At 42.8% G+C, this 72,089-nt stretch overlaps 1 protein-coding gene across 1 annotated transcript; it reads left to right on the top strand.

Annotated features, from left to right (window-relative positions):
• The first annotated feature begins 38,379 nt into the window (after positions 1 to 38,379).
• On the top strand, positions 38,380 to 39,169 carry LOC109746134 (mini zinc finger protein 1). Its single transcript, XM_020305262.4, has one exon. It carries the CDS (start codon positions 38,507 to 38,509, stop codon positions 38,789 to 38,791), a length of 285 nt encoding a protein of 94 aa, XP_020160851.1. The 5' UTR covers positions 38,380 to 38,506; the 3' UTR covers positions 38,792 to 39,169.
• The last annotated feature ends 32,920 nt before the right edge of the window (positions 39,170 to 72,089 follow it).

Below are 72,089 nucleotides of genomic sequence, written 5' to 3'. Positions count from 1 at the left end.
AGTATGTATTATTTCCAACAAGTCAGTTGCTTGGTCCATTGTTCTGGAGAACGTAGTCTTAGTCATCTTGCCCATGAGGCATGGTTCGCAAGCATCAAGTGATTCATAATCAAGTGATTCCAAAAGTCCATCAGCATGGAGCTTCTTCATGCGCTTTACACCAATATGACCTAAACGGCAGTGCCACAAATAAGTTGCACTATCATTATTAACCTTGCATCTTTTGGCTTCAATATTATGAATATGTGTATCACTACAATCGAGATTCAACAAAAATAGACCACTCATCAAGGGTGCATGACCATAAAAGTTATTACTCATATAAATAGAACAACCATTATTCTCTGATTTAAATGAATAACCGTCTCGCATCAAACAAGATCCAGATATAATGTTCATGCTTAACGCTGGCACCAAATAACAATTATTCAGGTCTAAAACTAATCCCGACGGTAGATGCAGAGGTAGCGTGCCGACCGTGATCACATCGACTTTGGAACCATTTCCCACGCGCATCGTCACCTCGTCGTTAGCCAATCTTCGTTTAATCCGTAGCCCCTGTTTCGAGTTGCAAATATGAGCTCCAGAACCAGTATCAAATACCAAGGCGCTACTATGAGCATTAGTAAAGTACACATCAATAACATGTATATCAAATATACCTTTCACTTTGCCATCCTTCTTATCCGCCAAATACTTGGGGCAGTTCCGCTTCCAGTGACCAGTCCCTTTGCAGTAGAAGCACTCAGTCTCAGGCTTAGGTCCAGACTTGGGCTTCTTCACTTGAGCAGCAACTTGCTTGCCGTTCTTTTTGAAGTTCCCCTTCTTCCCTTTACCCCTTTTCTTGAAACTAGTGGTCTTGTTAACCATCAACACTTGATGCTCCTTCTTGATTTCTACCTCCGCAGCCTTTAGCATTGCGAAGAGCTCGGGAATTGTCTTATCCATCCCTTGCATATTATAGTTCATCACGAAGCTTTTGTAGCTTGGTGGCAGTGATTGAAGAACTCTGTCAATGACACTATCAACCGGAAGATTAACTCCCAGTTGAGTCAAGTGGTTGTAGTACCCAGATATTCTGAGTATATGTTCACTGACAGAACTATTCTCCTCCATCTTGCAGCTATAGAACTTATTGGAGACTTCATATCTCTCAATTCAGGCATTTGCTTGAAATATTAACTTCAACTCTTGGAAAATCTCATATGCTCCATGACGTTCAAAATGTCACTGAAGTCCCGATTCTAAGCCGAAAAGCATTGCACACTGAACTATCGAGTAGTCATCAGCTTTGCTCTGCCAGACATTCATAACGTCCGGAGTTGCTCCTGCAGCGGGTCTTGCACCTAGCGGTGCTTCCAGGACGTAATTCTTCTGTACAACAATGAGGATAATCCCCAAGTTACGGACCCAGTCCGTGTAATTCCTACCATCATCTTTCAACTTAGCTTTCTCTAGGAACGCATTAAAATTCAAGGGAATGATAGCACGGGCCATTGATCTACAACAACATAGACATGCAAAATACTATCAGGTACTAAGTTCGTGATAAATTAAAGTTCAAATTAATCATATTACTAAAGAACTCCCACTTAGATAGACATCCCTGTAGTCATCTAAATGATCACGTGATTCATATCAACTAAACCATGTCCGATCATCACGTGAGATGGAGTAGTTTTCAATGGTGAACATCAATATGTGATCATAACTACTATATGATTCACGTTTGACCTTTCGGTCTCAGTGTTCCAAGGCCATATCTGCATATGCTAGGCTCGTCAAGTTTAACCCGAGTATTCTGCGTGTGCAAAACTGGCTTGCACCCGTTTGATACGTCTCCAGCGTATCTATAATTTTTTATTGTTCCATGATGTTATATTATTAACCTTGGATGTTTTACAATCATTTATAGTCATTTTATATCATTTTTGGTACTAACCTATTGACATAGTGCCAAGTGTCAGGTGATGTTTTTTCCATGTTTTTTACATCGCAGAAAATCAATATCAGACGGAGTCCAAATGCCCCAAAACTTTACGGGGAATTTTTATGGGCCAGAAGGAACACAATGGGCCCTGGCTACGCCTGGGGGGTGCCCCGAGGGGGGCACAACCGACCAGGGCGCGCCCTGGTGGGTTGTGCCCACCTCGGGTGCCCCCGGACCACCTCTTTGCTCTATAAATACCCCAATATTCCAGAAACCCTAGGGGAGTCGACGGAATATCCATCCAGCCGCCGCAGAGTCCAGAACCACCAAATCCAATCTGGACACCATATTGGATGGGGTTCACCACCTCCATTGGTGCCTCTCCGATGATGCGTGAGTAGTTCTTTGTAGACCTTCGGGTCCGTAGTAAGTAGCTAGATGGCTTCCTCTCTCTCACTGGATTCTCAATACAGTGGTCTCTTGGAGATCCATATGATGTAACTCGTATATGCATGATTGCTTGTAGCCTCATATTTCTTCTCCGATATTTAGGTTTTGTTTAGCCAACTTGATCTATTTATCTTGCAATGGGAAGAGGTGCCCGGTAGTGGGTTTGATCTTACGGTGCTTGATCCCAGTGACAGAGAGGGAAACAACACATATGTATCGTTGCTACTAAGGATTGAACGATGGGGTCTATATCTACATAGATAGATCTTGTATACATCATGTCATCGTTCTTATTGCATTACTCCGTTTTTCCATGAACTTAATACACTAGATGCATGCTGGATAGCGGTCGATGTGTGGAGTAATAGTAGTAGATGCAGGCAGGAGTCGGTCTACTAATCTTGGTCGTGATGCCTATATAATGATCATTGCCTGGATATCGTCATAGTTATTTGAGCTTCTATCAATTGCCCAACAGTAATTTGTTCACCCACCGTTTGCTATTTTCTCGAGAGAAGCAACTAGTGAAACCTACGGCACCCGGGTCTTCTTTCTCATATATTTGCCTTTGCGATCTACCTTTTCCTTGCATTTATTTGCAGATCTATTAAACCAAAAATACAAAAATACATTGCTGCAATTTTTCTTTATTTATTTACGTTCGATCTATCAATTTACTACAAAATTATCTCACCTCCGTTTGCCTATCTTCAGGCGACGTACCCCGGAAGGGATTGACAACCCCTTTAACACGTCAGGTTGCGAGGATTTGTTATCTGTGTGCAGGGGCTGTTTACGTTGTGTTGCTTGGTTCTCCTACTGGTTCGAGAACCTTGGTTTCATATCTGAGGGAAATACCTACCGCCGTTGTGCTGCAGCATCCCTTCCTCTTTGGGGAAATACCGACGTAGCTTCAAGCGACATCAAAAGGAATTTCTGGCACCGTTGCCGGGGAGTATCTTCTGTTGGGGAACGTAGTAATTTCAAAAAAAATCCTACGTATACGCAAGATCATGGTGATGCATAGCAACGAGAGGGGAGAGTGTTGTCCACGTACCCTTGTAGACCGAAAGCGGAAGCGTTAGCACAACGCGGTTGACGTAGTCGTACGTCTTCACGATCCGACCGATCCAAGTACCGAACGCACGGCACCTCCGAGTTCAGCACACGTTCAACTCGATGACGTCCCGCGAGCTCCGATCCAGGAGAGCTACGCCGGAGAGTTTCGTCAGCACGACGGCGTGATGACGACGATGATGATGCTACCCACGCAGGGCTTCGCCTAAGCACCGCTATGATATTATCGAGGTGGATTATGGTGGAGGGGGGCACCGCACACGGCTAAGAGATCAATGATCAATTGTTGTGTCTCCAAGGGGTGCCCCTCCCCGTATATAAAGGAGTGGAGGAGGGGGAGGAGGCCGGCATCCCTAGGCGCGCCCCATGAGTAGTCCTACTCCCACCGGGAGTAGGACTCCCCCCTTCCAAGTAGGAGTAGGAGAAGGGAAGGAAGGGAGAGAGGAAGAGAAGGAAAAAGGGGGGCGCCGCCCCCCCCCCCTCCTTGTCCAATTCGGACTAGAGGGGGAGGCGGCGCGCGGCTGCCCTGGTGTGGCACCCCGATCCGCATGGAGCAGGGGACCTTCGCACGTCAGCCCAGGATAACACCTGACGCACGACAGGTCCAAGATACAGCATTCCAGGTACAAGAATATTCGTCAAATACATGTATAGAAGAGTACATCATTGATGAATACAATCATCTGGCATAGCCCTAAGGCTATAAACTGACAGCGGAAGTCTATTTAAATGGCGGCGGGAGTCTTGGTTTGGAAGCATAACAACTCTGGCTGGGCTCCACAACTCACAGGACTGGCAAGGTTACGGCCTAGCACGACGGATCAAGCGAACAATTCGGGTATGACCTACAAAACTGGCATGACACGCCAGGTCAGTACATTGAATGTACTTGCAAGACAACCAAATACATAGCATCCAAACAAGCAGAAGACAAAGCAAGAACCAAGCGCATGCAACAACCTATCTCATATCAATTACTAAACATGGCATGATAAAAATTCAACTAAGCATGAACTAAATCATAACATCTACTAACATGGCAATGACATGGCATATCAGATCATGCTTCTAACATGGCAATGGCAACGCATATCATCTCAATCATGGCATAATTTAACATGTCAATCGAAGCATGGCATGGCATCATGAAACTATGCTGAAAATAAACTACCGATTATATCCAATGCAGACATAGCATGTTAACTATATACAATCATCTTCTATTCTGCCTTAGGTTTTTAAATGCAACATATTACTCATGCAATGCAACCAAACTCGTACACCGAGTCCCTCGGACTCTCTTACCAACGTGTTGCCTCGCAACCGAGCGGTGATCATTCCGGCGATCACAACCATGACCAACACTTGGTCTCCAACACTTATCGAGACCTTGTCTCGTGATCATATCAAAACATCGTCGTGACTTCTCACGACTATCTCATAGTCCAAGTCACCATATTTTTGTTATCACATATTTATTTACCAATTTAATTATTTCAGGTTATCCTCCATTTCGACCAAGACCTGATAGTGGGACCTACTACGAACTGTTGCTATCGATAGACTTTGTACACTCTGCAGAGGTAGCACACTGTACCCACACCACGGAACCCATGGCCTCGTCATCCCATTCGGGTGGACCAACGGCATTCCGATGAAACCAACCTACTGCCATGACGCTCTCCCAGCCACTCCGACCCAATCCCCAACGGGCTGGTCCTGGGTGGCCCCGTGTCTACCAAAGACACCCCGACCACCGTCGTGGTCAACTCCCACTCGGGGACTGGTACCAAAAATCTCAAAAATGAGCACACAAGGTTATGTCCGCTTACCTGATCAGGGTAAGCACGCCCATAACCTTCCCTAGTGGGAGGCACCGGCGAGAGGTCACGACAATAGCTCGCATTAAGGCCTTCCCACAAAGGCAAATGTGGCTGCACTGAAAAAGTTCGATTTGGTGGCACTATGACTCAATCCCATCGATGACGGAGGAGGTTTGTTATTATTAAGTCATTTTAATTCCTTCTCCATCATCATGAACATGAATGCAACAATGAGCATGCAGCATACGATTGCATGAACAAAATATTGAACTACTCAAGTGCACAGCTATAGCATAAAGAACATGACAATACCAAGTAATAGCATACCAACGGTGCATTACAATCCTCATAACATTGTATAACGATGACATGCAAATAAAGTAGAGTAGTGACATGGCATTATCAATAACAACATTTTAATTAGCATGGCAAAAGATATCATGAAAACACAAGCATGCATAATAGGCATAATAACTGCAGACGAAAATGATGTGAAACAACTGCAACTACACACACACACAAGGTGCAAGCAAAGTCAACATGCAAGTCGGGGCTCATGATAAGAGGTTGGCTTGCCTGGGGGTCGAGGAATACTCCGGAAAAAATGCGGAGCGATCGCGGAAAGAGTTGCCGGAAACAGTTCTCTCTCGGAGGGGCTGTTTACGGGCAATGGCAAAATGGTCATTTTCAGAATGTTCAAACATCAAGAAAATGGTCCCATCGAAAAGGGCTCGACGAACAGAAAAATTGAGCGTTGGAATCACCTTATTCGGAGTTACGGGTAAAAAGATACGGATGTTTAAAGCTCAGGGACTAGTCTGTAAAAATACTTCTACAAACAGGTCCTGGTAGTTTAAACAGAACGTGTCTTTTCTGAAAATATGTTTTCCAGAGAGGGAAACGTATTCCCGGCCGAAGGAGAGGAAAAATGCGCTTTCTGAGATTGAAAGCGCACTTTCCAGAAATGCGCTTTCGCGCGGGCAAAGCGGCGTCGCGGCGGGGGCGCCGCCACTTATCTGACGTGGCACTGGGTCCAGCCCTTCGGTCGCCGACAGGTGGGGCCGCGCGAGGAGGGCCCGCCTAGCCCTGGCGTCTTCTACCTCTGGCTCCGGAGCGAGGCCGAGGGCGGAGATCGCCTCGACGGCGATTGCCGGTGCGTCCGGCCACCTCTCGAGGCGCACGACCTACCCAGAAGATCAGGGCGGAGAGACGCATCGGATGGTGGTCTCCGTTGCCGGCGAGAGGCGCTGCAGAGAGAGCAACAAGGCCCGCGGCGGAGGGGAGCTTCGGTCGCCCGCGAAGAGGGCGCTCCGGTGGGGGATATGGGAGGCCGAGGCTACGGAGCGTCTCGCCGGAGCATGGGGGATGCGATGGTGGTGGAGGAACGGCGAGGGGAGCTCGGGATCACCGGAATCGAGCGAGACCCGAGGCGGCGACCACGACGGTGGTGGTGGTTGAAGAGCGACTCCGGGGAGGGGTGACTGGCTTGGGGAGGCTTGAGGACTACGAGAGAGCTCGGGGCGCTATATATAGCCGCGGGGAGGGCTCGAGGAGGTGGCACGCGGCAGGCGACGTGTCGGTGCGCCGGCGAGGGGCGCATTGTCGGCAGACGCGGCCAATACTCACGGGAAGCGGCGGGAAGGCGACGAGGAGGGTGAGGACGAGCGCCAGAGGCTCACGGAATCGAGCAAAGCTTGCGGACGAACGGAGGAAGAGGAAAGCGGGGAGGAAAGCGACGATGCACAAGAGCGCACTGTTTCAGTTGTTGGCACGGCTCGCCGGAGAAGAAAACGAAGGGGGGCAGCGGTCCAGAGGGAAGACGACGACGAGGGGGGCTACTGGACATTAATGGCGAGGCCAGAGGCGGTCGGGGCAGCGATGCTGACGACCACAGTGGCTAGACCACCGTTTTGGCTGGTTACACGCGTGGTCACCACTGGCATGGCACGCTCTGGGTTTTTTACTGATGTAAGTTCATGTCTACCGCGTAGTCCTTCCAGCGTGGAGTGTTACCATGGTGAAAGATCGGGCAGAGACAAATGGAGATGAGTGAAACAAGCTCCACAAGTTTGTTGTTGCAAACTTGGCAACATCCTAGAGATTAAACCAGAGAGGGTAAATGGTAAACTTGATGTTCGGGAGGCTTGGGTAGAAAGGACTACGGTCCTGGGAGTTTTGAGGTAAAATGGACAACTATTTACCATAGTTGCTGTACAACCACCAAATCTGACCCAGAAACTGAATCATGATGAAGCACTCACTAGGAGTGATGGATTGAGCTAAAACTTGGCAAAGCCAGATGATTTGGACATACCATGATGCTGTAAAAAGTTCATATCAAATGGACTTACCAAAATGGTACTTCCTTCACAGCTATCATTTCTGTCCAAAAACTTCAGAAAACTCCTCAGGGCAATTGGCTAGATGAAATGAGCCACAATCTTGTGGAGATAGGTTATATGAGTAGGAGAAGGCCTGGAAAAATTATCAGACATAATGGAGCAAGATAAAATACACTTGCTTCACAAACTGAAAATTTGGACAGAAAACAAGAATTGCTCCTGTGCTCACATAGTTCAATGAAATGAACTGAATTTGGGTGGAGGATAATGATTTGAGATACTTGAGAGGATGGAAAAGTTTCATCCCATTTGGAAACACTATGAAGGTACTTCCTTCACAAACTTGTGTTCTGGTCAGAAACTTTGAAAAATTGCACAGGAAGCTAGGGTGAATGTATTGAGCTCATCTTTGGTATCCATGGGTTATTTAACAATGTTAAACACCCTGCCAAATTGCAGCTCAATTGGACTTAGCAATAAAGCACTTCCTTTGCAAAATTTCAGAGAAGGCAGAAACTTGCATTGGATCATGTGCCAAATTTTGAACTGTGGAATCATGATATAAGGATGGAACTAGTTATTATATAGCAAGGACAAGCTCCACAATTTATGTGGGAATTTTCTCTGCTATAAAAATAGTAGTTCCTTTGGAAATTGGCAGAAATGCAATATTGGCATTAAATAGGAAAAGGCAATTTTCCTTATTTAATTATGGCCAATATACTTGCCAGAGCTTGGATTAGGCATAAGCATCAACTCCACCAATTCTCATGAATTTAGGAGATGGCTAGCTATGCCTTTGGATTTTATTCCTCAGAAAGGCAAGAAAAGGAATAAATCATAATTCAAAAATATTGCATTGGACTTAGCAATATTTTTGCATATCCAAGGTTAAGAAAGATAGGATGATCTCTGGGATCAATTGGGAGGATCAACAGAACAAGGAAAATGGTGGCTCCTTTGTAATCACAAGGGCATATCCAAATTCCAAAAATTTGGAATTAGGGTTTAAGAGGAATCGAGCTGATGCAAATGAGGTCTTGCCCACTGAAAAAGACATGAGCAGGATTTTGAAAGATTGGAAATGACAAAATTTCTCAGAGTCATCCAGCAAACTCAGGAGAAAGATTTTGAAAATGAGTGCCAGGAAGGAATAACAGCACAAAAATTGATAACCCAATTTTGGGGCTGTTACAACTGGCCGCCCCTCCTCTTCTCCCACTAAGGCCCATGAGGCACATTAACTCCCCGGGGGGTTCCGGTAACCCCCGGTACTCATCAAAGTGCATATTCCAACTCCGAGAGCTTGCACCAGTCCATAGATGGATCGTTGGAGCTTGCACATTTTGTTAGCACCTTTAGGATCGACAAAACCTTCTGGTTGCATCATATACAACTCTTCTTTAAGAAATCCATTAAGGAATGTAGTTTTGTTTATCCATTTTACAGATTTCATAAAATGCAGCAATTGCTAAGATGATTCGGACAGACTTAAGCATCGCTACGAGTGAGAAAAAACTCATCGTAGTCAACACCTTGAACTTGTCGAAAACCTTTTGTGACAATTCGAGCTTTGAAGATAGTAACTCTACTATCAGCGTCCGTCTTCCTCTTGAAGATCCATTTATTTTCTATGGCTTGCCGATCATCGGGCAAGTCAACCAAAGTCCACACTTTGTTCTCATACATGGATCCCATCTCAGATTTCATGGCCTCAAGCCATTTTGCGGAATCTGGGCTCATCATCGCTTCCTCATAGTTCGTAGGTTCGTCATGGTCAAGTAACATGACCTCCAGAACAGGATTACCGTACCACTATGGTGCGGATCTCATTCTGGTTGACCTACGAGGTTCGGTAGTAACTTGATCTGAAGTTACATGATCATCATCATTAGCTTCCTCACTAACTGGTGTAGGAGTCACAGGAACATATTTCTGTGATGAACTTCTTTCCGATAAGGGACCAGGTACAGTTACCTCATCAAGTTCTACTTTCCTCCCACTCACTTCTTTCGAGAGAAACTCCTTCTCTAGAAAGGATCCATTCTTAGCAATGAATGTCTTGCCTTTAGATCTGTGATAGAAGGTGTACCCAACAGTCTCCTTTGGGTATCCTATGAAGACACATTTCTCCGATTTAGGTTTGAGCTTATCAGGTTGAAGCTTTTTCACATAAGCATCGTAGCCCCAAACTTTAAGAAACGGCAACTTTGGTTTCTTGCCAAACCACAGTTCATAAAGCGTCGTATCAACGGATTTAGATGGTGCCCTATTTAACGTGAATGCAGTTGTCTCTAATGCATAACCCCAAAACAATAGTGGTAAATCGGTAAGAGACATCATAGATTGCACCATATCTTATAAAGTACGATTACAATGTTCGGAGACACCATTACGTTGTGGTGTTCCAGGTGGCGTGAGTTGCGAAACTATTATGCATTGTTTCAAATGAAGACCAAACTCGTAACTCGAATATTCTCCTCCACGATCAGATCGTAGAAACTTTATTTTCTTGTTACGATGATTTTCCACTTCACTCTGAAATTATATGAACTTTTCAAATGTTTCAGACTTATGTTTCATCAAGTAGATATACCCATATCTGCTCAAATCATCTGTGAAGGTCAGAAAATAACGATATTCGCCGCGAGCCTCAACACTCATCGGATCAGCATACATCAGTATGTATTATTTCCAACAAGTCTATTGCTCGCTCCGTTGTTCCGAAGAACGGAGTCTTAGTCATCTTGCCCATGAGGCATGGTTCGCAAGCATCAACTGATTCATAATCAAGTGATTCCAAAAGCCCATCAGCATGGATTTTCTTCATGCGCTTTACACCAATATGACCTAAACGGCAGTGCCACAAATAAGTTGCACTATCATTAATAACTTTGCATCTTTTGGCTTCAATATTATGAATATGTGTATCACTACGATCGAGATCCAACAAACCATTTTCATTGGGTGTATAACCATAGAAGGTTTTATTCATGTAAACAGAATAAAAATTATTCTCTAACTTAAATGAATAACCGTATTGCAATAAACATGATCAAATCATATTCTTGCTCAACGCGAACACCAAATAACATTTATTTAGGTTCAACACTAATCCCGAAAGTATAGGGAGTGTGCGATGATGATCATATCATTCTTGGAACTACTTCCAACACACATCGTCACTTCACCCTTAACTAGTCTCTGTTCATTCTGCAACTCCTGTTTCAAGTTACTACTCTTAGCAACTGAACTAGTATCAAATACCGAGGGGTTGCTATAAACACTAGTAAAGTACGCATCAATAACATGTATATCCAATATACCTTTGTTCACCTTGCCATCCTTCTTATCCGCCAAATATTTGGGGCAGTTCCGCTTCCAGTGACCAGTCCCTTTGCAGTAGAAGCACTCAGTCTCAAGCTTAGGCTTAGGTCCAGACTTGGGCTTCTTCACTTGAGCAGCAACTTGCTTGCCGTTCTTCTTGAAGTTCCCCTTCTTCCCTTTGCCCATTTCTTGAAACTAGTGGTCTTGTCAACCATCAACACTTGATGCTTTTCTTGATTTCTACCTTCGTCGATTTCAGCATCACGAAGAGCTTGGGAATTACTTTCGTCATCCCTTGCATATTATAGTTCATCACTAAGTTCTAGTAACTTGGTGATATTGACTAGAGAACTTTGTCAATTACTATCTTATCTGGAAGATTAACTCCCACTTGATTCAAGCAATTGTAGTACTCAGACAATCTGAGCACATGCTCACTGGTTGAGCTATTCTCCTCCATCTTGTAGGCAAAGTACTTTCATAGGTCTCATACCTCTAGACATGGGCATGAGTTTGAAATACCAATTTCAACTCTTGGAACATCTCATATGCTCTGTGGTGTTCAAAACATTTTTGAAGTCCCGGTTCTAAGCCGTAAAGCATGGTGCACTAAACTATCAAGTAGTCATCATACCGAGCTTTGCCAAACATTCATAACGTCTGCATTTGCTCCTGCAATAGGTCCGTCACCTAGCGGTGCATCAAGGACATAATTCTTCTGTGCAGCAATGAGGATAATCCTAAGATCACGGATCCAATCTGCATCATTGCTAATAACATCTTTCAACTTAGTTTTCTCTAGGAACATATCAAAATAAAACAGGGGAGCTAAACGTGAGCTATTGATCTACAACATAGATATGCTAATACTACCAGGACTAAGTTCATGATGAATTAAAGTTCAATTAATCATATTACTTAAGAACTCCCACTTAGATAGACATCCCTCTAATCATCTAAGTGATCACGTGATCCATATCAACTAAACCATGTCCGATCATCACGTGAGATGGAGTAGTGTTCAATGGTGAACATCACTATGTTAATCATATCTTCTATATGATTCACGCTTGACCTTTCGGTCTCCAGTGTTCCGAGGCCATATCTGCATATGCTAGGCTCGTCAAGTTTAACTCGAGTATTCTACGTGTGCAAAACTGGCTTGACCCCATTGTATGTGAACGTAGAGCTTATCACACCCGATCATCACGTGGTGTCTTAGCGCGAAGAACTGTCGCAACGGTGCATACTCAGGGAGAACACTTATACCTTGAAATTTTAGTAAGGGATCATCTTATAAAGCTACCGTCGAACTAAGCAAAATAAGATGTATAAAAGATAAACATCATATGCAATCAAAATATGTGACATCATATGGCCATCATCATCTTGTGCCTTTGATCTCCATCTCCAAAGTACCGTCATGATCTCCATCGTCAACGGCATGACACCATGATCTCCATCGTCATCGGCATGACACCATGATCTCCATCATCTTGATCTCTATCAACGTGTCGCCATATGGTCGTCTCGCCAACTATTGCTTTTGCAACTATTGCTATCGCATAGCGATAAAGTAAAGCAATTACATGACGCTTGCATCTTATGCAATAAAGAGACAACCATAAGGCTCCTGCCAGTTGCCGATAACTTTAACAAAACATGATCATCTTATACAACAATTTATATCTCATCACGTCTTGACCATATCACATCACAACATGCCCTGCAAAAACAAGTTAGACGTCCTCTACTTTGTTGTTGCAAGTTTTTACGTGGCTGCTACGGGCTGAGCAAGAACCGTTCTTACCTACGCATCAAAAGCACAGCGATATTTCATCAAGTATGTGCTATTTTAACCTTCACAAGGACCGGGCGTAGCCACACTCGATTCAACTAAAGTTGGAGAAACTAACAACCGCCAGCCACCCGTGTGCGAAGCACGTCGGTAGAACCAGTCTCGCGTAAGCGAACGCGTAATGTCGGTCCGGGCCGCTTCATCCAACAATACCGCTGAATCAAAGTATGACATGCTGGTAAGCAGTATGACTTGTATCGCCCACAACTCACTTGTGTTCTACTCATGCATATAACATCTACGCACAAACCTGGCTCGGATACCACTGTTGGCGAACGTAGTAATTTCAAAAAAATTCATACGTACACGCAAGATCATGGTGATGCATAGCAACGAGAGGGGAGAGTGTTGTCCACGTACCTCGTAGACCGAAAGCGGAAGCGTTAGCACAACGCGGTTGATGTAGTCGTACGTCTTCACGATCCGACTGATCCAAGTACCGAACGCACGGCACCTCCGAGTTCAGCACACGTTCAACTCAATGACGTCCCGCGAGCTCCGATCCAGCAGAGCTTCGCCGAAGAGTTTCGTCAGCACGACGGCGTGATGACGGTGATGATGATGCTACCGACGCAGGGCTTCGCCTAAGCACCGCTATGATATTATCGAGGTGGATTATGGTGGAGGGGGGCACCGCACACGGCTAAGAGATCAATGATCAATTGTTGTGTCTCCAAGGGGTGCCCCTCCCCGTATATAAAGGAGTGGAGGAGGGGGAGGAGGCCGGCCTCCCTAGGCGCGCCCCATGAGGAGTCCTACTCCCACCGGGAGTAGGACTCCCCCCCTTCCAAGTAGGAGTAGGAGAAGGGAAGGAAGGGAGAGAGGAAGAGAAGGAAAAAGGGCCCCCCTCCTTGTCCAATTCGTACTAGAGGGGGAGGGGGAGCGCGGCTGCCCTGGCCGCCCCTCCTCTTCTCCCACTAAGGCCCATGAGGCACAATTAACTCCCCGGGGGGGTTCCGGTAACCCCCAGTACTCCGGTATATGCCCCAAACCTCCCGGAACCCTTCCGGTGTCCAAACATAGTCGTCCAATATATCGATCTTTATGTATCGACCATTTCGAGACTCCTCGTCATGTCCGTGATCATATCCGGGACTCCGAACTACCTTCGGTACATCAAAACACTAAAACTCATAATACCGATCGTCACCGAACTTTATGTGTGCGGACCCTACGGGTTCGAGAACAATGTAGACATGACCGAGACAGCTCTCCGATCAATAACCAATAGCGGAACCTGGATGCTCATATTGGCTCCTACATATTCTACGAAGATCTTTATCGGTCAAACCGCATAACAACATACGTTGTTCCCTTTGTCATCGGTATGTTACTTGCCCGAGATTCGATCGTCGGTATTTCAATACCTAGTTCAATCTCGTTACCAGCAAGTCTCTTTACTCGTTCCGTAATACATATCCCGCAACTAACTCATTAGTTACAATGCTTGCAAGGCTTATAGTGATGTGCATTACCGAGTGGGCCCGGAGATACCTCTCCGACAATCGGAGTGACAAATCCTAATCTCAATATATGCCAACTCAACAAGTACCTTCGGAGACACCTGTAGAGCACCTTTATAATCACCCAGTTACGTTGTGACGTTTGGTAGCACACAAAGTGTTCCTCCGGTATTCGGGAGTTGCATAATCTCATAGTCATAGGAACATGTATAAGTCATGAAGAACGCAATAGCAACATACTAAACGATCAAGTGCTAAGCTAACAGAATGGATCAAGTCAATCACATCATTCTCCTAATGATGTGACCCCGTTTATCAAATGACAACTCATGTCTATGGTTAGGAAACATAACCATCTTTGATCAACGAGCTAGTCAAGTAGAGGCATACTAGTGACACTCTGTTTGTCTATGTATTCACACATGTATCGTGTTTCCGGTTAATACAATTCTAGCATGAATAATAAACATTTATCATGATATAAGGAAATAAATAATAACTTTATTATTGCCTCTAGGGCATATTTCCTTCATCTTCAACATATACCAGGTTCCTAATCACAAATCTCATCTCCTCACAATTTACATTATTTGCCATTTGCCTCTCGTTTTCCTCTCACCCACTTCACAAAAAATTGTCGTTTTATTCGCCTCTCTTTTTCGTTCGCCGTTTTCTTGCCGGGTCTGTTTTTGAGTGCAATCTTGTTGTGTAGTCATCATGACTCAAGAGAACACCAAGTTATGTGATTTATCAAATACCAACAACAATGATTTTATTGGCACTCCGATTGCTCCTCGCGCCGCTAGTGCGGAGTCTTGTGATATTAATACTGCTTTGTTGAATCTTGTTACGAAATATCAATTTTCCGGTACTCCTAATGAGGATGCCGCGTCCCATCTTAATACCTTGATGGAATTATACGATATGCAAAAGAAAAAAGATGTGGACAATTATGTGGTGAAGATGAAATTATTTCCGTTTTCCTTGCGTGATTCTGCAAAAAATTGGTTCTCTTCTTTGCCTCGCAATAGTATCGATTCTTGGAATAAGTGCAAAGATGCTTTTATCACTAAGTATTTTCCTCCCGCAAAAACTATTTCCCTTAGAACCCAGATGATGAATTTCAAGCAACTTGAACATGAGCATGTTGCAAAATCATGGGAAAGGATGAAAATGATGCTAAGGAATTTCCCAACTCATGGGTTAAATCTTTGGATGATCATACAAATTTTTATGCGGGATTGAATTTTGTTTCTCGTAATCCTTTAGATTTTGCCGCGGGTGGGACTTTTATGGAAATTAATTTGGGTGAAGCTACCAAATTGCTTGATAATATTATGGCAAATTATTCACAATGGCATGCCGAAAGGGCTCCTACTAGTAGAAAAGTTAATTCGGTTGAAGAAATTTCTTCTTTGAGTGAAAAAGTTGATGCTCTTATGAAATTGGTTGCTAGTAAAAGTGCTCCTATTGATTTTAATGATATGCCTTTGTCTAGTTTGATTGACAAAAATAGTGATGCCATAGATGTGAATTTTATCTCTCGAAATAATTTCAACAACAATGCTTATAGAGGTAATTTTAATCCTAGGCCTTTTCCTAGTAATTCCTCTAATAATTATGGTAATTCCCATGGAAATCAATCTTATAATAATAATAGGAACACCTCTGATCTTGAGAATAATTTAAAGAATTTATCAATACACAAAAAGTTTTCAACACTTCCATAGAAGAAAAGTTGAGTAAGATTGATGATTTGTCTAGAAGTGTTGATAGAATTGCTCATGATGTGGAAAATCTAAAGATGAATTTTTTTGTGCCTAAAGTAGATGAATCAATTAAAGCTCTTTATGTTTCTATGGATGAAAGTAAGAAAAGAACCGCTATGCTTAGAGCTAAAAGAGAATTTTTAGAAAAAAGCGTTTTCTAGTGATTTCTTTCACAAAAGTAATGAAGATCTTAAAATGATTGGTGTTTCTTCTATTGATTCCTTGTTTAGTAAAGTTAAGATGAAAAAGGGACAGGAGAAGAGTCAACTTTAGGTAGAAGGTGTCCCAATATTTCGGAGGGTGAAAATCTTGTTGAGAAAATTGATGAAAGTGGGTTTGGAGAGGTCAAAACTTTAACTAGTGTTGTGCCCACTCTTTTGGATTAAAAAGACTTTAATTACGATAGTTGCTCTTTGATTGATTGTATTTCTTTGTTGCAATCCATGATAAATTCACCCCATGCTTATGAACAAAACAAAGCTTTTACTAAACATATTGTTGATGCTTTGATGAAAGCTCTTGAAGAAAACATTGAATTATAAGTTTCAATTCCTAGAAAATTGCATGATGAATGGGAACCTACTATCAAAGTCAAGATTAAAAATTATGAGTGTTTTGCTTTGTGTGACTTGGGTGCTAGTGTTTCTACAATTCCGAAATCTTTATGTGATGTGCTTGGTCTTACTAATCTGGAAGAATGTTCTTTGAATTTGCACTTGGCGGATTCTACTATTAAAAAGCCTATGGGAAGAATTAATGTTGTTATTATTCTTGCAAATAGGAATTATGTGCCCATAGATTTTATTGTTCTTGATATTGATTGCAATCCGTATTGTCCAATTATTCTTGGTAGACCGTTTTTACGCACTATCGGTGCCGTGATTGATATGAAAGAAGGCAATATTAAGTTCCAATTTCCTTTGAGGAAGGGTGTGGAACACTTTCCTAGAACTATAATTAATCCACCTTATGAATCAATCATGAGGGCATCTTATGGATCTCGAACCAAAGATGACAAAACTTAGATCCTTGCTTTATGCCTAGCTAAGGGCGTAAAACTATAGCGCTTGTTGGGAGGCAACGCAATGAATAAATTTTATTTTTTTCATTTTTCTTTCTGTTCTTGAGTTTTAACACAATTATGCTACTGTTATGATTGCATTTTTTGTGTTTTAATTAGTGTTTTTGCCAAGTAGAACCGATAGGATCTTCTTGGGTGATAGTTGTTTGATCTTGCTGAAAAAGACAGAAACTGTGTGCTCACGAAAATAATTCTTATTTTTTATCAGAAAGAGATTTTGCCCTGATTCTTTTTTCATAAGATTAATATAAAAATTTCTCACGTCGTCCTATTTTTTCAGAATTTTTGGAGTTCCAGAAGTTTTCATTTAAGTCAGATTGCTACAGACTGTTCTGTTTTGACAGATTCTGTTTTCTTTGTGTTGTGTGCTTATTTTGATGGCTCTATGGTTTTCTTTGATGAGTTTTTCCATAGAAAAGTTGGAATACAGTAGATATAATACAAAAACAAAATATTAATTGGTTTGATACAATACTTATAGTAGTGGTTTACTTTCTTACACTAACGGATCTCACGGAGGTTTTGTTGGGTTTTGTGTGATTGAAGTTTTCAAGTTTTGGGTTATCTTACGATGGATGAAGGAAGGATAGAAGGGCCTAATCTTGGGGATGCCCCTGCATCCCAAGCTATTATCCAAAAATGAGCAACCAACTAAGCTTGGGGATGCCCCTGAGTGGCATCCCTGAGTGGCATCCCCTCTTTGTTCCAACAACTATCGGTATTTTACTTGAAACTATATTTTTATTCATCACATGATATGTGTTTTGCTTGGAGCGTCTTGTATGATATGAGCCTTTGCTTGTCTTATTTTGTGTTTCAAGTCATCAATCCTTGCTGGACACACCTATTTGAGAGAGCCAAAATTATTTCATGACTTGTTAGAATTGCTCTCTATGCTTCACTTAAATTTTTATGAGCAATGGACTTGCTCTAGTGCTTCACTTATATCTTTTTGAGCACGGTGTGCTTTATTATTTTTGAAGAAATGCTCTCTTGCTTCACTTAGATTTATTTGAGAGTTAGTAAAATTTTCAAGAAATTCTCTCTTGCTTCACTTAAATTATTTTGAGAGAAAGAAAAGGAATTATGCTCATGATCTTCACTTATATTTGTTTGAGCTTATGAAAGCAACACATGAAAATTAGTCCCAAAGTGATAGATATCCAAGAAGGATATAATAAAAACTTACATGAAGATCATTGGACAAAATAAACTTGATTCTTAGTAATAGTTTTGAGATATGATGATGTGATATGTGAGTTATGTTGGTGAGTAATTATGCTTTAGTAAGAATATTGGTGTTAAGGTTTGTGATTCCCCAGGCAAGTATGAAAGTCAATAGTCATGCAATGAAATTATATCCTACTTGTGGTGCATTATTCGGTGTTATTTATGCTTAATGCTTGCTTATGAGATTATTCGTTTCTTGGTTAGTCGCTTCCCAATCTTTTGCTAGCCTTCATTTTGCACTAAGTATGATCTCTACTTGTGCATCCAAAACCCTTAAACCAGCTTTGCCACATGAGTCCACTATATCTACCTATATGCGATATTCTTTTGCCATTCTAAGCAAATTTGTATGTGCCATCTCTAATTTTCAAAATAAACTTCTCTTTTGTGTGTTTGTTTCGCTCGCGAAGTGGTGAAGGGTGGCTAATATTTTCCATGCTAGATGTGTTATTCTCACGATGAGTGTTTATTCACTTGTCATTGCACGAGAGTAAGGCAAAGGTATTAGGGATGCCCAATCCCGAAATGCAAAAAAATGAATTTACTTTATGTTGCAAAATAATAAATTCCTTGGAAAGTGTTGGTATGGAGGGCACCCGTGCATACGGTTAGCCATGGAAAGTGAAAGTATGGTGGAAAAAGGAATAAACTTTATTTTCTGTTTGGGAACCTCCTATGGCATATCTAGCATGGAAAGTGTTGGGAACTCCAAGTCGTTTTCATTGGTGGGATGGATACACCTCCCAAAATGTTTTTATCTCTATTTTTTTGCTTTTGAGCTCTGGCACCTCTACAAATCCCTACTTCCCTCTGCGAAGGGCCTTTCTTTTACTTTATGCAATTTTTATTTTGAGTCTCCATCTTCTCTTATAAAAGCACCAACTAGGAGGCAATATGATCGTACTTAAGTATTGGGTGTAGCTAATATTCGAGTGTGTTTCATGAATGGATCAATGTTTGAGCATGATGGGCTAGGGATAACTTATTTTAGCGTTGATATTTTGAAAGACATGGTTGCTTGTTGATATGCTTGAGTATCTAAATTATCATGTCAAAACTAGACTATTGCTTTGAACAACTGAAAGTCCAAACGTCCATGCTATAAAGAAAAGAAATATGATATGACATGTTAGGCAGCATTCCACATCAAAAATTCTGTTTTTATCACTTACCTACTAGAGGACGAGTAGGACTTAAGCTCGGGGATGCTGATACATCTCCAACGTATCTATAATTTTTTATTGTTCCATGCGGTTATATTATCAACCTTGGATGTTTTACAATCATTTATAGTCATTTTATATGATTATTTGGTACTAACCTATTGACATAGTGCCAAGTGCCAGTTGTTGTTTTTTCCATGTTTTTTACATCACAGAAAATCAATATCAGACGGAGTCCAAATGCCCCGAAACTTTACGGAGAATTTTTATGGGCCAGAAGGAACACAACGGGCCCTGGTTGCGCTTGGGGGTGCCCCGAGGGGGGCACAACCCACCAGGGCGTGCCAGGAGGTCCAGGCGCGCCCTGGTGGGTTGTGCCCACCTCGGGTGCCCCCCGGACCGCCTCTTTGCTCTATAAATACCCCAATATTCCAGAAACCCTAGGGGAGTCGACAAAATATTCATCCAGCCGCCGCAGAGTCCAGAACCACCAGATCCAATCTAGACACCATCTCGGATGGGGTTCACCACCTCCATTGGTGCCTCTCCGATGATGCGTGAGTAGTTCTTTGTAGACCTTTGGGTTCGTAGTCAGTAGCTAGATGGCTTCCTCTCTCTCGCTGGATTCTCAATACAATGGTCTCTTGGAGATCCATATGATGTAACTCTTTTGCGGTGTGTTTGTTGGGATCGATGACCTTTGAGTTTATGATCAGATCTATCTTTTTATATCCATGAAAGTTATTTGAGTTTCTTTGATCTCTTATATGCATGATTGCTTGTAGCCTCGTATTTCTTCTCCGATATTTGGGGTCTGTTTGGCCAACTTGATCTATTTATCTTGCAATGGGAAGAGGTGCCCGGTAGTGGGTTCGATCTTACAGTGCTTGATCCCGGTGACCGAAAGGGAAACAACACGTATGTATCGTTGCTACTAAGGATAAAACGATGGGGCCTATCTCTACATAGATAGATCTTGTCTACATCATGTCATCGTTCGTATTGCATTACTCCATTTTTCCATGAACTTAATACAACTAGATGCATGCTGGATAGCGGTCGATGTGTGGAGTAATAGTAGTAGATGCAGGCAGGAGTTGATCTACTAATCTTTGACGTGATGCCTATATAATGATCATTGCCTGGATATCGTCATAATTATTTGAGCTTCTATCAATTGCCCAACAGTAATTTTTTCACCCACCGTTTGCTATTTTCTCGACAGAAGCCACTAGTGAAACCTACGGCCCCGGGGTCTTCTTTCTCATACATTTGCCTTTGCGATATACCTTTTCCTTGCATTTATTTTCAGATCTATTAAACCAAAAAATACAAAAATACCTTGCTGCAATTTTCCTTTATTTATTTTATTTGGCGTTCGATCTATCAATTTACTACAAAATTATCTCACGTCCGTTTGCCTATCTTCAGGCGCCGTACCCCGGAAGGGATTGAGAACCCCTTTAACACGTCGGGTTGCGAGGATTTGTTATCTGTGTGCAGGGGTTGTTTATGTTGTGTTGCTTAGTTCTCTTACTGGTTCGATAACCTTGGTTTCATATATGAGGGAAATACCTACCGCCGTTGTGCTGCATCATCCCTGCCTCTTTGGGGAAATACCGACGTAGCTTCAAGCGACATCACCGCTGTATGTGAACGTAGAGCTTATCACACCCGATCATCACGTGATGTCTTGGCACGACGAACTGTAGCAACGGTGCATACTCAGGGAGAACACCTGTACCTTGAAATTTAGTAAGGGATCATCTTATAATGCTACCGCCGTACTAAGCAGAATAAGATGCATAAAGGATAAACATCACATGCAATCAAAATAAGTGATATGATATGGCCATCATTATCTTGTGCCTTTGATCTCCATGTCCAAAGCACCGTCATGATCACCATCGTCACTGGCTTGACACCTTGATCTCCATCATACCATCGTTGTCGTCTCGCCAACTATTGCTTCTATGACTATCGCTACCGCTTAGTGATAAAGTAAAGCAATTACATGGCGATTGCATTTCATACAATAAAGAGACAACCATAAGGCTCCTGCCAGTTGCCGATAACTTTTACAAAACATGATCATCTGTAACGACCCGACCCGAAATCGGTCAAGTCTCTGTGTAGCTGTACCATCCCAAGATCATGCTGGCACACACAGTACATTGATGCAAAGTTCAATCACACCTGAATTTATTACACGATTCTCATATCGAGTCTTTATTACATTATAATAAATTCGGCCGAAGGCCAACTCATGAGAAATAAACTAAATAAAGCTGCGGAAGCGTAGACGAATAGCGAGTCCATCCGACTCCATAGGGCAATCGCCAAGCATGGATCGTAGCCTCACTCCTGATCGGAAAATTCCTCTGCAACATAAGACGTTGCAGCCGTGTAGGTCAGCATTTTGAATATGCCGGCAAGTCATGAAGAGAGAACAACAATAAAATTACTAATACTATATGCAATTTGGGTGTGGGGCTCTAAGTTTATTGTTTTGCGAAAAAGCCGGTTTTTCCCTACAACAAGGAATTGTTTGCAATTACTACAAAATGTTGGTAGTTATTGAGATGGTTCTGCCAACCAATGTCTCATTCCCAATTATTAAATAACCCCCCCCCCCCAATTAATTTATTAAGTTCAGTGTTGAGATATCCGAAATACTCCAATCCCAGAGGCTCATTTGTCCGTAACCGGGGACACGACTAATCGATTAGGTTGTTACTCTGCAGAGGTTTGTGCACTTTACCCGCAAGAATCGTTCCCTCCTTTAAGTCTTCGCACTGCCTGGTGTTTGAAGACGGGACGAACGAAACAGGGTCTTCCAAAGAGTTCCTCTTGGCCACTGCCGGTGCCCATCCAATCCTACCGTTCTTCTACATCTCGTAGCACCGTCCGGCCAGAGTCACGCCTAGGGTCGACCAAGCCAGAGCCCATAATGGCTTGCGGCTGCACAGATAAGCTTCCGGTCAATGGGGTATCCATCCATCTCTTCGTGGCTGGGTGAAGCTTTCCGCAAGATGTCATGGCGCTTCTCCATGCATCCCGGCCATCCGCTGGTTTCTCCAGGGTGCCCGTCAACCGTCCTCCACCCAGTAGTGAATTTGAAGTCCATCTTGAGCTTGAAGTCATGGGGTTGTCATCATCTTGACTCTCACATCTCCCTTATGAATCTCTCAACCAACCCCGTCTACGAGCATAGCAAAATAAACTACATCGTCCCGGGCAATGGTAACAAGGGGAATTGGGTTCATCCTACCTCATGATACTACTCAATAACATAACTTAAAATTCTCCTACTGCATGCATGGTGGGGAGGGATAATTCTAATGCAACAAAATCATAGGCATTGTAAAACATGATCAAATGACTTGCCTGGCTGACAGTCTTCGAAAGCTAGCGACTCGTAATAGCAGGCTTCGCACTCCGGGAATTCTACCGAGTCAAACAATAGCACAAATAAGTATAGCACAATATAACATAATAGCAAGTTGAAGTAAAACACCCAAGCACTCAAACCTAAACCAAAAAAACTCGGAGAAAGCAAATCAAGGTTTTCATCATATCAAGCAACAACTAAGAAATAGTTTTACACAACTAAAACTTTTCTTAACAGAACCTAAGCATTGGTTTTGCTAACTAACAGAAGGGAAAACATCATACAAACTAGGAGCAAAAAGAATCACATCAAAAGCTATTATAGAACTCCTATTATGCCTAAAACAATCCTAGCAAAGAAAATAAAATAAAAATAAATTATTCTACTATAAATAAAGTTCAACCTCTGTAGCTACAGAAACTAATCTAAAATAAACTCTAACATAATAAAAATAAAATAATTTACTAACTAGAACAGTAGGAAAACAGTAGCTAGCTAAATAAACAAGAAAAACTTGATTTCGACTAAAACTATTTTAATAAAGACAAAAAAATACCCAGATAAATTCCTACTGCTAGGCAAGGTCAAAAAAAAGCAGTGACAAAAAGAATCACTTAAAAATAATAATCCTAACTCAATTTATGGCAAAAAAACTAATCTGTCTAAATCTAATATAAAACTATTCCTAATAATTTAAACATGGCTAAACATATTTTCTACAGAAACTACAACAAATTTTCAAACTAACAAAAAAAGAATCAACTAAAAATATTTAAAAAAACCTAAGAGAAAGAGATTTTACAAGATTGGAACTATTCTGTTAAAAACAGAAACGGAAATTAAACAAAAAAAACAACTAAGGCTCTAACGGGCCAAAACAGTGACCGCTCTAATACTATCTAACGCGCGAGCGATCTTTAACTGAAACGTATACGGGCTCAGCAGAATAAACCGATCGGACCGGTCTGTCTAAACCAGGAACTAAACCGAAAATAAATCGTAAACTAAACTGATCTATTGAAAATAACCTAACCCTTCGTGGATCTAATCTAAGCCGTACATGCAAGATCCAACGGTGGAGGGGGCTCGGGCTTACAGCGGACGGCGGCGACGGACGGAGACGACGGCGGTGACTCGGGCGATGGCGGTGCAGCGGCTCCGGTCGTCGGGGAGGAAGGAGATGGCGTCGGGACGATGCGGCGGAGCTTGGGGAAGTCGGGGGCGGCCTTGGTGGAGCTCGGGGACGGCGAAGACCATCGGGATGACGGAGACAGCGCCCTGGTGAGCTGCAACTCCGGCGAGGGGCGAACGAGCTCGGGGACGATCCTGTGATGGGAGAAGGAGGTCGAAACCATGTCAAAACGATGCGCAACATCGAGGGAAGCTCATAGGTGGAAGAGGAAGTCGTGTTGTTGCTCACCGGCGGTGGAGGCGGCGATGAACTGAGGCGGCTGCGGCGAGATCCAAAGGAGGAGGGCGTGAGCTGTGGTAGGAGTTGAGGTAGGGTTTTTGGGGGGTTCGGAAGAGGAGATGTGTAGGTATTTATAGGACACGCTTTCGTGGAGGACGGGCAGCTCGGGTTAGGGTTTTGGGAGCGCGGACGTCGAGGGCTGGCGAGATTCTGGCGCTGGTTGTTGCGGGAGGAAGGAGATGAGGTGGAGTCGGGGTGTCGGCGAGAGAGGGAGAGGAGGGTTCGGTCGGGCGACCGATCGGAACGGGGTCGGCGCGTGTGGTGCGCTGGGCTGGAGGCCTTGGCGTTGGGCTGCGGCCTCGGTGCTGGTGGGCTGCGGCCTCGGCGACTGGGCCTGCTGGCCTGGCGCCTGGCGCGCGGGGTTTTTCCCTTTTTTTTGAATTACCACAGAGAGAGAAAACTAATTATAGATAAACCTATAATATTTTTATATAGGACATATATATAGAAAAATTCTCAGGGGAATTAATCCTACAACGTGGACATTTTTCCAGGGGCAAAACTCAAACTAAAAAAAACAATTTTCTGGAAATCCCAAATAAAATTCAAATTTGAATTCAAACTTTTTGGCAATATTTTTCTTCTGACATTTTTGGAGTGTCATGTTTACTCCTCTCATACTTTTGCTCAAGTATTTGTCAGGCATTGTTTGAAATAAATTCAACTGCCAATTTGAATCCAAATTCCAACAAACTCAAAAGCCTCTAAAATAATTCAAATGTCACTCAATTCAAGCAATATGCATAGATGCTTAGCTATAATTGTAAAACATTCCAAATGGGAAATTTGGGATGTTACATCTTCTTATACAACAATTTATATATCATCACGTCTTGACCATATCACATCACAACAAGCCCTGCAAAAACAAGTTAGACGTCCTCTACTTTGTTGTTGCAAGTTTTACGTGGCTGCTACGGGCTTCTAGCAAGAACCGTTCTTACCTACACATCAAAACCACAACGATTTTTCGTCAAGTGTGTTGTTTTAACCTTCAACAAGGACCGGGCGTAGTCAAACTCGATTCAACTAAAGTTGGAGAAACAGACACCCGCCAGCCACCTGTGTGCAAAGCACGTTGGTAGAACCAGTCTCATGAACGCGGTCATGTAATGTCGGTCCGGACCGCTTCATCCAACAATACCACCGAATCAAAGTAAGACGTTGCTGGTAAGCAGTATGACTATTATCACCCACAACTCTGTATGTTCTACTCGTGCATATAACATCTACGCATAGTCCTAGCTCGGATGCCACTGTTGAGCAACGCAGTATTTCAAAAAAATTACCTACGATCATGCAAGATCAATCTAGGAGATGCATAGCAACGAGATGGGAGTGTGTGTCCACGTACCCTTGTAGACCGAAAGCGGAAGCGTTTAGTAACGCGGTTGATGTAGTCGAACGTCTTCGCGATCCAACCGATCCAAGCACCGAACGTACGGCACCTCCGTGTTCAGCGCATGTTCAGCTTGATGACGTCCCTCGAGCTCTTGATCCAGTTGAGGTCGAGGGAGAGTTCCATCAGCACGACGGCGTGGTGACGGTGACGATGAAGTTACTGGCGCAGGGCTTCGCCTAAGCACTACGATGATATGACCGAGGTGTGTAACTATGGAGGGGGGCACCGCACACGGCTAAGACAATTGATATTGTGTGTTCTAGGGTGTCCCCTGCCCCCGTATATAAAGGAGGGGAGGGGGAGGCCGGCCGGCCCCTATAGGGCGGGCCAAGGAGAGGATTCCTACTAGGACTCCAAGTCCTAGTAGGATTCCACTTGGTGGAAGGGGGAAGGAGGAAGGGAGAGGGGGAAGGGAAGGAAAGGGGGGCGGCGCCCCCTTCCCCTAGTACAATTCAGACCCAAAGGGGGGCGGCCAGCCCCTTGTGGGCCCTTCTCTCTCCCCACTAAGGCCCATGAAGGCCCATTAGTTCCCCCAGGGGGTTCCGATAACCCTTTGGCACTCTAATAGTTATCCGGTACCTCTCGGAACTCATCCGGTGTCCGAACAACATCGTCCAATATATCAATCTTTATGTCTCGACCATTTCGAGACTCCTCATCATGTCCGTGATCTCATCCGGGGCTCCAAACAAACTTCAGTTCATCAAATCACATAACTCACAATACAAATCGTCATCGAACGTTAAGCGTGCGGACCCTACGGGTTCGAGAACTATGTAGACATGACCGAGAGACATCTCCAGTCAATAACCAATAGAGGAACCTGGATGCTCATATTGGCTCCAACATATTCTACGAAGATCTTTATCGGTCAAACCGCATAACAACATACGTTGTTCCCTTTGTCATCGGTATGTTACTTGCCCGAGATTCGATCGTCGATATCATCATACCTAGTTCAATCTCGTTACCGGCAAGTCTCTTTACTCGTTCCATAATGCATCAATCCGTGACTAACTCATTAGTCACATTGCTTGCAAGGCTCATAGTGATGTGCATTACCGAGAGGGCCCAGAGATACCTCTCTGATACTCGGAGTGAAAAATCCTAATCTCGATCTATGCCAACTCAACAAACACCGTCAGAGACACCTGTAGAGCATCTTTATAATCACCCAGTTACGTTGTGACGTTTGATAGCACACAAGGTGTTCCTTCGGTATTCGGGAGTTGCATAATCTCATAGTCCGAGGAACATGTACAAGTCATGATGAAAACAATAGCAGTAAAACTAAACGATCATTATGCTAAGCTAACGGATGGGTCTTGTCCATCACATCATTCTCTAATGATGTGATCCCATTCATCAAATGACAACACATGTCTATGGCTAGGAAACTTAATCATCTTTGATTAACGAGCTAGTCAAGTAGAGGCATACTAGGGACACTCTGTTTGTCTATGTATTCACACATGTACTAAGTTTTCGGTTAATACAATTCTAGCATGAATAATAAACATTTATCATGATATAAGGAAATATAAATAACAACTTTATTATTGCCTCTAGGGCATATTTCCTTCAATTTGGTTGTCACGTCATGAGTACAAAAGCTAAACTTCTTGCTTCCTTACCAATTTCGACGGACGAGGTTGTATTTGCTTAGCATAACTCCCCACTAAAGATACCACATGTAGATTTTAACTTATAGATGAATCTTTGATTTTCATATTTTCTTGTTATTATCCATTGGGACCTCCAATGCATGATTGTAAAGAACACAGATCTAGTGAGTCCAATAAGACACATCCCGTCCTTGTGCCAGGTTAATCGTATCCAATCAAAATAAGACTTTGTCAATCGAGTGTTAGAGATACTGATTATTTTAGATTTTTTGCAAGTTTCCGCATGATAGTATTGTGCGGTGTCTATATTTGTTTACTCTTTTCAACTATCATTAGTTGGCATTTTCAAAAAAAGTAGGATTACCTCTTGATAATAAAAAAGTCTCAGAAATTGAAATCCTTTTGAATTTAGTCATTTTATGTGCACTAGTTTGTGCGAAAAATCATAAACTAGCAATACCACAAATTTGGAGATTTTTTTTCACAAAATGACATATCTAGTATGAACATGCATGGTTTTCAAGCCATATGCCCATGACCATAGTCACATCCACGGCATAATCCATGATAACATGGCCAAATTTGGCACAAGCATGGGGATTACCATTGTGAACAATGTTTCCATAGGAATTATGAACTTTTGTAATAGAATTTTTTTTTCATTTTCCAAGTGTCGGGAATTTTTTTTTTGTGAAAGAAGTGCCTGACGTAAGTTTGAAAAGTGGGCTTTGCATTTTTTGCCAAAAGTATAACACATTGAATGCCCATTGACCAAGTTTTAATAATATTAGAGTATTATTGCTATGTTCCATCCATTTACTGGATTACAAGTGAATTCTCAGAACTTGTTGTAATTTGAACTACAAGCATGATGTAGTTTGGTCCTGAATAGTAAAAAAAGTCATTTAAAGATTTAATATTAGCGGTGGATGCATTTGGCACACTCAAAGTTGAAATTCCCACACATTTGTGACGGATGGTCAATCTTGCAAGTTTGACCCCAATTTGAAAAAAAGAAAATAAAAAAGTCCCAAAAATTGAAATCCTTTTGCATTGAACCATTTTATGTGAACTAGTTTACATGAAAAATCATAAAATTTTGATACCACAAATCTGAAAAAAAGAATTTCGCAAAATGGCCTATCTAGTATGAACACACATTGATTTAAAGTCATATGCCCATGGCCATGGCCACATCCATGGAATAATCCATGATAACATGGCCAAATTGGGGAAAATTATGGGGATTATCATTGTGAACAATGTTGCCATAGGAAATATGTTTTTTCTTTGTAACAAAAATAATTTTCCCATTTTCCAAGTGCTAGAAATCATTTTTTTGTGAAAGAAATACCTGAAATAAGTTTGAAAATTGGGCCTTTGCATTTTTCATATAAAGTATACCACATTGGATGCCCACTTACCAAGTGACAATAATTTTATAGTATTATTACAATATTCCATCCATTTACCGGATTTCTAGTGAATTATTAGAACTTACTCAAAATTGAACTACAAGTTTGATTTAGTTCGGTCCTAAATATTGAAAAAAAAATTATTGGTGGTGGATGCACTTGGCACACTCAAAGTAGAAATTCCCATACATTTGCTATGAATGGTCAACCTTACAAGTTTTACACCAATTTGAAAAAAAATCAAAGAAACTCAAAAAAGTCTCAAAATTCAAATCCTTTTGAATTGAGCCATTTTATGTCCACTAGTTTGTGGTAAAAATAATAAACTTGCAATACCACAAATTTGAAATAACAAACCTTCACAAAATGTCCTATCTATTATGAACATGAATGGATTTCAAGTCATATGCCCATGACCATGGCCACATCCATGATAGCATGGCCAAATTTGCGCAAGCATGGGGATTACCATTTTTAAAAATGTTGCCATAGGAATTATGATTTTTTTAATGAAATAAATAAATTTTCCATTTTCCAAGTTCCAGAAATCACCTTTTTGTGAAATAAGTTTGGAAATTGGTCCTTTGCATTTTTTATCAATATTATACCACATTGGATGCCCACTGACCAAGTTTCAATGATTTCATATTGCTATATTCCATCCATTTACTGGATTTCTAGTGAATTATGAGAACTTGCTCAAATTTGAACTACAAGTGTGATGTAGTTTGGTCCTGAATATTGATAAAAATCATTTAAAGCTTTAATATTGGTGGTGAATGCACTTGGCACACACAAATTTGAAATTCCCACACATTTGGTATGAATGGTCAACCTTTCAAGTTTGACCCCAATTTGAAATAAATAAATAAAAGAAAATGAAAAAAGTTTCAAAAATTGAAATCCTTTGCATTGAGCCATTTTATGTGCACTAGTTTGTGGGAAAAATCATAAACTTCCAATACCACAATTTTTTAAAAGAACTTCCCAAATTTGAAATAAGTAGCAAAAAGGGTAAATTTTGGACATTCAAGTATGCAAACAACACAAATTTTATTTAAACTTGCAATACCACATTGTGAAATAAGTAAAAAAATGGCAAAATTTGGACATTCAAGCATGCAAACGACACAAATTTCATTTAAACTTGCAATACCACATTGTGCAAATATGTAGCAAAAACGGCAAAATTTGGACATTCAAGCATGCAAACATCACATATTTAATTTAGATTTACAATGTTGATGTCTACTACGAAACTATCTTCTTGTAGACTTTGTTGGTGAAAGGACGCGGATGTCGCCTAAAGGGCGTGAATAGGCACTTTAAAACAATTACAGTTTAGGCTTGAACAAATGCGAAATAAAATTAATGTTTAATTTGTCAAGCACAAAACCTAAATATACTAGTCTCAACTATGTGCACCAACAAGTTATGCTAAGCAAGATAAACAACAATGTGATAGCAAGATATTTAACTTGATGGCTATCACAAAGTAAGTACATAAGTAAAGGGCTCAAGTAAGGGATAACCGTGGCACGCGGAGGCGATGATGTATCCCGAAGTTCACACCCTTGCGGATCTTAATCTCTGTTAGAGCGGTGTGGAGGCACAATGCTTCCCAAGCGCTAGAATGGCTCACCATATTCTCCTCACACCCTCGCACAATGCAAGGTGTCATGTATTGACTAAGGGACCCTTGAGGGCAGTCACCGAACCCGTACAATTGGAGACCCTTGAGGTCGGTTATCGAACCCGTACAAATTGCTTGAGGCAATCTCCACAACTTAATTGAAAGCTCCCGAAGCATCACAAAGCTTTACACCACAATGATTGAGCTTAGCAACAACACCAACCATCTAGGGTGCCCAAGCACCCAAGAGTAATACGCTACTCCACTTTCACTTCCACGGATCACTGTGGAGAACACAAACTGATGCACCAAATGCAATGGCAAGAGCACACAAAGTGCTCAAGTCCTTCACTCCCAAATCCCACCAAGCAACTAATGCTATGGAGGAGTATGAGAGGAAGAACAAGGAAGAGAACACAAAGAACTCGAAGATCTAGATCCAAAGGGTTCCCCTCACCTAGAGAAGAGATGGATTGGTGGAAATGTAGATCTAAATCTCCTCTCTCTTCTCCCTCAAATAGATGCAAGAATCATGGGAGGAATAGAGAGAAAGCAAGCTCTAAGAGGTCAACAATGGTGTTGGGGGCAATGGGGAGAAGACCCCCTTAAATAGGCCCCCACGAATCTAACTGTTACGCTGCATAAAAACACATGAGCTATACAACTAGACCGGAGTGCGGTACAACCGCTCAAGGTGGAAATGCCAGTCTGCGGTGCTCCGTGCGGTGAAACCACTAGTGCCACCGGTAGTACCACTGAATAAATTTAGCAGGTACAACCAGATGGGTAACGCCATGTACCGCCTTAGCACCCAAACGGAGTCACCTGTGTGTAGTACAAGGGCCAGTACATGGACCGGAACAGCCGCCGCGTCCGGGCTCCTGTAGTCCCTAAGTCCAGAGTGGTACTACCACCTGAGGCCACCAGGTTGTACCGCTACAAAGATAGGAGCTGGGACAACCAGGCGACCACTACCGAGTACCGCCTAGCCACCCGAAAGGAGTCACTCTTTTCTGGTGGTTGCGGTGGTACATCAGCCGGAACAACCGCCCGGTAGTGCTCAATTAGGGCGGCTAAGTCCCTAGCTATACAACTGCCAGAGACAGCGGTACAACCGCACCACCCAAACCTGGAGCACTACCTGGCCCGAGGGAATCATTCCTCGGGTGGTGTTGTTCCTGAACCACAGGACAACCGCCAAGGTACGGGGTACAACCGCCTTGTCAGCAACAAACTGAGGAAACATGTTAGACCGAAACTGCCATATATTTAGCAGACGAACTTAGATCTTGACAAACTCAAGCTTAATAGAAAGCTAACGACAGGAGTGTCGATGGAAATATTTAGAACAAGCAAGAGTAAGGTGCCAATGATTTAGAAGTGCCCAATGATTTAAAAGTGCGGAACCTCCATAAGTAAAGAACGGGCAAAAACTCCAACATCGAAAACATAATAGAAGAATATGAAATCCGTTTTTGATTAACTTAAGCTTGTCAAGAAGATAACCACAAGCTCTAAAACTCACATAGAGAAAAGCCAAACAAGAACCAAGAAAGATGATTCCAAGGATGCAAAGGTTTGAGCTCTCTACGAACAATATGAACAAGCTACTCACTCGAGAGTCCCCCTTGATAGTACGACTATCGATCTATAACCCGGTCCCCCAACTAACACCATGAGACCGGTAAGATAGAAAACCTATCAAGGATATACCTTTGACTTGCACATAATACACTTGATCTAGATGGTGATGATATTGAACTCCTCAAGTTGGACCACCTTCTTGATTGTGTTGGCACGATGAAGACTAGTAATTGCTCCCCCAACTCCATTATGGGTGAGCCCATCTTAGGCACATCTTCGCATGTCCATTATCATGAAAATGGACGGCAAGCTTCAAGCATGATCCTTGGTGATGCTCCACTTGAAATTGCACACCACAACCTTGATGACAATCACCACATGATGTCATACTCCATGGGTTATATGAGATCTTCCTTTTGATGCAAGCCCATGGAAACATACCTAACCCCACACGGAAACCTCACCTAGATCATGGGTTAGTTCAGAAAACATAATGGGTAATGCTTACCATACCATGGGATCACTTGATCCCACTTGGTACAACTTCTACGCTTTGTGTGTTGATCAACTTGAATCCACTCTTTGTACTTAGCTTGATCAACCTTGTATCATATCTTCTCCCTTCATAAAGATGATGTCTTGAAGGTAAACATGAATATTCACACAATCTTCTTCATCAAAACATGCTTGTAATAGGCTCAACCTCACATGACCAATCTTTGGATAACTCCTTGAATAGCACCTTGCTCAACACATAATATCCTTATTATAACCTTGAAACCAACAAATGGTCTTCAAGCAATGCCTATGGACAAACCCTTGAAATATAACTCAAGGTAACCATTAGTCCATAGGGATTGTCATCAATTATCAAAACCAAACATGGGAGCACCATTCTCTTTCAGGGCCTCCAAGCGCAGAGTTCTGTAGGACGGTAGCAAATTTCTCTCAAGTGGATGAACTACGGTTTATCAATCTGTAGGAGGTGTACGATGAAGATGGTTCTCTCTCAGACAACCCTGTAATCAAATACAAGAAATCTCTTGTGTCACCAACACACACAATACAGTTTTCAATTGTATATGTGCACTAGTTCAGCGAAGAGAGGGTGATATATGTGTAATATGGATGGTAGAAATATATTTTTATAATCTAAATAAATAAAAAATAGCACGGTAGCAAGTAATAAAAGTGAGTACAAACGGTATTGCAATGCTTGTAAACAAGCCCTAGGGCTCATACATTCACTAGTGCAATCTCTCAACATCATTATAATTGAACATCATGAGAATCCCTCAATGTGCAGCAAAGATCACTCCAAAGTTTCCATTCTATCAGGGAAAGTAGGATGCAAAGGTAGAAAACCACCTCAAAGTTTTCTTTCCAATCAATTTATTGAACCACCCCAAAGTGTAACGGATAGCCCTAGGGATCGTACTACAACAACACTATATGATATGTATTTTAGAACCTTTATGTCTCAATTACCCCAATGTCGCCACGGGAATTCGCAAGTTAATTGCTAGACGTACATCATGTAATCTCAAATCCAAATTTTCAATCCAACATAAAGAAACTTCAAAGAGCAAGACTCAATTCATCACAAAAAAGGATAGAGGGATATGAACATCATAAGATCCAACTTTATTAATAAAGCTCATGATATATCAAGATCGCAATCCATCAAGAACATGGGAGAGAGAGAAAGAGAGAGATCAAACACATAGCTACTGGTACAAACCCTCGGCCTTGAGGATGAAATACTCACGCATCACCATGGAAGCACTTAGCATGAATTGAAAGAAGACAAAAAATATATGATAGTCTCACATCAATGAGGCATGATCATTAGGCAATGTAAAGCCTTACAATCGATGTCAATATGAGGAGTAGGGATTGTCATGAACCATATGCACTAGAGCTCTAAGTGTATGAAAGCTCTCCTAATGCAGCTAAATGGGCGTGCATCCAACTAGCTTGCTCATGAAGACCTCGAGCATTTGAGGAAGCTCGTCATCGGAATATATAAGTCAAGTTCTATAATGTAAAGATCCCACTAGCATAATCATGAAGTATTTGAAAACTCTCTATATGAAGTGCATGGTGGTACTTTGAAGCACAAGTGTGGAAAAAGGATAGTAGTGTGCCCCCTCTCTCTTTTTCTTCTAGTTTTTTTCTTTTTTCTCTATTTTATTTGGTTGGCCTCATGGACCTCTTCCCCTCTTTTTCGAGGAATCATAGGTCTCCTCCAATTCATATCCTCACAGGTAGGGGCACACTCTAATAATGATGATCATCACACTATTATTTACTTCCAACTTGAAAATGATGGCTATAAACGGATGCCTCTAGCAGTGTACTAGGATGTAAAATGATCTAGCGTAACATGTATAACAATGATGAACGGTGGCTTTGCCACAAATATCATGAGCTCTATGATCATGCAAATGAAAATAACAATGAATGCTCGAGTCATTAATGAATAGTAACAATGGAAGTTGCATGACAATATATCTCGGAATGGCTATGGAAATGCCATAATAGATAGGTATGGTGGATATTTTGAAGAAGATATAATGAGTTTTATGTGTGAGAGATGTATCATTTCACGGGGTTTGGATGCATCGGCAAAGTACGAGAGAAGTCTCGAGGTGAGAGTACGCAATGCACAATACCGAAGAGGCTAGCAGAATATGGATAGGTGGAAGTGCAAGAAGACCGCGAACTCACATTAGTCATAAAGAACTCAAGTAGATATTGCAAAAATCTAGTAGCCCTCGAAGCAGGCATGACTCGCATACCCCTAGGGGGAGGTTGGGAGGAGTTAACCATCGTGCACCCCTGATCTGAATACACATGAATGTCACTTCAAAGTATCTCATACTCAGACTTCCTAGCTAATACCAATGGTTATCACTTTCATGAATGTGATCTCAAACCTTAACGCCAATATTCTTACTTAACTCTAACCAATCACTCACAGGATCACATATTATTACCTCAATATCGCAAAACTATTGCACATAATTAAGTTTACCTAGTTCAATGATCTACAAGTTGCATGCAAATTTTTATCTTACCACTTGATACATCTCCTACGTATCTATAATTTATGAAGTATTCATGCCATGTTTACAACAATTTTATATGGTTTTGGTATGATTTTCATGGAACTAACCCGGACTGACGTTGTTTTCAGCAGAACTACCGTGGTGTTGTTTTTTGTGCAGAAATGAAAGTTCTCCAAATGAGCTGAAACTTTTTGATGATTTTTTTGGAAGAAAAGAGGCAATAGAAGCTTCATGGCAGGGCCAGAAGAGCCACGAGGTGGGCACAACCCACCAGGGCGCGCCTGGAGCCCAACCCATGTGCAGGTGGGTTGTGCTCACCTCGAGGCCCATCTTCGGGTGATTCCAACGCTGAAAAATCCTATAAATGGAGAAATCATCAGAAATAATCCTAGATCAGAAGTTTCGCTGCCGCAAGCCTCTATAGCCACAAAAACCAATCTAGACCCCGTTCCGGCGTCCTGCCGGAGGGGGAAATCATCACCGGTGGCCATCTTCATCATCCCGGTGGCCACCATGATGAGGAGGGAGTAGTTCACCCTCGGGGCTGAGGGTTTGTACCAGTAGCTATGTGTTTAATCTCTCTCTCTCTCTCGTGTTCTTGAGTTGGCACGATCTTGATGTATCGCGAGCTTTGTTAATATAGTTGGATCATATGGTGTTTTCCCCTCTCTATCTTGTTATGAATTGAGTTTTCCCTCTGAGATTTCTTTCTCATCAGATTGAATACTTTTATTGATTTGAGAACACTTGATGTATGTCTTGTTATGAATACATGTGGTGACAATGGGGTATCATTGGCGCTCAACTCACGGATTCCCAAGGTGACATTGGGGTAATCTATGCATAGGGGTTGATGCACGTTCTCGTCTTTGTTTCTCCGGTAGAAATCTTGGGGCACCCTTTGAGATTCTTTGTGTTGGATTGAGTATTATGAATCTGAAATTGTTTGATGCATATCGTATAATCAAGTCACGGATACTCGCGGTGCCATTGGAGTATCTATGTGACATTAGAGTTGGTTGATGTGTATCATATGGTGTTATTTTAGTACGAACTCTTGGTTAGATCGACCGGAAAGAATACCTTGGTGTTATTTTAGTACGAACTCTAGGATAGATTGATCGGAAATAATAACTTTGAGGTGGTTTCATACCCTACAAACAATTTATTCTTATGTTCTCTGCTAGATAAGAACTTTGGAGTGATTCTTCATCGCACGTTGAGGGATGGCTATACGATCCAATTATATTAGAATTGTTGAGAGATTGCACTAGCGAAAGTACGGACCCTAGGCCTCATTTTCAAGCATTGCAATACCGTTTGTGCTCACTTTTTTCACATGCTCCCTTGCTATTTTTTATTGTTCCTATTACAAAAATCAATATCTACTATCATTACTACGCTTGTATCACCATCTCCTCGCCGAACTAGTGCACCTATACAATTTACCATTGTAGTTGGTGTATTGGGGACACAAGAGACTTTTTGTTATTTGATTGCAGGGTTGTTTGAGAGAGACCATCTTCATCCTACGCCTCCCACGGATTGATAAACCTTAGGTCATCCACTTGAGGGAAAATTGCTACTGTCCTACAAAACTCTATGCTTGGAGGCCCAACACGAGCCTACAAGAATAAAGTTGTGTAGTAGATATCACCACTCTACATACCCATTATTTTTGGACCAACACATAATTCATGCAAATTACCAATTACTACTCAGCTATCTAAAAAGATATAAATGAAGCAAGACAATCCTAATCATTTCTATAAAAGCATATCATCGTGCTCTAACAAATATAAGTGAAGTACAAGAGTAATTGCCTCAACTCAAATAGATATAAGTGAAGAACAAATGAGCATTCTATAAATATAGGATGAATGTGTGTCTCTCTTATTAGGTGTGTTCATGAAAAAAATGATTGTAAAAACAATAAAGAACAAATGACACTTCAAGTAAAACACATATCATGTGAAGAGTAAAAATATAGATCCAAGTGAGACATACCGATAGTTTTAAAGATGAAAGAGGAGACGTCACCCGGGACATCCCCAAGCTAGCTTGGCTGCTTGAGTCTTCCTTAGATATTGCCTTGGGCATCCCCAATCTTAGGCTCTTGTCAGTTGCTGCTTCCCATCCCACAGTTGTGGCTGGCCATGGTTGCGGTTGCGGAAGTGGAGGCGGCTAGGGTTTGAGTTGTGGAGGTGCACAGCGGGAAGAAGGGTGTGAGAGGGGAGGGGAGGGGACTGGGTGTACACCGGTGCACGGCGTGTGGCTATAAAGCCATTAATAGGCGGGTGACGGGTATACCGGCAATGCGACTCCCCGCATGGAAACCGTGCGGGCGATGCGTAGTCCCCGTGTGTGAAAGGACCGGCGTGACTATGATGTGACTACTCATGCATGTGGACACACACACGGGCGACTGTGAGAGCGCCACGTGACACGGGGTGTCCCACACGTCAGTAACAGCGACAGCTAGCAATCAACTCTCTTGATCAACGACAAACACCTGTTTGGGCATTGGTGAGGGTGAGCGGCACGATGAGGGGAAAAGTGAGCAAAGTTAGTTTGCCCAGGCAAAACTGAGCACAACTTTGTAACCAGGGCACAAAAATAGAAAACCCTTTTATTAAATTATTCAACGGAGTACGAGAACACAAATACATAGATCAACCCAAAGCCATCTTTCTCGCGATCTCCGTCACCAACCCTGTAAGGTTGATGATGTGTCGTGACCTTGCATCAACCCACTTCGTCTAATCGAGTAGCCTCACCAAGCCGCCCCACAGTGAGTTGAGAGCATCATCCGGTCTAGCATATCCTCACCGCTCTAGAATCCATCGCCTCCATCTTCCGTCGTCCCAATTTCAAAAGAGATCAAAGCAATGGCCTTGACAGGCCCAATTTTAGTCGACATCACCATGACACCAGACAACGCCGCCGTTCTACGCACGTCCATCATAGAATTTACCAATTACAAAAAAAAACATGAAAATATCAACACGACAAATGGCTACACGAATCATGGCGCCAACCGGTTACGTAAACAAGAAATGAATCCAGACCACACACGATACCATCGTGTGGACCGAATGCTCGCCCCAAATTAACCAGGTGCTCCGACGCATGATCCTAAAACAAGAACACTGTGGTGCCCATTCTTGTAACCTTGCGAGACTCCTTTTTCTCCTAACGCAATTACACGCAAAGCTTTTGCGTGCCCGCGGAAAAGAAATGGAGAAAACCATCACCCCTCCCTCTCGTGCTCCTGCCCATATAAGTACCAGCATCCAAGGCCGCGATAGCAAAAGCCTTCCCACTCCCTTCCCTTCCATCCCAGACGCCCATAGCCCCGACGGCCGCCGGCCGGCAAGAAGGCGTCGTCCGCACCGTCGCCCATGGGGCCCCAGCAGGACCGGTCGGCGTCCAAGGCGCTCGCCAACGGCACGGCGGTGGCGCCCGAGAGGAAGGACGGCAAGGTGGTGCACTACAAGGAGTGCCAGCGCAACCACGCCGCCGGCATCGGCGGGTACGCCGTGGACGGCTGCCGCGAGTTCATGGCGTCCGCCCCCGCGGGCGCCGAGGCGCTCCTCTGCGCGGCGTGCGGCTGCCACCGCAGCTTCCACAAGCGCGAGGTGGAGGCCGTCGACTGCGACTGCTCCTCCGACACCTCCGGCCGGTGATCGCCGCCGCCCGTCGCTGCCCAAGCCTGCTGTTCTCTTGCTGGCTCGTCCGGGTAGACCGGCATCGGCAGGTAAGGCGTGGTGGACGTTGAGATGACTCCATTCGATCTCGATCGATCTATCAATCAAATACATATATATGGCCCGGTTAATTTATCTTCTTCCTCCTCCTCTTCCTGGTATTGGGATTAATTTGGTGCTCGATTGTATGTGATGTAATTAACATATCCGTACGTGTAGCATATGCGTGTTGATGAGAATCCAAACTGGTGCGTGTGTAGATCGATCGGTGAGATGAACATGTTGTAATTTGTACAGATTTGTGCTTCTTGTTTGGAACCAGCGGTTAATAAGATATGCCTCTGAATTATGGATTGACATTATGAGTAGTAGATGCCTTTGCTTCACTGAATGGAATTACACTTTGACTCGTGAGCTTTACTTCACCGAGTGCGGCTGTAAAATTATGTTATCCTGTCACTAGCTAGTAGCTAGCATGGGTCATTTAGGTATTCTTTTCAATTAGCACGGCCGGAATATAGTAACCTAAATTCGATCCGAAGAGAAGTCGGGTCTTCGTGCGTGGTTCCTATCAGCCAGCTGAACTAGGCTGGGTTCCCATCATTTGGATCTCCGTGCCAGAAAAGTTTGAGAGCTAACCGCTACCCATTTGTTGGTATGCATGCTGCAGTTTAAAACAATGCTCAAATTAAGGTTAATGATGCTGTCAGTGACTGTAATAATGACTTAACCTGTGCATCAAAGTCAAGGAGCAAGCGTTGTTTTGCTTTCATTCAAGGATATTTTTTGGTGAGAGCTTGAAGAGATATCTAGCCATCAAAACCAGATCAAGCGTACGTACTGTCGCTGTAGAATTAAACCTCACTGCGCTGTCACTTTACTAATATCGCTCGCACCAGCTCTTGTCAAGCGTGGAGACTGGCCATCACTCTCACAGTGCCATATCTATTGCTGCCGCCAACTGCCGGTGCCGTAGCCACCATGTTCTTGTGATATTCCTGAACCTACTTTTCCAACGACTTTCAGGGCTAACCAACTAATCCCAGCCACTGGAAAACCCAGCAGGGCACGTGATTTCCCAACCAACGATGATGGAAAACGTGACACCCTATATACCAAATCTAAAGCGCGCGGCGCGGCAGGTCATCGCGAGAGATATCCCGTTCCCTTTTACAAGGAGAGGAGGATACGCCGGCACAACGAAACATCCCTCCCTTCTTGAAAAGGTTGAAGAACTTCCGTCTGAAATTAACTGTCGCTGAAATGAGTGTATACCAAATGGTTGGATCCATCGGATGATCCAAAACCGAGAGTGTGTTTTTTCTACCGACGGATGCTGTGTGTAATTGGCACGGGCGGCGGCAGTAAATCAACCCAATGGGTGCGGCGCGATGGAGTACGTACTAGGTAGGAAAGCGAAGGCAGGATGACAAGAGGCCAGCCTCATCGATGGGGATATATCTCGATCTGTACGTGCGTGCACTATAGTGGCCAGCTCGATCCATCGCAGCGGCTTCATTGCTGCGAGCGTATATTCGCTAGCTGGGACCCTTTGCCCCCTGCCCTCATCGAGTGGATGCATGCCGCCAGATCCAACGGACGGATTTTGATTTGTAATTTTGATCATCCTACGGGCGTAGCATGATCGATCATGGACAAAACTTAGGCCACCAGCCCCCCTGTGGACTTTTTTTTTTTTGCGGGGGACTGCGGACTTTGTTTGGGGTACGGTAGGGTTTCTTCTCCACGCGAAGCAACTTGTTCCGGGGTTTCAACTATACGCAGCCGCATCCAATAAGTATAACTACAATTATCCTACCACATCGTTAGCCACGATCTTGTCCGCCGCTAGCTTCGTCTCCTTTGCATCAGCGAGTGGAAAGTGAGAGAAGCAGGGCAGCATTTCCCGTGGTAGCAGGCCACGTCGTGGTGTAGGGTTCGGTTTTGTTTTGTTACACGTAGGGTTTTTTTTTCTGAAAAAGGAGGATAAACCCCCGGCCTCTGCATTTGGACGATGCATGTGCCATCTAATTTTTTGTTACAAGTAGTAGGGGTAAAATTTTGTTTTGGGAACTTTAACCGGACTTAGCCGATCCTTTATTCGGTTTAACTCACTCCCACCCGCACCGTAGCCACGCCGGTGCCCCTTGCCGACACTTCCAATCAACCGGCGCCGCCCTTGAATCCCCTCAAATGGCCGGATCTAGCTGTTGGGGGTCATCGTCGCCGATTAGTTTGGTGCCAAAAGTTAAAAAAAAATGATGTCAAAACTTGTCCCAACATGCATGTATGGTTCAATTCCCATCCGCAGCTATCTACGCCGTTCGCATGGCTTGACAACGTAGCGCCAGGCCCACTGACAGTAACTAGGTGGAGCTAGAGCACTGCTTTTTGCAGAAAACCCCCTAAATTAGTACTACAAAATGTAGTAAAAAGCCCGTGAAACGCCGATATGTGCCCACGGAGAACCCGAGACCCCATTTTATAGCCCCGAGGATGCTATTCAGACCCACCCAATTACCTTTCGTATCTATAAAGGACTTTTTTTAGAACTCTATAAAGGATAAATAGGCTTAATATTCAGTCAAAAAAATAGGTCTAATGTCTCGTTGCCAAACATGCTCGTGGGGTTAAATGGGCTGCATCCACTTGGACACATTTTCCATATGTTTGGATTTTTTTTAATATATGTAAATAAAATTAGAGTATTCATCTGTTATAAATAATATACATACAAATAAAATTACTTACATTGAAAAAAGTTCATGTGATTCTAAAAATATTTGCATATTATTTTAAAAAATTCATACAAATAAAATAACTTTATGTATTCTAATTTTTTTTGTATAATTTTAAAAAGTGTAGATTTTTACTAAAAATATGAAATAAATATTTGGATAAATTTTCATGTAATTTTAAAAATGTTCGCATTTTCAATTAAATATGCATGTAGTATATCATAAAGAATTATGTTTTCTTAAAAGGTGTTTACATGTTTTAATAAATTTGTTTGTTGGGAAAGAGACATTTATATACTTTTAAAAAAAAATAGAAAAGGATGTATGGAAAAATAAATAAGAGTCTAGTAAGCCCTAGACTGCATAGCCTCAAATGAATATTATTTATTTATAAAAACTTTTTTATATTTCATAAATATTAATTTATTTAGATGAATACTTATTAAAATGATATGTGCATATTTTTATTAAATACTCCCTCCGTCCCATAATGTAAGACGTTTTTTGACACTACACTAGTGTGAAAAAATGTCTTACATTATGAGACGGAGAGAGTAGATTACAAACCCAGTGATCATATTTTTCTTTAATATATGACTGCTTTTTTATATAACTGTCTAAAATATATGAACCTAAATATTTCAAAATTTCCTTTTTACCGCAATTATAATTTGCATATTTTTTCAAAAACGAAAAACAAAACAACGAACATATCGGAAATGGGCAGCTGTGACTGCAGCCCATTTAGGCACCCACGAGTGTGTTCGACTACGAGACACCAAGTCTACACCTCAAAAAGGAACCGAGACACTAAGTCTAGTTATCCTTTATTAGGTCTAAAAAAAGTTATCATTTATTGACATCAAACGTGATGGAGTGGAGTGGCTAGCATTGCCGGCGCTATACAATGAGGTCTCGCGTTTGACCTTCATGGGTACCATATGAATTATCCCTTTGTACTGTTTACTAATAAGTGGGATTCAACAGATATAGAGACGCATAGTGGTGTTTACGTGGCGTTTTGGCTCATAGGTGCATATTCACCTATTATGAAATATATGTAAAAAACATTTCAAAATAAAAATAATAATTCAAGAAAAAATCTTGCGTGTACACCCAGACATTATATGTGTGTGCATAAAGTTTCGATGAAAAAAGACATTTTTTGTGGCATGTACAAAAAAGACAAAAAAATGCCTCGTGAATAGCTATAATCAAGCATCAAAAATTGTTTTTTTACACAAGCCACAAAAAATGTATTTTTTTTTCACCGAAACTTTGTGCACGCACATATAATGTCCAGTTTTACACTCGGGATTTTTCCGCGTAATTTTTTAACTTTTCAAAATGTGTATTTGAACGATGCGTGCATATACACCTATGGGCCAAAGTCAATTTCCGCTAATTTAAGGTGTTTTCTCAGGATAGAAAATGCGATGCTCCAACCTTGTCCGGTCACTGTCGGTGGGCCTGACGTTTCAGAGACTTTTTACGAGATCCTAAATGATAAGTGTCACACGTGTGGCGCGAAGCACTCCAGTCGTGATATTTTTTTCAACTAAAGTTGCCATCCGACAAAAAAAGAAACTAAAAAAAAACTGAAACTTGTGATCCAAAAAGAAGTTGTCATGTTTGACAACTACTACAGGACGGAGGTCGTAAAGTTGCATCCTTGGGTCACTAAATTTGCTATAAAAAAATCAGAGTTGACATGTGTTTGTGACACACGTGTGGCATTTACCAGGATCCTTACAGAGATAGTGGTGCTTGGCACCATGCTTGCACGCTACGCGAGCGCCATATACAGCTCCAGGCGCAAATTGAACCATACATGCTCTGTGTATCAAGTTTTGGAACCAGTTTTATTTTTATTTTTTAATACCTCTGATTCATATGAAGTGTCGCAGTTTTCAACTAACCACAATTCAACAACGCGACACTTATTTTGAATCGAAGGAGTAATTTTAGCAGCAAACTACACATGGTGTACAACTTCATGCACCATTGATGTATTTACCTTTACATGAATGAACACACATCGCCAGAAGTCAGGGCCCGTTTCTAGGTGAATCAGCAATCAGCAGACCACGGGCCAGTGTCCATGTGCCTTGCTCTCCACGATCGAGCCTTTTAATTTATGCCAGGTGTGTCCCCATCCATCGGCAGTTCCGTTCGGTGGAGTCCTTTCGCCTTCGATCATCCGCCCATGCACAAACAACCACACGACCGATCTGTTCATGCATACATACATTGATACATGTGTGCGGATGCCGTATGGCCTACTTGCTAGCAAGCTGCTGTTTGGTTGGACAGCACATTTTGCTTTGCTTTTGTTGCATAACTTCATTCTTTTGGCAACTCCCTGTACTTCTCTGCTATGGTGGCACTTTTCTTCAGAGGTAAACATATTGAGTCTTAAAACTTGCCCGTGACAGTTAGTTTGATACATAAACTTATAAAATATGTAATTGTGGTCATAGAATTGGCACAGTCGTGCAAATACTGTCACATATCTAGTACGTGGGTGTATTCAGTGCATGCTTGGATGCCAACGTGGACAGTTCCCATTGTCAGTGACAGATGACGCTCAGCGTGACACGTTTTTGCAAACAAAAAAGTACTGGCCTTTTTTCTCGGAAAAGTGCCAACTAGTGGTGGGTCCAATATGTCAACAAAAAGATAAAATTAACAAGAAATAGTGTGGGGGCTGGGTTTCCAACCCACAACCCACCGCTGGCAAGCTAGCCTGTCTAGCGAATCCAACGAGAGAACCTAGTTGAGGAGGGCTTCTTCGGAAGCCTCTCCAACGATCAGATTTTCGCACGCATTTTCGACTTTTTAGATGGTTTTTTTTTTCTTTTTTTGACTTTTCAGTTTTTCACCGGTTTTACTTAGCTTTTCAATAAAAGAATGCGTGAAAAAACACGTTTCTTTCCCGTGAGAGGCATATGCTTTTCCTTTCACGAGAGGCACGGCCGTGCCTCTCGGAAATAGAAAAAATATGTTTTCTCTTTTTTTCTTCTGTGAGAAGCACAGTTTTGCTTCCACGAGAGGCATCGTCGTGTCTCTCGAAAATGGAAAAAACGCGTTTTCTCTTATTTGTTTTTCCTTCCTTAGACGTGCCTCTCGAAAATGAAAAAAAAAACGTGTTTTTTTTTCTTTTTCTTCCGTGTGAGACACGGTTTTGCTTTCGCAAGAGACACGAATTTGCTTCGGAGAGAGGCACAGCCGTGCGTCTCGAAAACGGGGAAAATGCGTTTTTTTTTCTTCCATGAGAGGCACGGATTTGCTTCCGCACGGCCGTGCCTCTCAGAAATGGCTTCCGAAAAGAAAAGAAAAACATGCTCCTGGTTCGGTTTTTTATAAAAAAAGTTCGTCAAAACCTATCAGCATGAGATCTAGTTTTCAAGATATCGACGCGAGGGTTCCAACGGTGCAAACGGTTCGAGATTTGGACGCACGGTTTAAGAGATAAAAGGTTTTGAATAAATGGATTTACGAAAAAAGAGAAAACTCCCAGGTTGCAACAAGTAGCACACATGCAGCGCACCACTTGTCATAACCTGGGGAGGGAGTGATATCGGAATCCAACCTAAACATTTTGATGTCTAAAAAGATAACTAGGCCTTAATATAGTAGAACAAAGGCGCGAGCACAAATGGGCCGCAGTCTGTGCGGCCCATTTTGCACTTCTTCGTTTTTTTAGAAATTTCTAGATGGTAGACTCAAAAAATATATATAAATTATAATCTTAGTAATAAGGTAACTTTCAAATATTTGTGTGTTATAAATATTGTGCATACAAAGAAAATAACTTATTGTTGAAACTTGTTCGTGTATTATTTTGAAAATATACATATATTGAAACAATACTTATGAATTATAAAACATCTGAGATTATCAACCAAAGACCTGTCGTGCACATGACGCCACTTAATACAAGTAAAATGTAGAGTCGACTATTTATTAAATATACACCTCATAAAAATATTAGTTAATACAGACATTTACATTGTAAACTCATGGCTTATATTTAAATTGTAAAATATCATAAATACAAAAGTTTACTTAATATTTATGAATATTCACTTGTGTATAATTTTTACTCATGAATCATATCCAAAAAATATATATTTAAATATTAGACACAACTGAATATTCATACCAACAGTTCAAATTTTAAATTATGAATATTTTTAATTATACAAATATTGAATTATAAAAATTTGTGTATAATTATTTAAACCTTTGTATAATTTAAATAATATTTTAAAATTTAAATTTTAAAATATTTGTATTATAATTCTACAAACGTTTTATAATTTGTAAATATTATTTAAAATGTTTGAATATTTCAAAAATAATACCGGCCAGTTTTAAAAATTAAGATTCTGTTTTTATGCACAATATTTATAAGACACCGAGGTAACAATTTAAATATTATCCACAAATTTCTAAAAAAGAACAAGTGCAAAATGGGCCAGATAGACCGCAACCCATTTAAATGGAGTAGTACATTAAGCTCTAGTTATCCTAATGAAAGCCCTAAAAAAAGTTATCCAAATGAAGCATCAAAATCTTTGGGTCGAGTGGCGAGACCCGCTAGGTTACCAACATTCGGTTTTGGGCTCAAAACCCAATGCCCACCCTATTTCGTGTGAATTTTCTCTTTGTATTGACATGTGGGACCCACCAGTAGTTGGCATTTTTCGGCAAATAAAAAAGGTGAATTTTCTTTTTTTTGCAAAAACCGTGTCGCGACGAGCGCCATCTGGCACTGACCGTGGGCCCTATCCATGTTGGCATGCCACACATGCACTAGATATGTGACCGTATTTGCACGCCCGTACAAGTTCAACAACCACAATCACAATTTTATAAATTTATGCGTCAAATTGATCGTCGCGTGCAAGTTCTAGGACTCTTACTGTATTTACCTCTTTTTCTAAGGGCATCTCCAACGCCGAGCCTCAAACCGCCGGCATATAGCCAGGCCGTGCTGTTCGGATGTGTTCTGTCATCTAAGGCGGGATTGTATCAGTCTGTCGAACGGTCCAGGCGCACTTTTTCCCGTAAATTGAAAGCAAAGCGGGGGGAGCTTTGCATGAGTCCAGAAAGCAACCACGTTCTTTTCCAATCCCCCGACACCCCCGACCTAATAAATCCTCCCTCCCGGTTTCATTCTTTTCCAATCTGCCCCTTCTCTCCATTGTTTTGCATTCTCACCCTCGTCCTCCTCTGCCGCCGTTGTACCTCTCCGATCGCTACACATGCATTGCCGGACCTTCACCACCAGCACCGACACGCCTGCTAGCCTTTTAACACGACATCGTCCACCTAGGACCCGCCCGTAGCCAGGTACACTCCTCCCCAGTCGACGACGTCCATGGCGAACACCACGCACCGACAGGTGTACGATCAAATACCACTGAGCTAATTTTCGAATGTCGTGTCATTTTTCTAGAGTACGAAGGATGGTGTGGTACTCGACCATGGAGGATGAGTTATTGTGCAATGTGTTGTTGGTCGTATCCACGGATTTCATAGGCAGGCATAGAAGGGGGCTCTTCTGGCAGCTCGTGCATGATTCGTTTCACGCGGAAGGCACATTGCGCCTTATGATACGTCCATTTTGCATCATGTTTTTCTACTATTATTTGTAATGTTTTAGAGTTATGTTTTACTTTATGATGCAGTTCTAATCCCTTTCTCTCTTAGATTACAAGTTATATAAAAAGGGAGATTGCTCGCAGTTGGAATTCTGAGCGTGAATAAGCTACAGCGGAGATAGCTATTCTCTGGAGCTCCAAATGATCTGACAATATATGGAGATATGTTTCAGATATATAAAAAATACTGGAGGAAAAAGATATCAAAGAAGACCCTCCATGGGCCCACAAGCCCAAGGGCGTGCCCACCCCCAATGGCACGCCGACTGAGCTTGTGGGGCCCACAAAAGTCCACCGATATCCATCTTCTTCTATATGAAGTCATTTACCCCAGAATAATAAAAAGAATATTTTTGGGACCAGTCGCCACCGTCTCGAGGTGGAACTAGAGGCGGAGCACTTTTGCTCTCTGGCGGAGCGATTCTGTCGGGGATACCTCCCTCCGGGGGGGGGGGGAATTGAAGCCGTCATCATCACCAACGCTCCTCTCGTCGTGGGAGGTTTCATCTCCATCAACATCTTCACCAGCACCATCTCATCTCCAAACCCTAGTTCTTACCTTGATTTCAATCTTTGGATCAAACCTCAGAGTGCTACCTAGGGGTGCTAATAGCAATGATTACATCATGTAGTTGATGCTAGTTAATTTACTTGGTGGAAGATTATATGTTCAGATTGTTTATTACTTAGTTTTCTCCTCTGATCACGAACATGAATATGATTTGTGAGTAGTTCTATTTGTTCTTGAGGACATGGGAGGAGTTTTGTTATAAGTAGTCATGTGAAGTTGGTTTTCGTTCAGTGTTTTGATGATGTGTTATGTTGTTCTTTCTCTAGTGGTGTCGTGTGAACATCGACTACATGACACTTCACCATGTTTGGGCCTAGAGGAAGGCATTGTGGAATTAGTTTGTAAATGATGGGTTGCGGGAGTGACAGAAACCTAAACCCCAGTTTATGAGTTGTTCCGTAAGAGGCTGTTTCGGATCCATATGTTCCATGTTGTAGTTAGATTTATCTTAATTCTTCTCTTATAGTTGTGGATGCTTGCGAGAGGGGGTAATCATAAGTAGGTTGTTTGTTCAAGTAAGAAAAACACCTTAGCTCCGGTCCACCCACATGACAACTAATCAAAGCAATGAACGCGAGTCAATGAATCATGGTGAAAGTAACTAGACGAAATTCCCATGTATCCACGAGAACATTTTAATCACTATAAGAAGTACTTCCATCTTGTCCTTAGCTCAGATCGACCCCCAAGACAACTAATCAAGCAATGAACGCGAGTCAATGAATCGTGATTAAAGTAACTAGACGAAATTTTCATGTGTCCCCGAGAACGATTTAATCACTATAAGAAGTACTTCCATCTTGTCCTTAGCAAAAATAAGGATTGGGCCACCTTGTCGCACCTTGTTACTTTTGTTACTTGTCACTTGTTGCCGATTATCCTGATACCAAACTATCTATGAAAACTATCTTACAACACTTCCAGAGAATACCTTGCTGAAAACCGTCTATCGAATACGTATAGAAATACATGTAGATCACCTTTATGATTACCCAGTTACGAAGTGACGTCTGATAGAACATAAAGTATTCCTCCGGTATTCGAGAGTGGCATGATCTCATGGTCTAAGGAATAGATACTTGGCACTACGAAAGCTATGGCAAAATGAACTTAGTGACACAATCAAATGCTAAGCTTACGGCTGGGTACGTTTATCACACCATTCTCCTAAGGGAAAAGTATATTTTTTGTCCTTGAATTCTTTCTAAAGTATAGAAATGGTCCCTTGACTTTAAAACCAGCAAAACTTAGTCCCTCAACTTTTAAAACCGGATAACTTTAGTCCCTCGTCTCGCTTAGGGTGGTTTTCTACTGATGCGGAGTGGTTTTTGACTTAGACACGTGCACGGAAGGTGCTCGGTGTAATCTCATCGAGCGGCAGTGCACATTGGAGGTGGCGCACGCGAGCAGTAGTGGCAGGGCGTGGCAACGGTGCCCGGCAGTGTGCACAATGAGCAAATACGGCGGCAGATGCAGCTGGCGAGGCGCGGCTCGGTGCGCGATGGCCGGCGGCTCCATGATGAGGCTGCTCTTTCGCTCTTGTCAATGCCACCGCTGGAGCTTGTGCACGAACCCTCGAGTCCTCATAAAAGCAAGGCTTGCACTTACCGTTCTTCAGTTCATGTTGAGCTTGAGCTTGACATGGCTGTACTTGGGATGGCTGGAGGGGCACCACCGTGACGTCTTACAGGGGACGGTGATCACAAGCTCCTGCAAGAAGCCAGTGCACATGCAAGACAGGTCGGCAGCAATAATCAACAGAACGAGGCGGCGACTGTGTACGATAGTGGATGGTGGGCGCGCGATATCGTCGCAGCTCTAGTTCCCTGCACGTCCGCTTCCGAAGTTCCATGGCGCCTCTTCATGGTCCGGTCCTGTGGCCTGGGCATCTAGCGTGACGGAGCCGCTTGCTTATGCTCCTCGGCCGGCGCACGTTGGGGCTGGCCATTGCCAATGTGGCCGGCGACAACAGGATCTCGTCAGCTTGTCTCGGCATGCCGCCTGCGCGATAACGATGTGGAAGTGTGACATGTCACAGACTCTGCAGTTGTAGCACACGGTGCATGGTGGGGATTTGCATGGTGTCGGTGCACTGGGTGGCCGCTATAGCACACTGCCGCTTAATGAGCATTATACCGAGCACCTTGTGTGCACGTGTCGGAGTTAAAAACCACTCCATGTCACCAGAAAACCACCCCAACAAACATGAGGGACTGACTTATCTGGTTTTAAAAGTTAAGGGACTACATTTTTCTGGTTTTGAAATTAAGGGACCATTTCTATACTTTAGAAAGAGTTGAGGGACGAAAAATATACTTCTCCCATCTCCTAATGATGTGATCCCGTTATCAAATGACAACTCATGTCTATGGCTAGGAAACCCTTGAAGGAAATATACCCTAGAGGCAATAATAAAGTTGTTATTTTACATTTCCTTATTCATGATAAAGGTTTATTATTCATGCTAGAATTGTATTGATCGGAAACTTAAATACATGTGTGAATACATCAACAAATACAGTGTCCCTAGTAAGCCTCTACTAGACTAGCTCGTTGATCAAAGATGGTTAAGGTATCCTAACCATAGACATGTGTTGTCATTTGATAACGCGATCACATCATTAGGGAATGATGTGATGGACAAGACCCATCCGTTAGCTTAGCATATTGATCGTTCAGTTTATTGCTATTGATTTCTTTATGTCAAATACATATTCCTTCGACTATGAGATTATGCAACTCCCGGATACTGGAGAAATACCTTGTGTGCTATCAAACGTCACAACATAACTGGGTGATCATAAAGATGCTCTACAGGTATCTCCGAAGGTTCTTGTTGAGTTGGCATAGATCGAGATTAGGATTTGTCACTCCGAGTATCGGAGAGGTATCTCTGGGCCCTCTCGGTAATGCACATCATAAGAAGCCTTGCAAGCAAATGACTAATGAGTTAGTTATGAGATGATGTATTACGGAACGAGTAAAGATACTTGCCGGTAACGAGATTGAACTAGGTATAGAGGTACAGTTGATCAAATCTCGGGCAAGTAACATACCGATGGACAAAGGGAATTACGTATATTGTCATAACGGGTTGACCGATAAAGATCTTTGTAGAATATGTAGGAACCAATATGGGCATCCAGATTCCGCTATTGGTTATTCACCGGAGAGGTGTCTCGTCATGTCTACATAGTTCTCGAACCCGTAGGGTCCGCACCCTTAACGTTCGTTGACGATATGGTGTTATATGAGTTATATGATTTGGTGACCGAATGTTGTTCGGAGTCCCGGGTGAGATTAAGGACATGACGAGGAGTCTCGAAATGGTTGAGAGGTAAAGATTGATATATATGACGATGGTATTCGGACACCGGAATAGTTTCAGAGTGCACTGGCTAGTCATCGGGTCATCGGAAGGGGTTCCGGACACCCCCGGCAAGTGTATAGGCCTTATGGGCCATAGGAGGGGACAGACCAGCCCACTAGGGGGCTGGTGCGCCCCTCTACATGGCTGGCCGGCCCTAGGGGAAGGAAGGAGAGGGGTGGCCCTTCCCGCCCTTCCCTCCTCAGGAGAGAAAGGAAAGGGGGGGGCACCTCCTCCTTCCTTCCTCCCGCACTCCAATAAGGAAAGGGGGCGCCACTTGGGGAGGACCCCAAGTAGGATTCGGCCTACTTGGGGCGCCCTCCTGGCTGCTCCCTCCTCCACCCCCCACCTATATATATGTGGGAGGGGGCGCCTAGCACAACCACGACAATTGCTTAGCCGTGTGCGGTGGCCCCCTCCACCGTTTACACCCTCGCTCATATTTTCGTAGTGCTTAGGCGAAGCCCTGCGGAGATAGCTTCACCAACATCGTCACTAGGCCGTCGTGCTGCTGGAACTCATCCACTACCTCACCATCTTGCTGGATCAAGAAGGCAGAGGACATCACCGAGTTGAACGTGTGCTAAACGCGGAGGTGCCGTACGTTCGGTACTTGATTGGTTGGAGCGCGAAGAAGTTCGACTACATCAACCGTGTTACTAAACGCTTTCGTTTACGGTCTACGAGGGTACGTAGACACACTCTCCCCCTCATTGCTATGCATCTCCATGGATAGTTCTTGCATGTGCGTAGATTTTTTTGTTTTCCATGCAACGTTTCCCAACAGTGGTATCAGAGCCAGTTCTATGCGTAGATGATATGCACGGGTATAACACAAAGAGTTGTGGGCGATAATAGTCATACTGCTTACCACCAACGTCTTATTTTGATTCGGCGGTATTGTGGGATGAAGTGGCCCGGACCAACCTTACATGTCCACGTACATGAGACTGGTTCCACCGACAAACATGCAACTAGTTTTGCATAAAGGTGGCTGGCGGGTATCTGTTTCTCCTACTTTAGTTGAATCGAATTTGACTGCGCCCGGTCCTTGAAGAAGGTTAAAACAGCAAACTTGATAAATCACCGTTGTGGTTTTTGCGTAGGTAAGAACGGTTGTTGCTAGAAGCCCGTAGCAGCCACGTAAAACTTGCAACAACTAAGTAGAGGACGTCTAACTTGTTTTTGCAGGGCATGTTGTGATGTGTTATGGTCAAGACATGATGTGATATACGTTGTTGTATGAAGTGCAAACGCCATGTAATTGCTTTACTTTATCGCTATGTGTCAGCAATAGTTGTAGAAGCAATAGTTGGCGAGACGACCCCAACGCAACGATGGAGATCAAGATGTCGAGCCGGTGACGATGGAGATCATGACGATGCTTTGGAGATGGAGATCAAGAGCACAATGATGGCCATATCATGTCACATATTATGATTGCATTTGATGTTTATCTTTTATGCATCTTATTTTGCTTAGAACGGCAGTAGCATTATAAGATGACCCCTTCACTAAATTTCAAGATATAAGTGTTCTCCCCGAGTATGCACCATTGCCAAAGTTCATGGTTTTGAAGCACCTCGTGATGATCGGGTGTGATAGACTCTACGTTCACATACAATGGGTGTAAGACAGGTTTGCACACGCAGAATACTTGGGTTAAACTTGACGAGCCTAGCATGTACAGACATGGTCTCGGAACACTGGAGACTGAAAGGTCAAACGTGAGTCATATAGCAGATATGATCAACATAGAGATGTTCACCATTGATGACTACCCCATCTCACGTGATGATCAGACATGGGTTAGTTGATTTGGATCACGTATCACTTAGATAACTTGAGGGATGTTTATTTAAGTGGGAGTTCATTAGTAATTTGATTAATTGAACTTAATTTATCATGAACTTAGTCTTATAGTTTTGCATATCTATGTTGTAGATCGATGGCCCGAGCTACCGTTCCCCTGAATTTTAATGTGTTCCTAGAGAAAGCTAAGTTGAAAGATGATGGTAGCAACTACACGGACTGGGTCCGTAACTTGAGGATTATCCTCATTGCTGCACAGAAGAATTATGTCCTTGATGCACCACTGGGTGACATGCCTGCTGCAGGAGCCGATGCAGATGTTATGAATGTCTGGCAGGCTCGATCTGATGACTACTCAATAGTTCAGTGTGCCATGCTTTACGGCTTAGAACCGGGACTTCAAAGACATTTTGAACTTCATGGAGCATATGAGATGTTCCAGGAGTTGAAGTTAATATTTCAAGCAAATGCCCGGGTTGAGAGATATGAAGTCTCCAACAAGTTCTATAGCTGCAAGATGGAGGAGAATAGTTCTGTCAGTGAACACGTACTCAAAATGTCTGGGTATCATAACCACTTGACTCAGCAGGGAGTTGATCTTCCAGTTGATAGTGTTATTGACAGAGTTCTTCAATCACTAATACCAAGCTACAAAGGCTTCATGATGAACTATAATATGCAAGGGATGAATAAATTTATTCATGAGTTCTTCACAATGCTTAAGGCCGCGGAGGTAGAATCAAGAAGGATCATCAAGTGTTGATGGTTAACAAGACCACTAGTTTCAAGAAAAAGGGCAAGGGAAAGAAAGGGAACTTCAAGAAGAATGGCAAGCAAGTTGCCACTCCCGGGAAGAAGCCCAAAACTGGACGCAAGCCTGAAACTGAGTGCTTCTACTATAAAGGGAATGGTCACTGAAAGCGAAACTGCCCCAAATACTTGGCAGATAAGAAGAATGGCAAAGTGAACAAAGGTATATTCTGTTGGGAACCGTTGCATGGAAAACAAAAAAAATTCTACGCACACGCAATGATCTATCCATGGAGATGCATAGCAACGAGGGGGAGAGTGTGTCTACATACCCTCGTAGACCATAAGCGGAAGCGTTTCACAACGCGGTTGATGTGGTCGAACTTCTTCACGCTTCAACTGGTCAAGTACCGAACGCACGGCACCTCCGCGTTCTGCGCATGTTCAACTCGGTGACGTCCCTCGCCTTCTTGATCCAGCAAGGCATCGAGGTAGTAGATGAGTTCCGTCAGCACGACAGCGTGGTGACGGTGATGGGGAAGTGATCTCCGCAGGGCTTCGCCTAAGCACTACGAAAATATGACCGGGTGTAAACGGTGGAGGGGGGCACCGCACACGGCTAACAATTGATCTGTTGTGTGCTAGGCGACCCCTTCCCACATATATATAGGTGGGAGGGAGGGAGGAGTAGACAAAGGAGTCTCCCAAGTAGGAGCAATCCTACTTGGAGTCCCTCCCATGCCGCGCCCCCGCCTTATATAGGTGCGGGGAAAAGGCAGGGAAGGGTGCCCCCCTTCCTTTCTCCCATGAGAGGGAAAGGTAGGAGGGGCTAGCCCTCCCCCCTTCCCTTCCCTTAGGGCCTGCTGTCCAAGGAAGGGGCGCACCAGGGGCTGGTCTGTTCCCCCTTTGGCCCATTAGGCCCATATCTTTGCTAGGGGTGCCCAAAACTCCTTTCTGGTGACCCGATAGTACACGGTACCCTCCGAAACACTTCCGGTGTCTGAATACCATCGTCCTATATATCAATCTTTACCTCTTGACCATTTTGAGACTCCTCGTCATGTCCGTGATCTCATCCAGGACTCCAAACAACATTCGGTCACCAAATCATATAACTCATATAACATTATATCGTCAATGAACGTTAAGCGTGCGGACCCTATGGCTTCGAGAACTATGTAGACATGACCGAGACACCTCTCCGGTCAATAAACAATAGCGGAACCTGGATGCCATATTGGCTCCTACATATTCTACGAAGATCTTTATCGGTCGAACCGTTATGACAACATACGTAATTCCCTTTGTCTATCGGTATGTTACTTGCCCGAGATTCGATCGTTAGTATCTTCATACCTAGTTCAATCTCGTTATCGGCAAGTCTCTTTACTTGTTCCGTAATACATCACCTCGTGACTAACTCCTTAGTCATTTGCTTGCAAGCTTATGATGTGTATTACCGAGAGGGCCCAGAGATACCTCTCCGATACTCAGAGTAACAAATCCTAATCTCGATCTATGCCAACTCAACAAACACCTTCGGAGATACCTGTAGAGCATCTTTATGATCACCCAGTTACGTTGTGATGTTTGATAGCACACAAGGTATTCCTCCGGTATCCGGGAGTTGCATAATCTCATAGTCGAAGGAATATGTATTTGACATGAAGAAAGCAATAACAATAAAACTGAACGATCATTATGGTAAGCTAATGGCTGGGTCTTGTCCATCACATCATTCTCCTAATGATGTGATCCCGTTATTAAATGATAACACATGTCCATGGTTAGGAAACCTTAACCATCTTTGATCAACGAGCTAGTCTAGTAGAGGCTTACTAAGGACACGGTATTTGTTTATGTATTCACACATCTTTTTAAGTTTTTCCGATCAATAAAATTCTAGCATGAATAATAAACCTTTATCATGAATAAGGGAATATAAAATAACAACTTTATTATTGTCTCTAGGGCATATTTCCTTCAGTCTCCCACTTGCACTAGAGTCAATAATCTAGTTCATATCGCCATGTGATTTAACACCAATAGTTCACATCGTCATGTGATTAACACCCATAGTTCACATCGCCATGTGACCCGAAGGGTTTACTAGAGTCAATAATCTAGTTCACATCGCCATGTGATTAACAGCCAAAGAGTACTAAGGTGTGATCATATTTTGCTTGTGAGAGAAGTTTAGTCAACGAGTCTGTCACATTCATATCTATATGTATATTTGCAAATTTCTATGTCTACAATGCTATGCATGGTGCTACTCTAGCTAATTTCTCCCACTTTCAATACGTATCCAGATTGAGATTCAGAGTCATCAAGATTAGTGTTAAAGCTTGCATCGTCGTAACCCTTTACGACGAACCCTTTATCACGTCCATAACCGAGAAACATTTCCCTAGTCCTCTAAGGATAATTTTGACCGTTGTCCAGTGATCTACTCCTGGATCACTATTGTACCCCCTTGCCAAACTCATAGCAAGGCACACAACAGGTCTGGTACACAGCATGGCATACTTTGTAGAACCTATGGCTGAGGCATAGGGAATGACTTTCATTCTCTTTCTATCTTCTGTCGTGGTCGGGCTTTGAGTCTGACTCAATTTCACACCTTGTAACACAGGCAAGAACCCTTTCTTTGACTGATCCATTTTGAACTTCTTCAAAACTTTGTCAAGGTATGTGCTTTGTGAAAGTCCTATTAAGCATCTCGATCTATCTCTAAAGATCTTGATGCCCAATATATAAGCAACTTCACCAAGGTCTTTCATGAAAAATTCTATTCAAGTATCCTTTTATGCTATCCAGAAATTCTATATCATTTCCAATCAACAATATGTCATCCACATATAATATCAGAAATGCTACAGAGCTCCCACTCACTTTCTTGTAAATAGAGACTTCACCGTAAGTCTGTATAAAACCATATGCTTTGATCACCTCATCAAAGCGTATATTCCAACTCCGAGATGCTTGCACTAGTCCTTAGATGGATCGCTGGAGCTTGCATACTTTGTTAGCACCTTTAGGATCGACAAAACCTTCTAGTTGCATCACTCTTTTTTAAGAAATCCATTAAGGATTGCAGTTTTGACATCCATTTGCCAAATTTCATAAAATGCGGCAATTGCTAACATGATTCACACAGACTTAAGCATCGCTACAGGTGAGAAAGTCTCATCGTAGTCAACCCCTAAACTTGTCGAAAACCTTTTGCGACAAGTCGAGCTTTGTAGGCAGTAACATTACCATCAGCGTCCGTCTTCTTCTTGAAGATCCATTTATTCTCTATGGCTTGCCAATCATCAGGCAAGTCCACCAAAGTCTACACTTTATTCTCATACATGGATCCTATCTCAGATTTCATGGCTTCAAGCCATCTGTCAAAATCTGGGCACATCATAGCTTCTTCATAGTTCGTAGGTTCGCCTTGGTCTCGTAAAATGACTTCCAGGACAGGATTATCATACCACTCTGCTGCGGAACGTGTTCTGGTTGACCTACGAAGTTCAGTAGTAACTTGACCTAAAGTTTTATGATCATCATCATTAGCTTCCTCTGTAGTTGGTGTAGGCATCACGGGAACGGTTTTTTGTGATGTGCTACTTTCCAATCCGAGAGACGGTACAATTACCTCATCAAGTTCTACTTTCCTCCCACTCACTTCTTTTGAGAGAAACTCCTTCTCTAGAAAGGACCCATTCTTAACAACAAAGATCTTGCCTTCAGATCTGTGGTAGAAGTTGTACCAAATAGTTTCCTTAGGGTATTCTATGAAGACACACTTCTCCGATTTAGGTTCGAGCTTATCAGGCTGAAGCCTTTTGATATAAGCATCGCATCCCCAAACATTAAGAAACAACAGGTTAGGTTTCTTGCCAAACCATGGTTCATACGGTGTCGTCTCAACGGATTTAGACGGTGCCCTATTTAACATGAATGCAGTTGTCTCTAATGCATAACCCCAAAACGATAGTGGTAAATCAGTAAGAGACATCATTGAACGCATCATATCTAATAAAGTACGGTTACGACGTTCGGACACATCATTACGCTGTGGTGTTCCAGGTGGCGTGAGTTGTGAAACTATTCCACATTGCTTTTAATGAAGGCCAAACTTGTAACTCAAATATTCGCCTCCACGATCAGATCGTAGAAACTTTATTTTCTTGTTACGATGATTCTCTACTTCACTCTGAAATTTTTTGAACTTTTCAAATGTTTCAGACTTGAGTTTCATCAAGTAGATATATGTAACATCCCAAATTTTCAATTTGGAATGTTATACATAGATCATCATTGCATAGCATATTTTATTGCATTTTGGCAAATCCTCGATAAATCCTAAGCAACTCAAGGACCCTCGGAGAGAGTTGGGGATTTTCCCGATTTATCATATTTGATTTTATCAAATAATAAAACGAGGATTTTGGTTTTAATTATTTTCTCTCCGGAAAAATATTTCATTTAAAAATAAATGAGAGGAGAAAATATGACTTCTCCAAAACAATTGAAATATTGGAGGAAAAATATTAAAATCATATATTGGATTTATTCGGATTTTATTTGCAATTTTAATTGCATTAAAAAAATTGCACGTTTTCAAAACTGCATTTTTGTGTAAAACAAATGTTCACCCTGTTCTAATTATTTTAACTAGACGGGGAAAATTTGTTTTATCTTTTTTTTGGATTTTTATTTATTTTTCTATGAATTTTTCGGCGGAATGATTTTAAAAAAACGCGCCGCGCCCGACCGGGCCGAGGCCCAGCCGCGTCGTCTCCTCCGCGCGTACGCGCCGCCGCCGCCCGAGTCCGGCCCGAGCACGGGAGCCGCCGCCGCCTTACACCTTCCCCAAGCAGCCCCCCTCCTTATATACCGCCGCCGCCCTCCCCCTTCACCCCGTACCCGCACCCGCAACCCGCCCCGAGCCGAGCCCCGCCGGAGCCGGAGCCCCGCCGCCCGAAGCCCGCCGCCGTTCGCCACCCCCTCGCCACCCCGAGCCCCGCCCGAGCCCCCGCCGCCCCAAGCCGACCCCGCCGGAGCCCGCCGACCCCGCCGGAGCCCCGTCCCGACGAGGTACCGAGCCGCCGCGGCCGTTTGCCGGTTTTTTTGAAGAAAAAAAACCGTTCGTTTTTTTAAAACCCTAGATCGGTTTATTTTCTTTGGTTTTATTATTTAGTGAGCGTTCACCGACCCGTTCGTTTTAACGAACGTGTTCGTCGGATTTTCTCTGTTAACGAACGTCCGTTCTTTAACCGTTCGTCAGTTTTCTTTTTCGTCGGATTTTTCCGCGATTATTTCAGATCTCGATTTCAGATCGGATCTTCGTTTTCGTTTAACTTTTCGCTCGTTTATCGGAATCAGGCGATTCAAGCGCCTAGAGTTTCGTCTCGAAATTCTCTTTCCGTTTAACCTACTCAAACAAGTTTTTTCTACTGTAAAATTTGACCTAGATCCAGATTAGTAAACGAAGCTTGTTTCTTTCGCCGTTTGACTTTCGTTGCTTCGTTCGAGTTGATTCTTTTTGCAAAACGGAGTTCTTAAGTTGAACTTTCTGGTTGGATCTTTCATTCGAGTTTTACCTGTGCATTAGATGAGTACTTATTGTTTGCTTGTTTGTTTGCGATAGAGTACCCGGAGTGCGCCGCTTGTTACTTCGAATCGCTAGGTTTCGCGGATCATCAGCAAGGCAAGTAACACTTTGATCATACCTTTCCATACCCAGTTTTTATTGCATTAGATCAATCCTCAAACATTGCATGATTAGGATCTAATTAAATTGTGGGTATTGGGAAGTAGTTGAGGTAGTACCTATTGCCCTGTTTATTATCAAACCCTTGGGAGTTACTTCTACGTTTGCTATTATATTGCCATGCTATGCTCGTAGACGTGGATTGGGTTTGAGAGATATTCATGACAGATGTGAGATTGATAATTAATGGTTTACTTAAGGTGGCAACTAAAACTCACATCTGGGTGGATTGAGGTACCTGGGTATTCCAGGATTGCCTGTTTTTCTTTTGGATCGCCACCCAGGTTCAAAGGGATCATGAGATTATTCATGCTAGAAACTTCCGTGTGCAGCCGCAAGCTATTATGGGCTCTAGCATAGTTGATTAAGTTGTGTGAACTCTTACAGTGGTAGACTAGCAGATGTAGGGGAAAGTAGGTGTAACTGTCTACCCATACGTAAGGTGCAAACACTTCTGAAAGACTGTGTCTCGGTCATCCGTTACTCAAACACCATGTAGTGCGAGTAATTCAACGGAGGAGATCGAGTCTTGTGGGGAAAAGTGCACAAACCTCTGCAGAGTGTACAAACTAATCATGGTTAGCCATGTCCCCGGTTATGGACAACTTGAGTATCTAGTACCTGGATTATCATGTGAATCTCATCACCATGTTACTTTAATTAATTTTGTTGGGTTAATGATGACACTTAATTGGGATTGAGATGCTGTCAACCATCTCAATGTTTAACAACCACCATGATAGTTAAATAAAATTTATTCCTTTGCAGTAGGGAAAAAATGGCTTTTCGCAAAACTGTAACCATAGAGCTTTCCACCAGCCATATATGCATGTAGTATAGCATTACTATGTTCATTATTCTCTATGTGTTATTTTGCCAGCATATTCCATGTGCTGACCCATTTTCGGGCTGCAACGTTTCATGTTGCAGACTTTTCAGACGACGAGTAAGGTGCCTTAGGTCGTGGTCTTATACTCAGTGATGCCGTTGGAGTTGATGGACTCACTTATCTTCCAAGTCTTCCGCTGTTATCGTATTTAGATGGCCTTAAGCCATATTTATCATACTTATTCTCTTTGGAGATATTCGATGTAATAAGTGTGTGATTGCTACTCTGTTATAAATCCTCCATTTGTACTGTGCGTGTCAGCATTACTGATCCAGGGATGACACTGGTGCACAGCAGCACAGACTATTATAGGTCTGGTCGCTACAAAAGGTGGCATGAGAGCACACGCTGACTGTAGGACACGACCACTAAGCTTAAGCCCTAGAACACTTCTCTCTTCTCATTTCTGACCCCTCTGCACTTTCTACTCTTTTAGGAATGGCGGATGCAAGGAGCAAGTTCATGCAACCAGATGAAGACACGCCTTTTGGACGACACTTGAAGGAAGTCACTAAGTACTTGAACATAGGAATACCAAGCATCACCGGAACCTACAACGCCACATTACCCGAAGAGGAGAGCTGGAAGATTCGAGTTCACATTCCAGGAAGGACGTTTGTGCCAGTTACTGAACCCATAAGATTGGTTTTCGAAGCACCAACCTGGAGTTTAGGGAAGAGCATGGCCGCCCACATCGCTATGGGACGCATTGGAGAAGTCTACCACAAGGAGCTTAAGGATACAATTTATCAGATTTGTGGACGCCGAGACGAGCAATGGGAAATGATCAGAACCAAGAAGGATGGATCAATTGCAGCTTTCATCCAGGAGCAAAACCAACACATTCGTCGCCAGGAGAACCAGATGTGCTCAGACAAGGAAGAACTGAAGAAGGCATTGACGAAGATCAAGGAGCTGGAGGAAGAACTCAAAGCTACACGCGAGGATTATTTGGAGGAAATCGTCGCACTAGTAGGGAAGAATGACGACCTGGAGAAGAAGATTGGAGTATTCATGGGAAATCCAGTGCCAAAAGCAGAAGATGACGAATGCACTTGCCCGGATAACTACATTATCATCGACGACACCGACTCGGAACCAAGTGAAGATGACTTTGTTGATGAAGCTGGAGCAGATATCATGGAGTCTTAAACTGATCAGAATTTCTAGTAGACCACCATATCAGTAGTAGTTTTCCCCCATTTAATAGTATAGTTCAAGCACTTTGTAACGTTAGTTAGATCGATTGTATGCCTTGTTTGAATTGATTGAGTGATATTGATTGTGCTTGACTCATGAGCATATGGGTAGTGTTTTCCCTCTAGACCTCATTCTATTCTTAACTCTCATCTTTTCTAACCCATCAGATGCCTCCGAGACGCGACACCGGATTTGTTTTTCCACCGGAGATCACTCAGTTGATTCAGCAATAGAATGCCCTGATGCAAGTGTTAGTTCAGAACCAAGGCAACAACAACAACAACAACAACCCACCGCCACCACCACCTGTTGATCACTTAGCCCGTTTCTTGAGGCTAAACCCGCCGGTGTTTTCCAGTAGCACCGAGCCGATTGTAGCAGATGATTGGCTCCGCAAAGTTGGAAGGGAGTTGACCACTGCAGGATGCACAGATGCGGAAAGAGTGCGTTTTGCCGCACATCAGCTCGATGGGCCCGCAGCATCATGGTGGGAGAATTATACAGCCACGCACCCTATTGACACTGTCACATGGGACCAGTTTCAGCAAGCTTTCCATACAGCTCATGTTTTAGCAAGAAGCGTGAGTTTCGCAACCTACGCCAAGGAGGACGCACCGTAGGCCAGTATGTGGAGGATTTCAGTAAGTTAGCACGTTATGCCCTAGATGACGTTGCTACAGATGCAGCCAAGCAGGAGAAATTTTTGGAAGGACTGAATGATGAACTAAGTATGCAGTTGATGGTAGCAACCTTCAACAACTACCAGGAGTTGGTAGATAGAGCACTCATGATTGAAGGAAAGCAGCAGCAGATTGAAAACCGTAAGAGGAAGTATGGACAAGGGAAGTATAATTCTGGAGCTCAACAGAAACCACGTTTTGCCCCGAAACCGGGAGGACAGTTTCAGCATACCCATGGAGGAGGTAGTTCGCACAACCATAATGGCTCCAAGAATGGTAATGGGAATGGAGGAAGCAACGGACAGAACCGTACCAACCCGTCAACCCCAGCTAAGAGGGACCTGAGCCAAGTCACTTGCTTTAAGTGCCAGAAGACTGGACATTATGCCAATGAATGTCCTGAAGCCCAGAATGGAAATGGCAATGGAAGCTCTGGGAAGAAGCCGAACCCGTTCAACAAAGGACATGTGAACCACGTGAGCGTGGAGGAGGTTGAAGCACAGCCTGATGCAGTAATAGGTAAGTTTTTGGTTAAGTCATTTACTGCAATCGTTCTTTTTGATACTGGTGCATCGCATTCATACATATCAAGGGGATTTGTGGATAAGTTTAAGCTGCCCACCAAAGTTCTCAGAACACCTATGTTAGTAACATCGCCAGGAGCAGAGTATATGGCAAGCCAAGGATGTTTTCAGATGCCATTGGCCATAGGTAGGCATGTTTTCCCCTCAGACCTAATAATTTTGGAGTCGCAAGGTTTGGATGTGATTTTGGGAATGGATTGGCTATCAAAGTATGAAGGGAACATCGATTGTGCCAACAAGTCGATTTTGCTTACCACCCCAGAAGGAAGAAGGATCAAGTATGTATCCCGGCATATGCCGAAGAGGACTCAAGTGAATTCCTTATCAGGAGTTGTACAGGAGGAAGTACCGGTGGTGAAGGATTATCCGGATGTATTTCCAGAAGAGTTGCCAGGCATGCCACCGGATAGAGACATTGAGTTTCTGATTGAACTTTTGCCAGGCACAGGGCCAATATCTAAGAGACCGTACAGGATGCCCGCAAAAGATTTGGAGGAAATTAAGAAGCAGATCAAGGAGTTACTGGATAAAGGCTATATTCGCCCAAGTTCGTCACCTTGGGGATCACCAGTACTTCTAGTGGAGAAGAAAGATGGATCATTGAGGATGGTTGTTGATTATCGTGGATTGAATGAAGTGACCATCAAAAACAAGTACCCACTGCCGATGATCAATGATTTGTTTGACCGCTTACAAGGAGCTAAAGTATTTTCCAAGATCGATCTACGATCAGGATACCATCAGTTAAAGATTCGAGAGCAGGATATACCTAAGACGGCTTTTACCACCAGATATGGGCTGTATGAGTATACCGTTATGTCATTTGGTCTGACTAACGCACCTGCCTATTTCATGAACCTGATGAACAAAGTGTTTATGGAGTTTTTGGATAAGTTCGTCGTGGTGTTCATTGACGATATTTTAGTCTTTTCCAAGAATGAGGAAGAGCATGAGGAGCATTTGCGATTGGTACTTGAGAAGCTCACAGAACATCAGTTATATGCCAAGTTCAGCAAATGTGAATTTTGGCTGAAGGAAGTTGGATTCCTCGGACATGTTATTTCTGGAGAAGGAGTAGCAGTAGACCCTGCCAAAGTTGACACAGTGACAAGTTGGGAATCACCCACGTCAGTTGGAGAGATCCGGAGTTTTCTTGGACTTGCAGGATACTACCGGAGGTTCATTGAGAATTTCTCGAAGATTGCTAAGCCCGTGACTGAGCTATTAAAGAAGGACACCAAATTCAATTGGACTGAGGATTGTGAAACTAGTTTCCAAGAATTGAAGAAACAATTGGTTACATCACCAGTGTTGATTCTGCCAGATCAACGCAAGGATTATGAAGTTTATTGCGACGCTTCTCGTCGAGGACTTGGAGCAGTGCTTATGCAGGAAGGAAGAGTTGTGTCATATGCTTCACGACAACTTAAACCCCATGAGAAGAATTATGCTATGCATGATTTGGAGTTAGCAGCCGTGGTGCATGCGTTGAAGACATGGAGACATTTTCTCATCGGAAACCATTGTGAGGTATACACGGATCACAAGAGTTTGAAGTACATTTTCACGCAGAAGCAGTTAAATCTCAGACAGAGGAGATGGTTGGAGCTTATTAAGGACTATGATATGAGATTGCATTATCACCCAGGAAAGGCTAACGTAGTAGCAGACGCGTTGAGCCGCAAGAGTCATGTCAACACCCTCATGACAGGAGAGTTACCTCAGGAGTTAGCCGAGGACCTTCGCGAGCTATGTTTGGAGATAGTCCCAAGAGGCTATTTAGCGACACTGGAGATTCAGTCTACCTTGATGGAAAAGATCAGAGAAGCTCAGAAGACAGACAAGGAGATTGATGAGATAAAGGAGAAGATGAGCAAAGGAAAAGCCAAGGGATTTCGTGAGGATGAGCACGATACCTTATGGTTTGAGGACCGCGTTTATGTGCCCAATGATCCGGAGATCAGGAAGTTGATTTTGCAAGAAGCCCATGATTCACCGTACTCAATTCACCCAGGAAATACCAAGATGTATTTGGATCTGAAAAATACTTTCTGGTGGACCGGAATGAAGAAGGATATTGCGGAGTATGTAGCAGTTTGTGATGTATGTCAGAGAGTGAAGGCAGAGCATCAGAAGCCAGCAGGATTGCTACAACCATTGCCAATACCCGAATGGAAGTGGGATAAAATAGGCATGGATTTTATCACTGGATTGCCAAGGACTCGTTCAGGCTATGACTCAATATGGGTTGTAGTCGACCGTTTGACGAAAGTGGCTCATTTCATTCCAGTGAAGACCACTTACACCAGTGCTAAGTTGGCAAAGATATACATGACCAGGATCGTATGTTTGCATGGAGTTCCGAGGACCATTGTATCAGACAGAGGAACCCAGTTTACCTCGAAGTTTTGGAAGCAGTTACATGAAACATTGGGAACCAGGCTAGAATTTAGTACAGCCTTTCACCCACAGACAGATGGACAGAACGAGAGAGTCAATCAAATTTTGGAGGACATGCTAAGAGCTTGCGCACTAGATTATGGATCTAGTTGGGATGACAATTTGCCATATGCAGAGTTTTCCTACAACAACAGTTATCAAACCAGTTTGAAGATGGCCCCTTTCGAAGCTTTGTACGGAAGAAGGTGTAGAACACCGTTGTTATGGGACGAAGTTGGAGACCGTCAGTTGTTTGGACCAGATTTGATTAAGGAGTCTGAACAGAAAGTGAGATTGATTCGCGATAGGCTCAAGGTAGCCCAGTCCAGGCAGAAGAGTTATGCTGATTCCAAACGAAAGGAGACATTTCACGAAATCGGAGACAGAGTTTATCTTCGAGTATCACCCCTTCGAGGAGTGAAGCGCTTTGGAGTTAAGGGAAAGTTAGCGCCCCGTTTTATCGGACCATACAGAGTTTTGGAACGTATGGGAGAAGTTGCCTACAAGCTGGAATTGCCCGAAGGATTGTCAGGAGTTCATGATGTATTTCACGTTTCCAAGTTGAAGAAGTGCCACGCAGAGATGGCTGAGATACCACTGAGAGATACCGTGCCGCTGGAAGCAATTCAGCTGGAAAGTGATTTGACCTATGAGGAGAAACTAGTTAAAATTCTCGAGTATGCCAGCCGAGTTACCCGCAGTAAGGTTATCAAGTTTTGCAAAGTCCAGTGGAGTCACCACACGGAAGATGAAGCCACCTGGGAGCGAGAGGAAGATCTACGGAAGGACCACTCCCACCTGTTTTCTAGCCAACCCGAATCTCGAGGGCGAGATTCATGTTAAGGGGGGTAGGTTTGTAACATCCCAAATTTTCAATTTGGAATGTTATACATAGATCATCATCGCATAGCATATTTTATTGCATTTTGGCAAATCCTTGATAAATCCTAAGCAACTCAAGGACCCTCGGAGAGAGTTGGGGATTTTCCCGATTTATCATATTTGATTTTATCAAATAATAAAACAAGGATTTTGGTTTTAATTATTTTCTCTCCGGAAAAATATTTCATTTAAAAATAAATGAGAGGAGAAAATATGACTTCTCCAAAACAATTGAAATATTGGAGGAAAAATATTAAAATCATATATTGGATTTATTCGGATTTTATTTGCAATTTTAATTGCATTAAAAAAATTGCACGTTTTCAAAACTGCATTTTTGTGTCAAAAAAATGTTCACCCTGTTCTAATTATTTTAACTAGACGGGGAAAATTTGTTTTATCTTTTTTTTGGATTTTTATTTATTTTTCTATGAATTTTTCGGCGGAATGATTTAAAAAAAACAACGCGCCGCGCCCGACCGGGCCGAGGCCCAGCTGAGCGGCCGGCCCAGCCGCGTCGTCTCCTCCGCGCGTACGCGCCGCCGCCGCCCGAGTCCGCCCCGAGCACGGGAGCCGCCGCCGCCGCCTTACCCCTTCCCCAAGCAGCCCCCCTCCTTATATACCGTCGCCGCCCTCCCCCTTCACCCGTACCCGCACCCGCAACCCGCCCCGAGCCAAGCCCCGCCGGAGCCGGAGCCCCGCCGCCCGAAGCCCGCCGCCGTTCGCCACCCCCTCGCCACCCCGAGCCCCGCCCGAGCCCCCGCCGCCCCAAGCCGACCCCGCCGGAGCCCCGTCCCGACGAGGTACCGAGCCGCCGCCGCCGTTTGCCGGTTTTTCTGGAAAAAAAACCGTTCGTTTTTTAAAACCCTAGATCGGTTTATTTTCTTCGGTTTATTATTTAGTGAGCGTTCACCGACCCGTTCGTTTTAACGAACGTGTTCGTCGGATTTTCTCTGTTAACGAACGTCCGTTCTTTAACCGTTCGTCAGTTTTCTTTTTCGTCGGATTTTTCCGCGATTATTTCAGATCTCGATTTCAGATCGGATCTTCGTTTTCGTTTAACTTTTCGCTCGTTTATCGGAATCAGGCGATTCAAGCGCCTAGAGTTTCGTCTCGAAATTCTCTTTCCGTTTAACCTACTCAAACAAGTTTTTGCTACTGTAAAATTTGACCTAGATCCATATTAGTAAACGAAGCTTGTTTCTTTCGCCGTTTGACTTTCGTTGCTTCGTTCGAGTTGATTCTTTTTGCAAACCGGATTCCTTAAGTTGAACTTTCTGGTTGGATCTTTCATTTGAGTTTTACCTGTGCATTAGATGAGTACTTATTGTTTGCTTGTTTGTTTGCGATAGAGTACCCGGAGTGCGCCGCTTGTTACTTCGAATCGCTAGGTTTCGCGGATCATCAGCAAGGCAAGTAACACTTTGATCATACCTTTCCATACCCAGTTTTTATTGCATTAGATCAATCCTCAAACATTGCATGATTAGGATCTAATTAAATTGTGGGCATTGGGAAGTAGTTGAGGTAGTACCTATTGCCCTGTTTATTATCAAACCCTTGGGAGTTACTTCTACGTTTGCTATTATATTGCCATGCTATGCTCGTAGACGTGGATTGGGTTTGAGAGATATTCATGACAGATGTGAGATTGATAATTAATGGTTTACTTAAGGTGGCAACTAAAACTCACATCTGGGTGGATTGAGGTACCTGGGTATTCCAGGATTGCCTGTTTTTCTTTTGGATCGCCACCCAGGTTCAAAGGGATCATGAGATTATTCATGCTAGAAACTTCCGTGTGCAGCCGCAAGCTATTATGGGCTCTAGCATAGTTGATTAAGTTGTGTGAACTCTTACAGTGGTAGACTAGCAGATGTAGGGGAAAGTAGGTGTAACTGTCTACCCATACGTAAGGTGCAAACACTTCTGAAAGACTGTGTCTCGGTCATCCGTTACTCAAACACCATGTAGTGCGAGTAATTCAACGGAGGAGATCGAGTCTTGTGGGGAAAAGTGCACAAACCTCTGCAGTGTACAAACTAATCATGGTTAGCCATGTCCCCGGTTATGGACAACTTGAGTATCTAGTACCTGGATTATCATGTGAATCTCATCACCATGTTACTTTAATTAATTTTGTTGGGTTAATGATGACACTTAATTGGGATTGAGATGCTGTCAACCATCTCAATGTTTAACAACCACCATGATAGTTAAATAAAATTTATTCCTTTGCAGTAGGGAAAAATTGGCTTTTCGCAAAACTGTAACCATAGAGCTTTCCACCAGCCATATATGCATGTAGTATAGCATTACTATGTTCATTATTCTCTATGTGTTATTTTGCCAGCATATTCCATGTGCTGACCCGTTTTCGGGCTGCAACGTTTCATGTTGCAGACTTTTCAGACGACGAGTAAGGTGCCTTAGGTCGTGGTCTTATACTCAGTGATGCCGTTGGAGTTGATGGACTCACTTATCTTCCAAGTCTTCCGCTGTTATCGTATTTAGATGGCCTTAAGCCATATTTATCATACTTATTCTCTTTGGAGATATTCGATGTAATAAGTGTGTGATTGCTACTCTGTTCTAAATCCTCCATTTGTACTGTGCGTGTCAGCATTACTGATCCAGGGATGACACTGGTGCACAGCAGCACAGACTATTTGAGGTCTGGTCGCTACAATATACCCATATCTACTCAAATCATCTGTGAAGGTCTGAAAATAACGACACCCGTCGCGTGCTTCAACACTCATCGGACCGCATACATCGGTATGTATTATTTCCAATAAGTCATCAGCTCGCTCCATTGTTCCGAAGAACGAAGTTTTAGTCATCTTGCCCATAAGGCATGGTTCACAAGCATCAAATGATTCATAATCAAGTGATTCCAAAAGCCTATCTGCATGGAGTTTCTTCATGTGCTTTACACCAATATGACCTAAACGGCAGTGCCACAAATATGTTGCACTATCATTATCAACTTTGCATCTTTTGGCATCATTATTATGTATATGTGTATCACTACGATCAAGATTCAATAAACCACTTACATTGGGTGTATAACCATAGAAGGTTTTATTCATGTAAATAAAACAACAATTATTCTGTGACTTCAATGAATAACCGTATTGCACTAAACATGATCTAATCATATTCATGCTCAACGCAAACACCAATAACATTTATTTAGGTTCAACACTAATCCCGAATGTAGAGGTAGTGTGCAATAGTGATCATCTCAACCTTAGAATCAATTCCAACACACATCGTCACCTCGCTCTTAACCAGTCTCTGCTTATTCTGCAACTCCTGTTTCGAGTTACTAACCTTAGCAACTGAACCGGTATCAAATACCCAGGGGCTACTACGAACACTAGTAAGGTACACATCAATAACATGTATATCAAATATACTTTCGTTCACTTTGCCATCCTTCTTATCCTCCAAGTATTTGGGGCAGTTCCACTTCTAGTGACCATTCCCTTGCAGTATAAGCACTCAGTTTCAGGCTTAGGTCCATCTTTGGGCTTCTTCATGGGAGTGGCAACTTGTTTGCCATTCTTTTTGAAGTTCCCTTTCTTTTTCCTTTGCCCATTTTCTTGAAACTAATGGTCTTGTTAACCATCAAAACTTGATGCTCTTTCTTGATTTGTACCTTCGCCGATTTCAGCATCGCGAAGAGCTCGGGAATCGTTTTCGTCATCCCTTGCACATTATAGTTCATCACGAAGTTCTAGTAGCTTGGTGATAGTGACTAGAGAACTCTTGTCAATCACTATCTTATCTGGAAGATTAACTCCCACTTGATTAAAGCGATTGTACTACCCAGACATTCTGAGCATATGCTCACTGGCTGAGCTATTCTCCTCCATCTTGTAGGCAAAGTACTTGTCAAAGGTCTTATACCTCTCGACATGGGCATGAATCTGAAATACCAATTTCAGCTCTTGGAACATCTCATATGCTCCATGGCGTTCAAAACGTTTTTGAAGTCACGGTTCTAAGCCGTAAAGCATGGCGCACTAAACTATCAAGTAGTCATCATGCCGAGCTTGCCAAATGTTCATAACATCTGCATCTACTCCAGGAACAGGTATGTTACCTAGCGGTGCATCTAGGACATAATTCTTCTATGCAGCAATGAGGATAATCCTCACATCACGGACCCAGTCCGCATTATTGCTACTATCATCTTTCAACTAATTTTTCTCAAGGAACATATCAAAAATAGGGGAGCTACATCGCGAGCTATTGATCTACAACATAATTTGCAAATACTATCAGGACTAAGTTCATGATAAATTAAGTTCAATTTAATCAAATTACTAATGAACTCCCACTTAAATAAACATCCCTCAAGTTATCTAAGTGATACGTGATCCAAATCAACTAACCCATATGTCTGATCATCACATGAGATGGGGTAGTCATCAATGGTGAAGATCTCTTGATCATATCGACTATATGACTCACGTTCGACCTTTCGGTCTCCAGCGTTCCGAGACCATGTCTGTACATGCTAGGCTCATCAAGTTTAACCCAAGGATTCTGCATGTGCATAACTATCTTACACCCGTTGTATGTGAACGTAGAGTCTATCACACCCGATCATCACGTGGTGTCCCGAAACGACGAACTTTCACAACGGTGCGTTCTCGGGGAGAACACTTATATCTTGAAATTTAGTGAAGGGATCATCTTATAATGCTACCGTCATTCTAAGCAAAATAAGATGCATAAAAGGTAAACATCACATGCAATCAAAATATGTGACATGATATGGCCATCATCATCTTGTGCTTTTGATCTCCATCTCCAAAGCATCGTCATGATCTCCATCACCGGCTCGACACCTTGATCTCCATCGTTGCGTCGTGGTCGTCCTGCCAACTATTGCTTCTACAACTATTGCTAACGCATAGCGATAAAGCAAAGCAATTACATGGCGCTTGCATTTCATACAACAAAGAGACAACCATAAGGCTCCTGCTGGTTGCTGATAAATTACAAAACATGATCATCTCATACAATGACATATATCACATCATGTCTTGACCATATCACATCACAACATACCCTGCAAAAACTAGTTAGACGTCCTCTACTTTGTTGTTGCAAGTTTTACGTGGCTGCTATGGGTTTCTAGCAAGGACCGTTCTTACCTACGGCAAAAAAAATCACAAAGGTGATTTATCAAGTTTGCTGTTTTAACCTTCTTCAAGGACCGGCCGTAGTCAAATTCGATTCAACTAAAGTAGGAGAAACAGACACCCGCCAGCCACCTTTATGCAAAACTAGTTGCATGTCAGTTGGTGGAACCGGTCTCATGTACGTGGACATGTAAGGTTGCTCCGGGCCGCTTCATCCCACAATGCCGCCGAATCAAAATAAGACATTGGTGGTAAGCAGTATGAACATCACCACCCACAACTTATTTGTGTTCTACTCGTGCATATCATCTACACATAGACCTGGCTCATGATGCCACTGTTGGGAATCGTTGCATGGAAAACAAAAAAAATCTACGCACACGCAATGATCTATCCATGGAGATGCATAGAAACAAGGGGGAGAGTGTGTCTACGTACCCTCGTAGACCTTAAGCGGAAGCGTTTCACAATGCGGTTGATGTAGTCGAACTTCTTCGCGCTTCAACCGATCAAGTATCGAACGCACGACACCTCCAGGTTCTGCACACATTCAGCTCGGTGACGTCCCTCGCCTTCCTGATCCAGCAAGATGTCGAGGTAGTAGATGAGTTCCGTCAGCACGACAGCGTGGTGACGGTGATGGTGAAGTGATCTCCGCAGGGTTTCGCCTAAGCACTACAAAAATATGGCCGGGGGTGTAAACGGTGGAGGAAGGCGCCGCACACGGCTAACAATTGATCTGTTGTGTGCTAGGCGACCCCCTCCCACAT

Source organism: Aegilops tauschii, chromosome 5, assembly GCF_002575655.3.
Source record: "Aegilops tauschii subsp. strangulata cultivar AL8/78 chromosome 5, Aet v6.0, whole genome shotgun sequence".
Classification (NCBI taxonomy): domain Eukaryota; kingdom Viridiplantae; phylum Streptophyta; class Magnoliopsida; order Poales; family Poaceae; genus Aegilops; species Aegilops tauschii.
This window is presented reverse-complemented; position numbering and strand designations above follow the sequence as displayed.

Coding starts and splice junctions, on each gene's coding strand:
- LOC109746134 (XM_020305262.4), top strand. CDS start 38,507: ATGGGGCCCCAGCAGGACCGGTCGGCGTCCAAGGCGCTCGCCAACGGC.